We start from the raw sequence: 72,089 nt of genomic DNA, 5'->3' as shown, positions 1-72,089 counted from the left end.
GAATGCAGGGGTGCTTCAACATATGGAAATCTGTCAATGTTATACACCATATAAACAAGACTAAACACAAAAACCACATCATCATTTTGATAGATGACCAAAAGACCTTTGACAAAATACAACATCACTTCATGATCAAAACACTGGACAGAATTGGCATAGTCAGTTTATAACTTAATACAATAAAGACAATATACAAAGCTCCTAAAGCCCAAATAATACTTAATGGGGAGAGACTGAAGGAATTCCCACTGAGATCAGGAACAACACAGGGGTGTCTTCTTTCACCTCTGCTCTTTGATATAGTACTGGAAGTCTTAGCTCAAGCAATAAGACAGGAGAAAGAAATAAAAGGGATACAATTTGGAAAGTAATAAGTTAAGTTAGTTCTATTTGCTGATGACATGATTGTATACATAAGTGGCCCAAGAGACTCCTTCCCAAAACTTTTTTTTTTTTTTTTTCAGTTTTTCAAGGTAGGGTAGGCCTCTCTCTAGCTCAGGATGATCTGGAATTCACTATGGAGTCTCAGGGTGGACTCAAATTCATGGCAATCCTCCTACCTCTGACTCCTGAGTGCTGGGATTAAAGGTGTGTGCCACCATGCCCAGCCATCCCAAAACTCTTGAAGGTGATTAACTCCTATAGCAAAGTAGCAGGATACCAAATCAATGCATAAAAATCAGCAGCCTTTCTCTATGGAAATGACAAAGATACATGGAAAGAAATAAGTGACATTGTCTCATTTTCAATAGCAATAACAACAACAAAAGAAATTTTGAATAAAGTTAACCAAGGAAATGAAAGATCTACACAATGAAAACATAAAAAAACTCAAAAAATAGACTGAGGAGGACTTGAGAAAATTGAAAGACCTTCCATGTTCCCGAGTAGGCAGAATTAACATTGTAAAAATAGCAATCCTACCAAAGGCAATATATAGATTTAATGCAATTCCAATTAAAATCCCAACATTTTTCTTCACAGAGATAGAAAAAATGATCTCAAAATTCACATGGAAAGGCATAAGGCCTCAGATATTCAAGCATATCCTCAGCAAAAGAAATACATCTGGAGGTTCACCATACCTAATCTACAGCTATATTACAAAGCCATAGTAATAAAAACAGCATGGTACTGGCATAAAAACAGGAGTATAGACTAATGGAATAGACTTGAGGACCCAGACTTTGGGTCAAGCATCTACAGCTACTTGATATTTCACAAAGGCCCTAACAATATAGGTTGGAAAAAAAGATAGCACCTTCAATGAATGGTGCTGGACAATATGGATAACCATATGCAGGAAATTGAAACTTGATCCTCACATCTCTCCATGCACAACACTCAAGTCCAAATGAGTCAAAGGCCTCAATATAAGACCATAAACTTGGCTACTACTGAAAGAAAATATAGGAAGTACTTTATGATACAGGAATGGAAAAAGACTTCTTGAACAAAACCCTAGTAGCACAGGATATTAAACAGTCAATCAACCAATAGGATCACATGAAGCTGAAGAGTTTCTTCACAGGCCATCATACAATAAGCAAAGCCAATGGATTACCCACAGGATGGGAGAAAATATTTGTTGAATATCCAACTGACAGAGGCCTAATCTCTGGAATCTACAAAGCACTCAAAAATCTAAACAATTAAACGTCAAACAACCCACTTACAAAATGGGGCAAAGAGCTGGACAGGCAGTTCACAGAGGAAGATATACAAAAGGCAAACACAACTTAAGATAAAGCTCATCATCCCTAATCACCAGGGAAATGCAAATAAAAACAACCATGTGATTCCACCTTACCCCAGTAAGGGTAGCAAACATCAAAAAATTAAATGAAAATAAATGCTAGTGAGAATGTGGAGAAGTAGGAACACTCATCCACTGTTGGTGGGAATGTAAGATAGTAAAACCACTTTGGAAAGCAATATGGAGACTCCTACAAAAGCTGGCTATAGAGTCACCAACAGACCCAGTTATTACCTTACTGGGCATCTACCCTAAAACCTTCAAGCCTCAGTCCAGAGAAATTTGCTCAACCATGTATATAGCAGCTCAATTCATAATAGCTAAGAGCTGGAATCAAACCAGATGTCCATCACTAAAAGAATGGATAATTAAGATGTGGTATATCTACACAATGGAATTCTACACAGCAGTAAGAAAAAATGATACAATGAAATTTGAAGAAAAATGGTTGAACCTGGAATAGATTATTCTCAGTGAATTTACCAAATCACAGAAAGATAATCACTGCATAGTCTCACTCATCTATAGCACCTAACCTGAATCTACCAAAGATGCCTACATCCCCAGCAAGTATCTCGAGGACCAGGCAACAGGGCAGGGAGGGAGGGAGGGAAGGGCAAGGGAAGTGATGGGGGGACACAAATCTAGACCCAGTCAACAATGGTGCTATAAAATTCTACATAGTAAAGGCAGACCAAATGATTGAACCTTCATCAGGCCCTTAGAAGGAACAAGTGAATCACATGGCACTGGAGAGGGTATGACGAAGACTGACCTTAATCTTCTACAGCTTCTCTCTGTCTCTTCTCTCTATCTCTTTTATATTACTTATCTTTTTCTTCCTTTTCTTAGTGGGCAGTGACCTGTAACTCCTGGTACCAGCAGGTGGATATCATCCACAATGAGCTTTTTTTTTTTTTTTTTTTTTTTTTTTGGTTTTTCGAGGTAGAGTCTCACTCTGGTCCAATCTGACCTGGAATTAACTCTGTAGTCTCAGGGTGGCCTTGAACTCACGGCAATACTCCATATCTGCCTCCTGAGTGCTGGGATTAAAGGCGTGCGCCACCATGCCCGGCTCACAATGAACTTTTGATCAGAGATACCTACAAGGTTTCCTAAAAGAGTGACAGATTTCTGTCAGAGTACTTGATGACCCACCAAAGGTTACTGGTAAGACTCTACTGCTGAAGGCACCATAAGTGGTTGACATGTAACATGGAGTGACATGGCTGGACACTGGAAGAGAGTCAGTCCCCAGACTGTCCACGCATCTAGTGCCAGAAGGTGCTACTTGGGTGATTGGGGGAAAATGACCAATATCTGTCCAAGCAACTCATTATCTAACCTACTTAACAGCAAATAACCTGTTGTGATGCTCACACAAGTGCAATAGTGGTGCACAGCCATGGTCGAAAACCAACTATTCTTGATTTGGTTAACTGACCCACTCAGTGGAACAGAACCCATAGCTGGATTTGGGAAACAAGTCAGAACCATATCCAAAAATGAGCCCGCTGTCCATTATCAAGGTACCACCAATCATAGGCTACAAGAGGCCCTACACCTATTAAATTCTCTCTAAAATAATAAGGGTTATCCCATTTATCTGGTGCTACCTTCACTCTCTGTTGGAGACTCTGCTTCACTTTTTAAGATAGGTGCAGATCCTAAGGAGAGAACCACCCCATCATACCTCAAAAGGGCCCCAGATGAAACTAATAATAATTAGTGAAACAAGCGAGGGGGCTGTTTTCTTGGTGAAGCTGGTACCAGCACAAGGGTGAAGGAGATTGACACAGAGAACAATCAATTCCTACCATACCAGATATCCAGAGATACAGAAGCTCCCAATACCTCATCACTTAAGCAGACCAAAAATGAACCCAACATGGCTCAGGGAAATTTTGTGGAAGAGGGGCCAGAAAGAATGTCAGAGTAATATGTTGGGTTATGATACACAGAGACTTTCTTGCTACTCCATTACTGAGGGCTAACTCCACAATGCATGACCCATATACCTCAACAAGGAGGGGCCAGGGAGAGGGGGGAAGATATGGAGGAGGTTAACAATGGTACCAACCTGACTGTATTCACTGAGTACAAAACTAATTAGTAAAATAATTTTTTTTCTGTTTCCATATTTCAAACTTTATTTATTTTTTTTAAAGTTTTTTTAAATATATTTTTATTTATTTATTTGAGAGTGAGAGAGAGAGAGAATGGGTGCGCCAGGGCCTCCAGCCACTGCAAATGAACTCCAGATGCGTGCGCCCCCTTGTGCATCTGGCTAACGTGGGTCCTGGGGAGTTGAGCCTCGAACCAGGGTCCTTAGGCTTCACAGGCAAGTGCTTAACCACCAAGCCATCTCTCCAGCCCTTCAAAAATGTATTTATCTCAAACTGTGCATAATGGAGTAAAAACTTAAGTTGAAAATGTACCTGTTACAAGGATGGTATTAGTTCAAATATATACACGGATTCTCAGCAGACTGATTCAAACACAGCCGAATCTTTTAAAATACAACTATGGAAAATAAGGGGGGGGGGACCTTAAAATATCACAATAAATTTACAGAAATATTACAAACCTTAAGAAAATATTTCAAACACAGTAATTTCATGGTTTGTTTTTATCTGAACAAAATGGAAAGGGGATTGAACAAAAGCTATTATAAATTACCAATGATGTCAACCTGCAATGGCCTTTTTTTTTTTGCTTAATTAGTAAAAAAAAATTTTTTTTTAGTGTGTGCTTTTCAGTTTCGAGGAGGTGATGGGATTTTTGGTGGGTGCTTTGTTGTTAATTTCTAGCACTATAGCAATGTTATCTGATATCCTGTAGGTGATTATGTCAATCTTCCTAAATATATGGAGGCAGGCTTTGTGAACCAGTATATGGTCTAGTTTACAGAAGGTTCCATGGTCTGCTAAGAAGAATATGTAGTTCATGGATTTGGGGTGTAATGTTCTGTAGATGTCCATTAGGTCTACAGGTTCTATAGTTTTGTTGAGCTCTCTCACTTCCTTGTTGAGTTTCTGTTTGGATGATCTATCTATTGCTGATAATGGTGTATTGAAGTCTCTAACTGTGATGGTGTTGATGGTTATTTCTGTTTTATTGTTGAGTAGGTTTTATGAATTTTGGTGCACCTGTGTTTAGTGCATAAAATTTGATGATTGTGATATCCTCTTGCTGGATTGTCCCCTTGATCAGTAGGAAGTGGCCTTCTTTGCTGTTTTTTAAAGTATTTTTGGTTTAAAGTCTATTTTTATCTGATATTAGTATAGATATGTCTGCTTGTTTCTTATTCCCGTTTGCTTGGATTGTCATTTTCCATGCTTTCACCCTGAGGAGGTGTCTGTCTTTAGTGGTAAGTGGGTTTATTGAAGACAACAGATTGAGGGGTCTAATTTTCTGGTCCACCCTGTTAGCTTGTGTCTCTTGATGAGTGAATTAAGGTCACTGATGTCTAGGGTAATGACTGTGAGGTTTGATTTGATCCTTTCCATATTGTGTTGGTTTATGGGGTTTGATGTTTTCATGGACTTTGAAGTTTTTTGTACCTTCTCTGAGTTTGGTTATTGTGATATGCTTCTTGTAGGCACTTGAGGTTGATTATTTGATGCTTCTGTGTGGAGAATTTCCTGAAAAACTCTGTAGGTTTGGTTTTGTGTTCATATAGTTGTAAAGCTTAGTTGTGTCATGGAATTTTTCTTTCACAATATATTATGAAGGATACTTTTGCTGAGTATAGTAGTTTGGGTAGGAAGCCATAGGTTCTTAGAGTTTGCAGTGCTCCATTCCAGGCCCTTCTGGCTGTAAGGGTTTCCACTGAGAATTCTGATGGGGTGAACTTTAAATGTGATGTGTTGTTTTTCCTTAGCTTCTTTGAGGACTTTCTCTTTGATGTCAATGTTTAGAGTCTTTTTTTTTTTTTTAATTTAATTTATTAGTTTTCTTTTCAGTAAGTACAGGCAGTTTGGTACCATTATTTAGGCTCATCTGTGATCTACCCCCTCCCATTAGACCCTCCTTATTATTGAAAATGGGTCGTGCATTGTGGAGTTAGCCCCCAGTTATTAATATGATAAATGTCTCTGCAAATCATGACCCAACTCTGACATTCTTTCCGCCCCCTCTTCCGCAAGATTTCCCTGAGCCATGTTGGGTTCATTTTTGGTCTGCTTCAGTGCTGAGGTGTTGGGGGCCTCTGAGGCTCTGGCTCTCTGATTTGGTAGGAGTTGATTTTTCTCTGCTTTGATCTCCTTCCCCTTTGTGCTGGTATCCAGTTCACAGGAAAACATCCCCCTTGCTTATTTCGCCAGTTGTCCTTAGTTTCAGTTGGGCCCCTTCTGAGGTATGTTGGGGCAGCTCTCTTCTTAGGATCTGCATCTATCTGGAAAAGAGAAGCAGATTCTCCAACGGAGAGTAAGTTAGCACCCAGAAAATTGAGATAACACTTACTTTTTTGATAGACAGTTTGATAGGTGTAGGCCCTCTTATACCCCGTGATTGATGGTAGCTTGATATTGTAGAGTGGGCTTGTGTTTGGGTATGGTTCTGACTTGTTTCCCAGCTCCAGCTAAGGGTCTAGTACCACTGAGTGGATCAGTTAGCCAAATCAAGAGCAATTGATTCCTCACCATGGCTGTGTACCACTATTGCACTTGTGTGGGCATCATATCCGGTTATTTGTTGCTAATTAGGTTAAACAATGTGTTGCTTGGACAGATCTTGGTCACTTCCCCCAGTCGCCTATGTAGCGCCTTCTGGCACTAGACACGCTGACTGTCTGGGGACTGACTCTCTCCTGGCTTCCAGCCATGTCATTCCATTTTACGTGTCAGCTGCGTATGGAGTCTTCAGCAATAGGGTCTTACCACTGGCCTTTGGTGGGTCATCAATTACTCTGACAGAAGTCTGTCATTGTTTTGGGAAACCTTGTAGGTTTCTCTGATCAAAAGCTCATTGTGGATTGTAGGCCCAAGCTGGAAGTGGGGGTTACAGGTCAGTGTCCACTAAGAAATTGAGGAAAAAGATAACTAATATACAAGAGTTAGAGAGGAGAGAGATAGAGGGGAGAGGGGGAGAGGGAGGGAAGGAAGATGTAGGAGATTTAGGTCAGTCTTGATCCTACCCTCTCCAGTGTCTTGTGGTTCAGGTGTTTCCTGTAAGGGACTAGTGAAGGTTCAGTCATTTGGTCTGTCTTTTAGGAAGTAGAATTTTATGGTACCATTGCCGTTTGGGTCAGGATTACTGTTTTCCACCCTTTGATTCCCTCCCCGCCCTCCCATCCATCTTATTGTCTAGTCCATGAGGTACTTGCTGGGTATGTAAGGCATCTTGGGCAAATGTTTAGAGTCTTAATGACATATGTCTTGGAGAGTTTCTCCTTTGGTCCTATCTGTTTGGAGTTCTGTAAGCTTCTTGTATCTTGATGGGCCTTTCTTTTGAGAGAGTGGGAAAGGTTTCTTTGATTATTTGGTTAAATATGTTCTCCATTTCTTTGGTCCCAGTTTCTTCCTCTTCTGGTATTTCTATGATAGGAATGTTAGGAAGCTTAAGGTTATTCCCACAATTCCCTCATGTTCTGTTCACAGAAATTTTTGACCTTGTTGAAATTTTTGCACTCTCAAAGTGTTTCTTCTTCCAAAAAGTGTTTTGTCTTCCAAATTTGAGTTTCTATCTGCTTCATGGCTGACTCTATACTTGAGAGTTTCTAAGGAGATTTGGGATTGTACATTTAGGTTTGCATTTTCTATGTGTGGTTTCCAACCTTCTGTCAAGTTCCCTTTTCACATCATTTTCTGATTTTCTTGATACTTCTTGGAATTCCTCCTTGCATTTATTTATGTCTTCATTGAGTATAGCCAGCTAGTTTTTTAGATCCTCTTTGTTTTTAAGCTTTCCTTTATATCCTTTAACTATTTCTGTACCCTTTCCATTTTCTTATCTAGTAGGTTTAGTCTAGTGATGCACATGATCATCAGTCCTTTGTTGCTTTTCTGCAAGTTCTACCAATAGCTTGGTCAGGGTTGCAATTCTCATAACTTCATTTTGGTTTTCTGATCCTATTGTCTCTTCTATGTTTTGATTAGAGACATCCATTGTAGGACTAGGATATCTTATTAGATTAACTTGCGTGTGATTTTTATGTTATTCCTTTTGCATTGTGTTCTTCCCTTCACAGTGTGAGAGCAGGGAGAATGCAACTGTTGTTGTGATGGGCAGGGGAGGTGGTGCCACTTTGCTTCCTGGGGATATAGAAGGGCACAGGGGTGGGGGCGGAGAGAATCTGAAATTATGCGGGGGTGGGTTGTGCAGGCTCTTTGCAGAGAGGCAATTGTCTGCAGTTGCGTGGGGACAAGGTGAGGTGAGGTGGAGCAGAGAAGGTTTGAAGTCACACGGGTTGGAGGCGGAGCAGAGCAGAGTATGTCAGAAGTTGTGTGGGGGCAGAGCAAAGCAGAGTGGGTTGGAAGTCCTGTGGGGGCTTGGTGGGGTGGAGCTGAGCAGGTCTGAAGTCATGTGGGGTGGGGCCAGAGCAGACCAGAGCAGGTTGGAAGTCGCATGGAGGCAACACCAAGTGGAGTGGGTCTGAAGTAGCATGGGGCCTGGGCCGAGTGTGGCAGGGCGAAGTAATGTGAGGAAGGAGTGGGTTTGAGCAGAGCTAGTCTGAAGTCACATGAGGCAGGTAGGAGTGAGAAGGGTCAGAAGTTGTGTGGGGGTGGGGCGGGGTGGAGCAGAGCAGGTCTGAAGTTGCAGGGGTCAGGGGTAGAGAAGAGCAGAGCAAGTCGGAAGCCACAGGGGGCAGGGCTGAATGGGGCAGGGCTGAAGTTGTGGGGGTCAGGGCCAAGTGCAGCATGTCGGAAGTCAAGGGTGGGCGGGGAGGAACAGAGGGCTCCGAAGTCACAGTGGGTGAGGGCAGAGTAGAGAGGGACCAAAGTGGGGGGTGAGGATTCTGAGGATATGTGGGGGCAATGGGGGGTGGGGTGGGGACCTGAGAATGCACAGGAATGGGGGGGTGGATCTGGGGGATTGCCTGTGGCCAGCAGTGCAGGTAGAACTACTGGCGTGGGTCTCCTTTCCTCCAGTTAGTGCGAGAGTAGCCTGAGGCTGGGACTTTTGCTAGGAGGGCTCATTAGGTGGATTGGGGGACTGGTGGGTTTCCCTAGAGTGTGGGAATCAGCTGATTCCCTTTTTTCCCTCTGCACCCTCCCACTGGCAATCTATTAGAGATTGCTCACCACTAAAAGACCCAGTGACCCCTAATTCCTTGCCTCTCCTTTCCAGGAGTTGCAGTGTGGTAAGGTGAACACCATCTTGATCTGTGAAATAACTTTTTGAAAATAAGAGTAGACCAGATTTAACTTATACTATTTACCCAGAATAAACATATAGATTTTAGAACTTCACTTCTTATAACTTTCCTGAAACACTTTCTTTGTTTTGTTTTGTTTTTTGTTTTTCGAAAGGTAGGGTCTCACTCTAGCCCAGGCTGACCTGGAATTCACTATGGAATCTCAGGGTGGCCTCGAATTCACAGTGATCCTCCTACCTCTGCCTCCCAAGTGCTGGGATTAAAGGTGTGTGCCACCACACCCAGCTCTGAAACACATTTTTAAAAACATGAAAACAGTCTTAAACATTACTAGAAATTTTAGAAGGTTTTTTTTTACACATTTCGTATGGAGTAATTTTAAATTTAAATATAAATCGAGGCTGCTGTCTGTTAGCAGTTCCATAGAAGCACAGAAAGATAAAGTAAATGGAAAACAATTACAAATTTCTTATAAGAAATCCCTATAGTGACTTGGCATTCATTCATCATCATGCTGGGGCCACAATCCTGAGAGTCCATTTACTTGAAGTTCCCTGGCTCTGCAAGGCAGGGAAGCAAAGAAAGAGCCATATTTTTCCTAAAATTCCAGGAGAGTTTTGGTCTTCCCTCAGGGCTATAGTCTGCTTTTTGATCCTGCCATTTTACAGCTCTTTAAGAGTAGGAGAAATAAGCTGGTTGTGGTGGCACACACCTTTAATCCCAGCACTTGGGAGGCAGAAGTAGAAGAATCACCGTGAGTTGGAGGCCACCTTGAGACTACATAGTGAATTCCAGGTTAGCCTGGGCTAGAGTGAGACCCTATCTCAATAAAACAAAACAAACAAACAAAAGAGTAGGAGAACCTTGTATTTTTTCTATGATCTTACTTACTTTTAGAGATCCTTCTGGGGGACACTCAACAGTAAAAATTGGCTATGCTATCTCATAGAGTGGGCTTGGTTGAAAACATCCCCACAATGAAATGGTTCTGCTCAAAAGAAATTATTTTACTGCCTGAGGGCTGAAAGCCACATACATACACACACATTCACTTCAAGTGCACTTTTCATATAGACTCTAGACAAACATTTCCCTTCATATATTCATTTATTCAGAAGTTTGGCATTCCATCTTAAATTTCTATTCTATTTACAACTCTGGAGATTAAAATCAAAGCTTGTTACCAGGCAGGGTGTCCGGAGAGGCTGAGGGAGCTGGAGGAACTGGAGGAGCTGTTGGGGTCAGGTCCTCTATGGCATTCGGGTCAAAGAAGAGGGTGAGGATGACTATGGGGGAGGGGTTGAGTGAGAGCATATTCCTGAGACCTTGGATAGAAGGGCCTCATGAAAATGGCAGGTAGAGCAGAGAAAAGGCCTTGCATACAGAGTGAAAAATGGGGTACTTCGGACCATTTGCCTGTACATTGGCAGAAGTTTTTTTTTTTAATTTTTTATTAATTAATTTTGTATTAAGCAAATACAGTCAGTACCATTATTAGGCTCATTCGTGACCTACCCCCTCCCCTTGGCCCCTCCTTGTTGTTATATGGGTCATGCATTGTGGAGTTAGCCCACAGTTATGGGTAAGAAAAATGTCTCTGCATATGAGGACCCAACATGTGGCTTTGACATTCTTTCCACCCCCTCTTCTGCAAAATTTCCCTGAGCCATGTTGGGTTCATTTTTAGTCTGCTTCAGTGATGAGGTGTTGGGGGGCCTCTGGGTCTCTGGCTCTCTAATTTGGTAGGAGTTGATTTTTCTCTGTGTTGATCTCCTTCCCCCTTGTGCTGGTATCCAGTTCACCAGGAAAATAGCAACCTTGCTTGTTTTGCCAATTTTTCTTAGTTTCAGCTGGGGCCCTTTTGAGGTATGATGGGCTGGCTCTCTCCTTAGGATCTACATCTATCTGTAAATGAGAAGCAGATTCTCCAATGGAGAGTAAGTTAGCACCAGGACAAATGAGATAACACTTATTTTTTTTAACTAGAGAATTTAATAGGTGTAGGTCCTCTTGTAGCCCATGATTAATGGCAGCTTGATAATGGACAGTGGGCTTATGTTTGGATATGGTTCTAACTTGTTTCCCAGCTCCAGCTATGGGTCCCATACCACTGAGGGGATCATGGCAGAAAGTTTTAAAATCAGTAAGAATTTGGAAATAAAAACTCATTTTCAGGCCATTTGGACCTCATGTCCAACTTATGGATGTAGCCAAACAGAGTTTCAGAGAAAGATAAGATGTCATCCAAGAGTCATAGAGGCTTTAAGTTCTTAAGGAGACAGGGAAAGAGCAAAACAAATGTGAGAGAAAAATAAACCAGAGCTTAAACTGGGTTTACACAGAACACCAATATGCCTCCTGGCCCATTAGGGTAAATGGGGCCTGCACCTCCCACATGGTCAGAGATGGTACAGGTAGCAACTGTCGGCTTTTTAGGCTGTTAGTGGATGAGGACAGCGACTATGCTCATGATGGCAAAAGTAGCTGGCTGTGGAAGATGAGAGCTCAGTAGGGAAACAGAGAGGGAAAGGAGGGAGAGAGAGGAGGTGCCCTGAGATGGTACAACCGATCCCCTTAGTGCAGCCTTAGGCACCCCTTACAGTACAGTAGACCAGAGAGCAATAGACCCAAGACTTCGAGAGTGCATCTTTCTTGAGACCTGAGGTTGGGGCCTAGCAGCCAAGGGGTATAGCCTGGCATGCCAACACGGCTTCCAGGAGGAGGGGTGAACCCTGAGAGCAGACCAATATGAGAGGGACACTTACTGAGAAGGGAAGAAGGGAAGAACAGTGAGGCCGATCCATGGTGGATGTGAAAGCCTGTATCAGACAGTGATGGTCTGAAGCCTTCAGAGGGTGGAATGGCAGCTTGTTGGTCCAGTCAGGGAAAAGGAGGTCTTGCCACCCAAGAGGGCAACCAGAAGCCCCCTCTGAGTCACAACCACTAGATGTAAGGTTCATGAGTGACCAAGGACCACAGAGACCACTCTGAGGCAAAGATGGAAATTTTTATTTGGGAGAAAACATGAGCTGCCAGACTGACTCTCAAGAGTGGAGCAGTCCCATAACACTTTTAATATGACCATTTTTCCCCCTTCAAATTGCCTTTTGAAATGGCTTTTTTTTTGGGGGGGGGTTGTCTATTGGAACGACTTTTTTTAAGTACACTGGACCCCACCTGGCAACACAGCTGTGCAAGGGAGTCTTGGGCTAAGGGAAAGGAGGTGAGTTTGTTACATGCACTGCAGTTCATGGGTTGCCACACTGCTTTCATACACATCTCCTTTGCCCTACATCTGGCAGGGGCCTTTGGTCATAGGATGGTGAGAGGAGAAAATACTGCCTGGAATCTGGGACTGGGATGGGACTTTGTGTCACAGGTGAGGGTGTCAGTGAAGACAGGCTGACCCCAGCTTTACCCCACCTGGCCTAATGACCTTCAGACTGCTGCCAGGAGACAGGCCTGAGCCCACCAGCTCTTGGCACTTTGATCTGGCCCCTTCCCAAACAGGTCCAAAGCCAAGAATGGCACATGCCTGCCACTTTAACCTAGCTCTGGTCAGCCAGAGTAGCAAGAGGCAACTTGGTTAAGTGTAGCTTTCTCCAATATTAAGGGGACTGGATCTTCAACACCCCTCCCTCACAAGGGGTCCTCTGTTTCAGAAAATCTGACCAGCAACCAATGTGTTGGTTCCTTGGCAGTGAGCAAATGGAGGATGAAGAAAGGAAGAGGCTTGGTGTGTAGCTTCCAATCTCAAAAGGCTCTGAGGTCTATGGATGCTGTTAGTCTACCATCAGCAGGGAATGGCAGAGCCTTGGATGCTACATTAAGCCTAGGTGCTGTAAACATTTTGAGCAGAATGACTGGAGGGCAGGAGGCAGTGAGCCTTGCTCTGTAGTCCCCTCATGGAACAAACACTTCAATAAGTAAGACTGTTAAGATGGCACTGAAACAAGGATGGATGAGAAGCAAACAAGACCTTCAGGCAACAGGTCCCTTATACTCTCCCCAAACCCCCTGGGTGTGGCCAGTGCCTTCAACATTAACCCTGCAGCTAGCTCCTGAAATGCCCAGTGTGGCCCTGGTCCCCAGATGGGCATGAGGGCACCCTGCTCTCTCTTGACCCCAGAGTCTCTGACCACTACTGGAGTGCTTTTTCAGTCTCCCAAACCTGAGCTACAACAAAAACAGACAGAACTTAACCCCAGTCCCAGTTCCCAGTCCATGATCCAGAGGCTTTGAGAGCAAAATGAAGAGCAAGGGAGGCAGCAGCTGTCTCTGGGCTCATGGCACTCTGGAGTAGGGTGGGGTGGGACTAGCCCTGTTGAGGACCAGAAGTAGCAGGTCTCCTGTAGTGATAATCATAGTCCCACACATCCCAGCTGAGGAAGAAGTAGGGCTTTTGCCAGTGTTCATCCCTGTCAGGAGCCAGTTAGTGGTCAACCACAGGCCTTAGGCCATTGCCATCTTGGATAGTTATCATTCTTTGTGGACCCAGCATCCCTGGGCCACATGTCACTCACATACGCATACACACAGGCAGTCCCTTGTATCCACACACACTCACACACACAGGCAGTCCCTTGCAAACACTCCGACTCAAGAAAGCAAGTTTTAAAGTGGAGTTAATAAGGCTGGTGGTATTGCCATACCTGATTTTAACCTATACTACAGAGCCATAGTAACAAAAACAGCATGGTACTGGCACAAAAACAGACATGTAGATCAGTGGAACAGAATACAGGACCCAGATTAAGTCCAGGTAGCTATAGCCACCTGCTATTCGATAAAAATGCCATTTGAGAAAAGACAGCCTCTTCAGCAAATGGTGTTGGGAAAACTGGATATGTATCTGCAGAAGGATGAAAATAGATTCTTCTCTCTTGCCATGCACAAGAATTAAGTCCAAATGGATTGAAGACCTTAACATCAGACCTGAAACTCTGAAACTGCTAGAGGAAAAAGTAGGGGAAACCCTTCAACATATTGGTCTTGGCAAAGACTTTCTGAATACAACCCCAATTGCTCAGGCAATGAAACCACAGATTAATCACTGGGACCTCATGAAATTACAGAGATTTTACACTGCAAAGGACACAGTGAAAAAAAAAGCAAAGAGGCAACCTACAGAATGGGAAAAAAAATCTTTAATATTTAATATTTAAAAGACATGGTAAAAATGTAGGCAGGAGTATAATTAGGATGAAAGGTATAAGTAGCGGGAGCAACTAAGTTGGGAGAGATCTGAAACTCCATCCAGAGACACTAGTTTGTGTTGAATCCTGTTTGTCTGGTCCCTAAATTGCTGGGCCCCATCTTGAACCAGTTGGGACTTGTTAGTGTAGAAACAGCATTGTTCCTAAAAGAGAATGCATATTCTCCCACTCACTGCTGTCAGTAGGTTGAACCCTTGGGAGTTTTGAAGTACCATTGCAGCCAGGGAATCAAGTAGATCTTGAAATTTCTTTTAGAGTTTCTAAACAGCTGGCATGACACAGTGGATACTTTACATAAGGCTACTCCAATTCTGGCTGCTCCTGTGGCCATACCTGTGAAGATACCTAATGCTACAAACAAGGGGAAAACAATTGTGTCTCTTTTTGATCTTATGTTAGTAGTTAAAGGGATTGGAATGGGGGAGCCATGGGGTATAAGAGGTATATCAGGGGTAAGAAAGCTGACAGCAGATGTGCCTATCCAGTTATTAGGGAGACATATATAGGCTGAAACCCCACATATTCAAAAGACACCTGTTTTGTAGAAAAGGGAGGGAATAGGGTCCGGATGGGTTATTTTGTGGAATGCTCATGCTCCAGATCTTTTTATTTTCTTGGTGTGCCATATGGGAAAAGAGTGGCCTAAAGACAGGGCAGTGAAATGTTGCAAGAGGGTTAGGATATTTATGATGGGTGTTTCTTGTTTTAGGCAGAAAATATCAAGGAAAATCCCTTAAGTTGTAGGAGTTTTTAAGAGCCAACAGGTGGCAGCAGAATCCATTAGGAAAGAAAAAGGCTTGTTTCAAAACTGAAGATCCTCCAAAAGCTGGGAATTCAGGTGTTCCTTCCTGTCCCCAGGAGTGTAGGGAGCTGGGAGAGGTTTAAGAGAGATTAGAAGTAGGTATGTTTGTAAGGTGAATGGAGTCATAAGTCTTCTCTGCCACAAAGTGTTTTTAAGTGGCCTTGTGGAGCAAAGGTGGTGAGACTGTGCTCACATTGATGAGGTAAGAAAGAGCCCATTGGGAAGGCAGGTCTAGAACTATATAAAGGGGCTTTCAACTCAGGGTTAATTTTGTTTGTTAAGGGCCCCTGAATGGTTTTTGAGGGAGTTTGAGTTTGATAAAATTGTGCCTAAATCTATTTATCATGTCCTTTATTATTGAAGCAAGACCAGAACTCTTTCATAAGTTTGTTTTAGAAAGTTGTACTCTGGGGCGTCATGACAAGTGTAATGGAAACATAAATGTGAAGTTAGCCAGGTGAAAATGGTATTAGAAAGGCTTGGTCCATTATTGCTGAGAAGTGTAGACAGATCCAACAGGTTTAGGATAAGAAGGAGTTATGTTCCTTTAACATGGTGGTGAGGCTGAGGTGGTTGAGGTATTTGGGGAGGGTGGGTTAAAGGGAAAGCATCGTTCAACCTGTATTTTATTTAGAGAAGCAAACTATGTTGGGAGCATTAAATAGCTATACCTACACCCATAATCCCGAGGCATATTAGGACTAGGGTGACTCTTTGTCATTGGTGCCAGTTGTGTAGAGCTGTTGTAGCCAGTCCTATGAAACATTAAAGTTAACTCCTGAGGATTAAAGTTATGGGGTGACATTTGAATGTTATAGAAACATTTGTTGTTTTGTAGGTTTGGTTAGTAAATGTTGTGTTTTAATTATATATAGGTTAGATGATTAGAAGGGGCATTTAAGGTGGTGAGGCATAGGGGAAGAGTAGAAAATGCAAGACTAAAGTGAAAAATTGAATTTAATCTGGGGAGAAGGAGAGAAAGGTGCTCTGTAACCAGAGGATGCCATGGCTTCTAGGAGGTCATCTGTCTTACTTATTGGTAGAGGAACAAGCCAAAGGTCTCTAGCATATCAGTTAGAAACTGATGGAGCTGTGGCAGGGTGAGACTCATTTGAGAAATTTTCCTCTGGAATAGGGAAAGTGTGGAAACAAGAGAGAAGTGGATCAGTAGCTGTAGAGTGATAGCAGATTGAGGGCTACTTTAAGCTTAGATGTGCATATCAAAGTAGGGAGGCTTTAGCGCCAGATGTAGGGCATACCTTTAATCCCAGCACTTGAGAGGCAGAGGTAGGAGGAATGCAGTGATTTTGAGGCTACCCTGAGACTACATAGTGAATTCCAGGTCAGCCTGAGCTAGAGTGAAACCCTACCTTGAACCTCCACCCCCCCAAAAAACAGATGGATGCCTTGGAATTTGACTGCTGTTGGAATGGGATGACCTTATATGGTTCTTTCCACTTCTGTTGTAAAGTGTTTTGTTGTGTGTGGGGCCAGGGAATGTTGAGATATACCCATTCACCTACCTCAAGGCATGATTGGGGTTAGGTGAGGGGTGTGTGTGGTACTTTCTGGTCGACTGAGGCCCAGAGAGTTTGTCTAAGAAGTTGTAGGAGAAGGAGGTATACTGGAGGGGTATTTCTTGGAAGGGAGAAGCTGGGAGCCCTGTAGACACTGAGGCTTGCCATATAAGAATTCAAAGGAGTTTAGGTTTAGGGGTTTTCATAGAAGTGGATGGAATTTAAGTAGGTTCAAGGATAGGAGTTTGGTCCAATCTAAGTGTAAATCTATAGAAATTATGGTTAGGGATTAATTTTTCTATTATTAACATTATTTGTTTTCAAAGGTAGGGTCTTGCTTTAGCCTAGGCTAACTGGGAATTCACTATGTAGTCTCAGGGTGGCCCCAAACTCACAGCAATCCTCCTGCTTCTGCCTCCCAAGTGCTGGAATTAAAGACGTGTGCAAATACACCTGGCTTAAAAACCTTTTATTGGGCTGGAGAGATGGCTTGGTGGTTAAGCGCTTGCCTAAGGACCCCGGTTTGAGGCTTGGTTCCCCAGGTCCCACGTTAGCCAGATGCACAAGGGCGCACACGCCTGGAGTTCGTTTGCAGAGGCTGGAAGCCCTGGCACGCCCATTCTCTCTCTCTCCCTCTATCTGTCTTTCTCTCTGTGTCTGTCGCTCTCAAATAAATAAATAAATAAATAATTTAAAATAATTTTATTGACAACTTCCATAATTATAGACAAGAAACCATGATAATTCCGTCCCCTTCTCCACTTCTCTTTCACAAATACAGTCTCCATCATATCCCTTTCCCCTCTCATTTAGTCTCTCTTTTATTTTGATGTCATCATGTTTTCCTCTTATTATGAGGGTCTTGTATAGGTAGTACCAGGTATTGTGAGGTCATGGATATTGAGGCCATTTAGGGTCTGGAAAATCACATTGTAAGCAATTCTACCCTTCATTTGGTTCTTACATTCTTCTTACCACCTCTATCTGCAATGGACCCTGAGCCTTGGAAGTTGTGATAGAGATGTTTCAATGCTGATCACTCCTCTGTCACTTATTCTCAGCACTATGGTGCCTTTAAAAAAATATTTTTTATTGACAACTTCCATAATCATAGACAATAAACCATGATACTTCCCACCCTCACTTTCCACTTCACAAATTCACTCTCATTTATATTCCCTTCCCTTCTCAATTAGTCTGTCTTTTATTTTGATGTCATCAACTTTTCCTTCTATATCTTTTCCTGTGTAGGTAGTACCAGACATTGCAAGGTCATGAATATCCAAGCCATTTTGTATCTGAAAGATTGCATTGTAAGCAGTTCTATCCTTCCTTTGCCTCTGACATTCTTTCTGCCACTTTTTCTGCAATGGACCCTGAGCCTTGGAAGGAGTGATAGAGCTATTTCATGGCTGAACACTCCTCTGCAATGTCTTCTCATTACTGTGGAGCCTTTTGAGTCATCCTAGAGGTCACCACCATCTAAAAAGAGATGCTTCTCTAACCAAAAGTGAGAGCCTTAATATATGGGTATGAGTGTTAAGAGAAATGCTTACCTGAAAGTTTGGTGTGCATAATATATTTGCCAGAAACCAGCAGGCATTACACCCTAAGACTCATGACCTCCCTGTCATAAGTTTTCAGTAGACATTTATCCCCTCCCATGGAGTGGGCCTCCAGTCCAATTAGTGAGCGGATGGTTTTCCCCATAGCAGACATGCCACTATTGCACCCATTGGCTCATTTGGCCTAGCTGACCAAATTTAAGGCTTCAGTGTCCACTATTGCTCTTCTTCAATAATGACTTCTTTCTGCCATAGGGTTGCATTCAGTGCAGTTTTCCCAGCTTTCAGTTGGCTGGTCTACAGGAAGGTTTTTCAGCTCAACACAAGCTTGCTTTTTTAGCGATCTTCCTGCCCAGGCATATGAAGTCTTCAGCAATAGGGTCTTACCATATGCTACTAGTGGGAAACCAAGGGCCTTGGTAATAGGCTGTAGTGTTTTGGAGACAATATGAACTTCCCTGGCCAACAACTCTTTGGAAGGTATCCCATCCCTGACACTGAAATGTATCACATCTTCATTATCCATTTATCAGTCACAGGACATCTAGGATGGTCATTAGGATATATGTCTAGGAGTGCTATAGCTGGGTCACTTTTGGTTAGAGAAGCATCTCTTTTCAGATGGTGGTGACCTCTGGGATGACTCAAAAGGCTCCACAGTAATGAGAACACATTACAGAGGAGTGTTCAGCCCTGAAATAGCTCTATCACTCCTTCCAAGGCTCAGGGTCCATGGTTTATCTATTTTTAGCTGTCTTAGAATCCTCCACTCTGATTTCTACAATGGCTATACCAGATTATATTCCCATGAACAGTGTTTTTCTGAATCCTCACTAGGAATTATTGTCATTTGTTTTCTTGATAATAACTATTCTGATGAGTAAAATGGAATCTCAAAGTAGTTTAAATTTGCATTTCCTTGATGGCTATGTATGTAGAACATTTTTAAGATGTTCAAATGCCATTTGTATTTCTTCTTTTGAGAACTCTCTTTTTAGTTTCATAGTTCTTTCTTTCTTTCTTTTTCGAGGTAGGGTCTCACTGTAGCTCAGTCTGACGTGGAATTCACTGGGTAGTCTCAGGGTGATCTCAAACTCATGGCTATCCTCCTTCCTCTGCCTCCCAAGTGCTGGGATTAAAGGCATGTGCCACCATGCTGAGCCCATAGTCCATTTTTGTTGTTGTTGTTCTGTTTTTCAAGGTAGGGTCTCACTCTAGCCCAGGCTGACCTGGAATTCACTATGTAATTTTAGAGTGGCCTCAAATTCATGGTGATCCTCCTATCTCTGCTTCCCAAATGCTGAGATTAAAGGCATACATCACCACACCTGGCCCATAGTCCATTTTTTAATTGGGTTGCTTGATTTCTTATTACTTAGTCTTTTGAGTTCTTTGTATATCCTGGATATTAGTCCTCTGATGGATGTATTACTGGCAAAGATTTTCTCCCATTATGTAGCCTGCCTCTTTCCTCTATTCCCAGTGTCCTTTTCTGTACAAAAGCTTTGTAATTTCATGAGGTCCCAGTGGTTGATTAGTGGTTTTATTTTCTGAGCAACTGGGGTCATATTCAGAAAATCATTGCCTATGCCAATATGTTGTAAGATTCCCCTACTTTTTCTTCTAGTAGTTTCAGAGTTTCAGGTCTAGTATTAATATCTTTGTGATCCTCTGGTAGTTGATTCTTATGCATGGAGAAAGAAAAGGATATATTTTCATCCTTCTACATATAGATAGCCAGTTTTCCCAGCACCATTTGTTAAAGAGGCTGTTTTCTCCCCAATGAACATTATTGTCATTTTTGTTGAAAATCAGATGGCTTTAGCTGCCTGGACTTACATCTGGGTCCTCTATTGTGTCCCATAGATCTATGTGCCTGTTTTTGTATCAGTATCATTTTTTTCTATGTCTCTGTAATATAGGTTATAATTAGGTGTGGCTATACTACCAATCTTATTTTTGTTGCTCAAAATTGTTTTGGCTCTTTGAGGTAATTTTTATGCTTCCAGATGAATTTTAGGATTGCTTTTTCTATTTCCATGAAGAATACCATTGTGATTTTGATGGGGGGATTGCATTAAATGTATAGATTAGCATTTGGTAAGATTGACATTTTGACAATATTGGCTCTTCCAATCCAAGAATGTGTATTGTTGCTCCATTTCCTAGTGTTTTCTGCAATTCCTGTCTTGAGTGTTTTAAAGTTTTCATTGTAGATATCCTTCACTACCTTGGTTAGGTTTTTTCCAAGATATTTTCTTTTTGAAGCTATTGTGAAGGGGGATGATTCCCTGATTTCATCCTCAGTTGTTAGTATATAGGAAAGCTACTGATTTCTGTGTGTTAACTTTGTATCCAGCTATGTTGCTAAAAGTCTTTATCAACTCTGACAATTTGCTTGTAGAGTTTTTAGGGTCCTTTATGTATAGAATCATATAATCTGCAAGTAATGATAATTTGATCTCTTCCTTTCCAATTGGTAGATCTTTTATGTGTGTCTCTTGCCTTATTGCTACTGCTAAGACTTCCAGTAATATACTACATAAAAGTGGGTACAGTGGACACCTTTGTCTTGTTCTTGATTTTAGTGGAAAAGCTTCAAGGTTTTTCCCATTTAGTACTATGTTGGCTGTAGGTTTGTCGTAAATAGCCTTTATTATGTTGAGATATGTTCCTTTAATTCTCAGTTTCTGTAGGACTTTTGTCATGAAGGGATGCTGCATTTTGTCAAATGCTTCTTCTGTATCTATTGAGATGATCATGCTGTTTTGGTCTTTCAGTCCATGTATACTGTGTATTACATTTATTGATTTGTGTATGTTGGACCATCCCTGAATTTCTGGGATAAAGCCTACTTGGTTGAGGTGAATGACCTTTTTAATATATTCTTATATTCTGCTTACCTGTATTTTGGTAACAATTTCTGCATTTGTGTTCATGAGGGAGATTAGTGTGTAATTTTCTCTTTTTGTTTTGTCTTTGTCTGGTTTTGGTATAAGGGTAATTCTGGCTTCATAAAAGGAGTTGTGTAGTATTCCTCCTTTTTCTACTTTAGGGAAAAGTTTGGGAAATGTTGGTGTTAGTTCTTCCATGAAGTTCTGGTAAAATTCACCTGTGAACCCACCAGGAATGGAGTTTTTTTTAAGTTGGGAGATTTGGTCGGGGGGAAGAGGGTTGAGGTAGGGTCTTGCTCTATCCAAAGCTAACCTCCCATATGTAGTTTCAGGGTTAACTTGAATTCTTGACAATCCTCCTACCTCTGCCTCCCAAGTACTGGGATTAGTGCACCACCACACCTTGTTTTAGTTGGGAGATTTTTTAAAATAACTGTTTTGATATCAATGTTTGTTATAGGTCTGTTTAAATAGTTTATCTCATCTTGATTTAATTTTGGTAGGTCATATAAAACAAGGAAATTATATAATTTAGATTTTCAATCATAGTGGAGTATATGTTCTTAAAGTATGTACTCATGATTATCTGCATTTCATTGGTATCTGTTGTAATAGTGCCTTTTATATCTCTAATTTTTTCCTTGCTCCTTCCTTCCTTCCTTCCTTTATTATTATTTTTGATTTCTCAAGGTATGATCTCACTCTAGCCCAGAGTGACCTGGAATTCACTCTATATTCTGAGGTTGGCCTTGAACTCACAGCAATCTTCCTACCTCTGCCTCTCAAGTGCTGGAATTGAAGGTGTGCACCACCATGCTTGGATTTGCATCTCTAATTTTATTGATTTGTGTGTCTTCTCTTTTTTGTCACATTTGCTAAAGGCTTATCATTTCAAAGAAGCAACATATTATTTTATTTGTTTCTTTATTTTTTGGTTTATATTTCATAAATTTCTGCCATAATATTTTATTTTTTCGCATCTATTGATTGTAGATTGCCTTGTTTTTCTTTTTCTAAAGCCTTAATTTTTATTGATTTATTTGAAAGCAATAGAGAAAAGGGTATGCCAAGGCCTCCAGGCAAAGCAAACAAACTCCAAACACATGCACCATCTTGTGTCTCTGGTTTATTTTGGTCCTGGAGAATTGTACCTTGGTTCTTTGGCTTTGAAGGCAAGTGCCTTAACTGATAAGCCATCTTTTCAGCCCTCTAATTTCTTAATATACGTACTTAAAACTATAAATTTCCCTCTTAGGACTGCCTTCACTGTATCTCAAAGGTTTTGGTATGTTGTGTTCTCACTATCATTTGATTCTATGAATGTTTTGAATTCCTTCTTGATTTCTTCATTAACCCATTCATCATTTAGTAGTGTACTGTTTAGCTTCTATGGTTTTGTGTAGGCTCTACAGTTTTTCTTGTTGATTTGTAGTTTAATCCCATTGTGATCAGATAGAGCGCAAGGAATTAATTTTATTTTCCAGTACCTGGTAAGATATGCTTTATGTCCTAACATATGGTCTATTTTAGAGAATTCTCTGTGTTTCTGAAAAGAATGTGTATTCTGTAGCATTTGGATAGAATGCTCTGTAGATATCTGTTAGGTTCATTTGTTGAATGAGGTCATTTATTCCAGATTCATCTCAGTTTATCATTTGCCAAGATGACTTGTTAATTGATGACAGTGGGGTATTGAAGTCACTCACTACACCTACTACAATTTGGTCCTATCTGTGACCTTAAGTAGAATAGTGTTTGATGAAATTGGAAGCCCTCATTTTGGTGCATGTATATTTAGAATTGTAATGTCCTCCTGTTGGATTGTTATTCTAATCAATATAAAGTGATTTTCTTTATCTTTCCTAACTAATGTTGGTTTGAAGTCTATCTTTTCAAATATTAAGATAGCAACACCTGCCTGTTTTAGGCCCATTTTCTTAAAATACCACCATCTATCCTTTTACCATAATATAGTGTCCATCTTTTATGGAAAGGTAAGTTTCTTGGAGGCAATAAATAGAAGGATCCTACCTTTGAAACCAGTCTGCAAGCCTGTGACTTTTTGTTGGGGCATTGAGGTCATTGATATTAAGAGTTATTACTTACAGGCCATTTTTCTTGTTTTGTAGTTCTCCTGCTTTTCCTTTACTCTCTTGTACTATTATTTGAGTATGGTTTATTTCTTCCTGTTTCCTTATGTGTGTCCTTTTCCTTCTCTTCAGCATGAAGTATATTTCAAGCATTTTCTGTAGAGTTGGTTTGGTGGTTATATATTCCTTTAGCCTGTTTTTGTTGTGGGATGTCCTTATTCCTCCATCAGTTTGAATGGATAGCTTTTCTGAATAAATTAATTTTGGTTGACACTTGTTGTCTTACAGAATTTGAAATACATTATTCCAAGCCCTTCTGGCTTTTAAAGTTTTTTTTCTTTTTTTTGAGGTAGGGTCTCACTCTAGCCCAGGTTGACCTGGAATTCACTATGGAGTCTCAGGGTGGCCTCAAACTCTTGGCAATCCTCCTACCTCTGCCTCCCGAGTGCTGGGATTAAAGGTATGCACCACCACACCTGGCTTGGCTTTTAAAGTTTGTGTTGAGCAATCTGCTGTTATCCTAATGGGATTGCCTTTATATCTGATTTGATTTTTCTCTCTAACTACTGTCAATATATTGCTTTGGTTTGCTTGGTTTGCTTTGGTTCATTATAACTTGGCAGGGAGAGGTTCTTTCCTGATTTCCTGTCTGGTGTTCTAAAGGCTGCTTGTATCTGCATTTTCAGGTCTTTCTCTATTTGTGGGAAATTTTCTTCTATAATTTTATTGAAAACATCTACTATGCTTTTGGAGTGAAATTCCTCTCCTTCTACTATACACTGAATTCTTTTTTATTTCAATTTTTCCTTTTTATTGACAGTTTCCATTCTTACAGATAATAAACCATAATAATTACTCCCCCCCCCACGTTTCCCTTCACAAATCTGACTCCATCAAATCCTCTCCCTCTCTCCATTAGTCTCCCTTTTATTTTGATGTCATCATTCTTTTCCTCCTATGATGAGGGTCTTGTGAAGATAGTGTTAGGCACTGCGAGATCATGGATATCAAAACCAATTTCTGTCTTGTTGATTGCATTGCAGTCATATCCACTCTTTGGATCTTACATTCTTTCCACCACCTTTTCCACAATGGATCCTGAGCCTTGGAAGGTGTGATAGAGATGCTTCAGTTCTGAACATTCCTGCATCATATCTTCTCAGGACTATGGTGCCTTTTGGGTCATCCCAGTGGTCACCACCATCGGAAAGGAAGTTTGTCTAAGCAAAAGTGACAATAACTCTAATATATGAGTAAGAACATTAAGTAACATGCTTACAGGGAAGTTTGGTGAGCACAGTATATGCATTTAGTCAGACAAGAGCAGGCAGGCATTACACTCCTAATGCACATGATCTCTCCCACCATAGGATTTTGATTAGGTTTTCAATACCAGGCATATATTCTATCCCTCAGAACAGGTCTCCAGTCCAATTAGAGAGCAGATGGTTTCCCCCATAACAAACATGCCACTATTGTACCCATTGGCTCATTTGGCCTGTCTGGCCAAACTTGGGGCTAGCAGGGTCTACTGTTTTTAACCACTGATGGCTTCTCTCTCCCATAAAGCTGCATGGAGTACAGATTTTCCCAGCTTTCTGTCAGCTGGTCTACTAGGAAAAGGTTTTCAGCTAATTCCCCAACTAGATTTCTTGGTGACCTTGCAGCCCAGGCATGTGGAGTCTTCAGCAGTAGGGTCGTATCATCTGTTCATGATGGGAAACCAAGAGCTGTGGCCTGTAATATTTTGGGGGCATCACAGACTGCTCTGGCCAACAACTCACTGGAAGGTATCCTGTCTCTGGCAGTTAACTTTTCCCAATACGAGTCTATGGCTTCTGGGTGTGCCATATCCAAAAAAGTAGGTTATCATGTGGCTTATTCACAAAATTCACTGAATTTTGAGTATTCACCCCTCCCCCCACTCCTTTTACTCCATCACTTCTCATGACCTCGTTTAGGCCATTTCATCCACAGTAATCTGTCCATCTACTTACTTATATACAGTACCATTCCCTTAAGTCCACCCTTCCCTCTCTTTCTTATAGCCCTTTTCTATCTTACTGGGCTCTGCTACCAATTTTTACTCCAACTCACACACAAATCTGAACATTTGTAATTAGGATGTACATATGAGACAAAACATGTGACGTTTGGCTTTCTGGGCCTGGGTTACCTCACTTAATAATCCTGTTGAGATCCATATATCCCCCTGCAAATTTCATAATTTCATTTTTCTTTACCTCTGACTAGAACTCCATTGTGTAAATGTATGACATCTTTGTTATCCATTCATCTGCTGAGAGACATCTAAGATGGTTCCATTTTCTAGCTATTGTGAATAAAGCAGCAATAAACATCATTGTGTAAGTATCTCTAAGGTACTGAGAAGAGTCTTTAGGATATATGCCTGGGAGTGCTATAGCTGAGTCACATGGTAGAACTATTTTTAATTGTCTCAGGAACCTCCACACTGATTTCCACAATAGTTGTACCAGAATACATTCCCAACAACAGTGTAAAAGGGTTCCCCTTTTTCTGCATCCTCAACAACATTTATTGTTATTTGTTTTCTTAATGGTAGCTATTCTGACAGGAGATGGAATCTCAAATTAGTTTTAATTTGCCTTTCCCTGATGGCTAAGGATGTAGAACAATTTTTTAGATGTTTATATGCCATTTGTATTTCTTCTGATGAGAACTCTCTACTTAGTTCCATAGCCCATTTTTAAGTGGGTTGATTTCTTTTTGTTGTGTTTTGGTGTTCTTGGGTATCTGGATATTAATCCTCTGTCAGATGTACAGCTGGTAAAGATTTTCTGTCATCCTGTAGGCTGTCTCTTCTCTATTCACAGTGTCCTTTGCTATAAAAAAGCTTTGCAATTTTATGAGATCCCAGTTGCTGATTAGTGGTTTTATTTTTTGAGCAATTGGGGTTATATTCAGAAAGTCATTGCCCATGCCAATATGTTGAAGGGTTTCCCCAACTTTTTCCTCTAGCAGTTTCAGAGTTTCAGGTCTTATATTAAGGTCCTTGATCCATTTGGACTTGATTGTTGTACATGGAAAGAGACAAGGTTCTGTTTCATTCTTCTATGTATAGATATCCAGTTTTCCCAGCACCACTTGTTGAAGAGGTTATCTTTTCTCCAGTGAATCTTTTTGGTGTTTTTGTCAAAAATCAGATGACTGTAGATGCTTGGATTAACATCTGGGCCCTCTATTCTGTTCCATTGATCTACATGTCTGTCTTTGTTCCAGTATCATGCTCTTTTTCTATGACTTTGTAATATAGCTTAAAATTGGTATATCCTGAATTCTTATGTTTGACCTCTTCATAGTGTCCAGACAGTCTTGAAATTCCCATTCATGTCTTCCTACCAGTTTGTCTTTCTCTTTGTTGGAGTGTTATATCTGCAACTTTGTCTTATCATTTTTCACTTGTCTTACTTGCCCTAACAATTTAGTCATTATATCAAAATAGCTCTTGCTATTAAAGCAGAGTCAGGCTGATTCTTCATTCCCCCCTTTTCTTATGTATCCCTGTCAATTCTTTGATAGGGGCTTTTCATTTCCATTGTCTGTATTGGTGAATAATGTTTATGAAAAGCATGTATTTTAATAGTTTCTATCTGTCCAGATACAAAATTAGTAATTTCCCACAGAACACATGACCCAATTGTTAGGGCAAGCTACTGACAGAGATAAGTTCAGCTTCTTAGCAGTTAATTCTTATAGTGACATTTCATTTCTCTTATCTTCCCAGTCATAATCCCTTATATTCTAATATGTAATTTTTTTAACAAGGCACAGAGTATATCATGTCCATTTTTTAAACTTTCATGTTAAATTTCTCAAGCTTCTCCAATGTGTAGACTAGTCACTTTCTGGGGTGACTAGAGCAAGGCTGTAGACTCCTTGTCAGGGGCCAGAGTCCTTGAGAGCTTGACTTGAAGGGAAACTTCTGGATTCCTTGTACTCTATTAGCTGTTAAATTCAGCTGAGGACATTGTCCTCTTGACTCTGGTCTGATGAATTTATATCCCTTGGTTGATGGGTATGGGCCCAATTCCCTGAAGGAATGTGGGTTCTCTTGTGTTACAAATTTTAAGGAAGTACAACTGATGGCAAGTGAATCTGGTTTGCCTTTATAAATCTGAGCAGTGGGCTGGAGAGATGGCTTAGCGGTTAAGCGCTTGCCTGTGAAGCCTAAGGACCCCGGTTCGAGGCTCGGTTCCCCAGGTCCCACGTTAGCCAGATGCACAAGGGGGCGCACGCGTCTGGAGTTCGTTTGCAGAGGCTGGAAGCCCTGGCGCGCCCATTCTCTCTCTCCCCCTCTATCTGTCTTTCTCTCTGTCTGTCGCTCTCAAATAAATAAATAAATAAATTTAAAAAAAAAAAAGAAAAAAAAATCTGAGCAGAGACACCTTCAAACAACCAGCAAAATCCACATCAGCAAATACAAATAGCTAGAATTAGAAATTGCTTTTACATGTTAGAATAGGGGTCTGAGATCTGTTCTTAGTGATATACTTCCTTTAATGTGACATATTAAGGATATATTAGGCCAATACAAATCAGTAACTCTCAGGTGAACATAACCAGCGAGGACAATTTTAGAATTTTTATTTAAAGGCAACAGTGGCTGAATAATCAGGGAGAGGCAAAGACAGAAGGCATGAGTTAATGCTAGAGTTTACTATTGTAAGTCAGCATTAGACAGGGGAGCCTATTAGTCTGAATCTTTGTTTACATTATAATATTTTGTGGTTATTTTTATTGGGTGATTAAGACCATGCAGATTGCCAGAATTAATTTATATTTTGTGGTTCAATAATGGCACTGTATTTTTAGGAACCTGTGATGAGTTCTATGAATCTCAGCATTGTCATATGCTAGGATAAGTCAAGTCTGTGCTTATCAAGTGGTTATCCTTCTTTGAGAAAGTCTGGAGGACTGATTTTCCTCCAATGTGACTCTTGTGTTGCAGATATACCAACTTGGAATTCATCTCTGGGTCTCCATGTCCTCTCTGATCAATAAGACAGGTGATTTACCAGAGGCTAGAAGTTAGCAAGTGTCCCATCAACTTCTGTGGCCTTCTGACCTGGGATCAGAAACCAAAATATTGGTTATCCTTTTAACTCCAATGCTTCCAATTGACTTTGGCTTCTATATATGGTAATCACTCAGAGAGACTGTACAGGTCTGATTAGCAAAAAAGATTTAGTTAAAATGGTGCAGAACATATCTGGTTAGCAAAGCAGATTTGGACAGAGAATAATACAATAGTTTAAAATCATTCTGATTAGTATTTGAATTTAGTTGTCAGATGACAGTGTAAGCTACATCTGAAACATAGAATATATGCAAATTTTATCTTTTAAGTACCTGTCATTTGTAAGTACAGACAGAACAGCTTAGTAGCCCTGATAGCAATATCCTATCAATTACTTTTATCAATAACTTTAAGCCAATTGATTTAATCTAGATATTGTATGTGAGGAAAAGATAAGACATTATAAAAACTAGGCAGCTGTGTTTGAAAATAACTTTGGCTAGTCTGTATACCTATGCAGGTAACAATTACTCTCCAAACTGGAAACAGAACAGCAGTTTAAGTTTATTTTTCTAGGGTAAGAAATATTTCTTAAGTATCAATATATCTGTAAGTAATGAACTTACTTAAATAAAACCTTGACTGAGACTGATTATATATAGCTTAAGAATAACGTCAAACCTGGTCATTGTTAAGATAACCTGGTTTTAACACACATTAGAGACATTACGACAGACACAAAGTAATGTTTTAAATAAGTACCTTTTACCATTAAGCAATTTTATGGCTTAATTAAAGAAATATTTATGACTGTTATGTAAAGCTTAGACAAACTCTATTAACATTGTTTGCATACAATAGGTTTCCCTATAACATGGGGAATCTTCCTTAGTTTTCCTAAGAACAAAGTCACAATGACCAAATCATCCAGTAAAATCAGCACAAACAAGACAGGAGTCATTTTTAAATTACAGGGTTTTAGTCAGGTATGGTGGTATATGCTTTTAATCCATCACTTGGGAGGCAGAGGCAGGACCACTCTGACTTTGAGGCTAACCTGGGACTACAGAGTGAGTTCCAGGTCAGCCTGAGCTATACTGAGACCCCTACCTCAAAAAAGTAAATAAATAAAAATCACCCTAGCTTTTAAGTTTTTTAAGTGAAAAAAACACATTAATAAAAACTTCAGATAATTTTCAAGTGTTTTTTTCCCAATGATTTTACTGGTGAAAGATAACAGTAAGATAATGAAATGTAAGAGCTAAAAGTTTTCATTTTCTTTTATATTCTATTTTTGTTGAATGGTTCAGCTTAATAGTTTGCTTGCTGGCAGCCAAACATCATGGACTTTGTATAAACTAGACTACAATATTTTGATATCTGGAAAAGTCTGATATTGACAAAATGTAGAGTTTATATATTTAAGGCACATGAGGCTACAAACAGTAACTATGAACAAAAGGTCTGCTGACATAATTCAAAATAAACCAAAAAAATTATGTTATGTAATAATGCTTTTGGCTTGAATGTGAAGATATGAAAACTTCACAATTTTTAAAGTTCATCAGAATCAGGATACAAACACACACACACACAGACACACACACACACACACACACACATTAGGAGTAGATTTAGTACTTTTAAAAGCTAAATAAGATATACACCCAATCAATAAGTCAGTTTCTGAAGTTTAGTCAGCTATACTTAACATATCCAAAGAACAGAGGAGCCAATCTAAACTGTTATGATATAATGAAAAAGGGGACAAGTCTCATGGGAAAGAGAGGGAATGGGCATACCAGAGCCATTTGTCATGGCAAACAATCTCCAAATGTATGCTCCACTATGTGTATCTGGCCTTGCAAACAAGCACATTTAAATTGTTGAGCCAGAAAGAAATATTTTTAATCTCCTCCCAGTTAATTTTATAGAACTATAGTGAACTCAAATATACACAAAATTTCACAGCATAATCTATAACTATTTAAATTTAAACCAACTTTATAATTTTGCCTGCAGTACTTTGATAAACTTACTCAATAATGATGTAAGTTAAATCTAAAGTATTAAGACTGTGATTGTTGGAAGAATTGAAGAATAGTCCCTAAGTGTGTGACAGATAAATGCTTTTTGGTGACTTCAAATGTGGTATATTTGTCTTATAGAACAGGAAGAGACTAAATAATTCCTCTTTGGGATTTATTTTTGTTTATTTTCATTTATTTATTTGAGAGTGACAGAGAGAGTAAGAGGCAGAGAGAGAGAGAGAGAGAGAGTAAGAGGCAGAGAGAGAGAGAGAGAGAGAGTAAGAGGCAGAGAGAGAGAGAGGGAGGGAGGGAGGGAGGGAGGGAGGGAGGGAGGGAGGGAGGGAGGGAGGGAGGGAGGGAGAATGGGCATGCCAGGGCCTCCAGCCACTGCAAACAAACTACAGACGCATATGTCCCCTTGTGAACCTTGTGCTAACATGAGTCCTGGGGAATAGAGCCTTGAACTGGGGTCCTTAGGTTTCACAGGCAAGCACTTAACAGCTAAGCCATCTCTCCAGCTCCTTTGGGATTTTTTTCTAGGCGGGATTTTAGATATACTAACCTTAGAAGAGAATTAAATATTATTGAGGCAATTTTCACTTTAAGCTCTAGATAAAAGGTTGACAAATATAGGAACCTAACTAACTTGGCTGAGTACTCTAAAGTCAGTCTTTCATAACCATTATCATGACCAGATTAACGTCAATGAGTTAAAGTTTGAAGTTTACAACCTGACTGTCATAGCAACTTGCTACCAGCCAGGGCTATCCTTTGTTAGTTTGATGTAAACCTAGGTTAATAGTCATTTTATATCTCAAGAAGTCTGTAATCTGTTCAAGTATTTTAAGATTGTTAGCTAACTTTGTCTTTAATCTTCTGTTTAAGTTTATTCGTATTTTCCTTTACATGCTTTTACTTTACAATCTATGAAACCACTATATAACAATCTTTTTCATCAAACATTTAATATCTAAAACTTAAAGTTTTCTCTCCAGTTTATTTTCTTTAGTCAATTTATCTTATGATTACAAAAACTTCTATTTTCTTACCATAGACTTTTCAAGGTAGGGTCTCACTCTAGCCCAGGCTGGCCTGGAATTCACTATGGAGTCTTAGGGTGGCCTTGAACTCATGGCAATCTTCCTACCTCTGCCTCCCGAGTGCTGGGAGTAAAGGCATGTGCCACCATGCCCGGCCCATAAGACTTTTAATATGACCATTTAAGTTTTTTTTTTCTTCCTCAAAAGACTTTAAATTATTTTTTCAATTTTTTCCTTATTTATTTGAGAGAGAGAGAAATAAGCAAGGAGAGAGAGAGAGAGAGAGAGAGAGAGAGAGAGAGAGAGAGAGAGAGGGAGAGGGAGAGAGAGAATGGGTGTGCCAGATCCTGTAGCTGCTGCAAACAAACTCCACATGCATGTACCCCTTGTTCACCTGGCTTACATGGGTCCTAGGGAATCAAAGCTGGGTCCTTTGGCTTTGTGGGCAAGAGCCTTAACAACTAAGCCATTTCTCCAGCCCTCAAGACTTTGTGAGTTTACTCTTTATAGAAGAGTAGATCAGATTTGATTTATATTATTTACCCAGAATATGCTGAAACTTTTTTTTGTTTTGTTTTTTGAGGTAGGGTTTTGCTCTATAGCTCAGGCTGACCTGGAATTTACTATGTAATCTCAGGGTGGCCTTGAACTCATGGTGATCCACCTACCTCTGCCTCCCAAGTGCTGGGATTAAAGGCATGTGCCACCATGACTGGCTGGAACATTTTCTTTCTTTCTTTTTTTTTTTTTTTTTTTTTGAGATAGGGTCCCACTCTAGCCCAGGCTGACCTGGAATTCGCTATGCAGTTTCAGGGTGGCCTTGAACTCATGGCAATCCTCCTACCTCTACCTCCCAAGTGCTGGGATTAAAGGCATGCACCACCACACCCAGCTGAAACTTTTTTTAATATAAAAGCAGATTTGAACATTATTAGAAGTTTTATAGGTTTTCTGACAAACTCATTACTGAGTAATTTTAAATTTAAATATAAATCTTGAGGCTGTTGTCTGTTAGTAGTACCATAGTAGCATAGAGAGATAAAGTAAACTTAAAAACAGCTGCAATTTTTTTAATAGGAAGTCTCCTTCTGTTTGTAGCAATTTAGGACTCACACATCATCATACTAGGGCCAGGATCCTGAGATTCTAACTGTGCCTATAACAGCCCTGGCTCAGCTAGGCAGAGAAGCTAAGAGCCATCAAGGGATTCTCCTGGGAACAACATAAATTCAAGAGAGGTCTGTGTCTTGTCTTTCTGTCCAACAGTGAGCCTTGTGTGTTAGGCTCCTTCTCTTATTCCCAGGCCCTCCTGGCCATCTGCAGAATAAGCCCTTCAGGGGAAAGCACTAGGTGACACATGGCAGGTACCTGTTCATGTGTAGTCCCCTACTTTTATCTTTGTTATGGAGCACTGCCCCAGCCATAGCATTTGAGAGCAAGACAGATTTTCCCCCCAGGTTCTAGCATCTGCCCAGGATTGACCCAGAATTTAATTATTTTTCATCTACTTTTTGTTCCTGGGGACCACAGTGGGACAGCATAATCCCCCCCCACATTTTTTTCCTCTAAATTTCAAGGCATAATTTGGACTTCTCTAAGGGCTACAAAGTAGCTTTCTGATCCTGTCATTTTATAATTTTTTAAGAGTAGGAGAATCTTGCAATTTTCTTACCAATGATTTTTATTACTTTCAGTGTTCCTTCTGGGTGACAATCAACAGTAAAAATTGGCCATGCAGTGTAGGTCTTGGTGGAGAATATCGCCCACAATGGATTTTTCACAGACACAAAGGCAAAGCCTTATCATTCTCCAGCCTTAGAGCTGTAAGCCACATACACACTCACATATACACACATTCATTCTAAGTGAACTTTCCATATAGACTCCAGATACATCTCCCCTACATATATTCATTCATTCATTCAGAGGCTATGCATTACCATTTTAAATTCTTATTTATTTATTTATTTGTAGCCAGTGAATACAGTTAAGTTGGTATCATTGTTAGGCTGCTCCCTACCCTTCCCCTCTCCACAAGGACTCTTTTTGTTGGGGTATATTAGTCATGCATTGTGGAGTTAGCCTTTAGTTTTGGGTAGGAGGAAATGTCTCTGTGTGTCATGACCCAATGTGTGACTCTGGCATTCATTTCACCCAGTCTTCCACAAATTTCCCTGAGCCATGTTGGGTTCACATTAGGTCTGCTTCTGTGTTGAGATCTTGGGTGGCTCTGTGTCTCTGAATATCATGTTTGGTAGGGGTTGATTGTTCTCCATGTCTATCTCCTTCACCATTGTGCTGGTTTCCAGTTAACCAAGAAAACAGCATTCTTGCATGTTTCCCCAATTATTCGTAGTTTCAGCTGGGGCCCTTTTAAGGTATGATGGGTGGTTATCTCTTTAAGATCTGTATCTGTCTGAAAGAGAGAAGCAGATTCTCCAACAAAGAGTAAAATTAGCACCAAATAAATGTGATAACCATTGGTTTTTAGAGAGAGTTTAATGGAGAACGGGCTCATTTTTGATATGGTTCTGACTTGTTTCGGAGCTCCAGCTATGGGTTCTGTTCCACTGAGCATATCAGTTAGCCAAATTGAGAGCAGTTGGTTTCCCACCATGGCTATGCATCACTATTGCACTTGTATGAACATCATGTCAGGTTGTTTGAGGCTATGTAGGTTAGACTATGCATTGCTTGGACCAATACTGGTCATTATCCCCCAGTCTCTCATGTAGCACTTTCCAGTACTAGACATGCTAACTGTCTGTGGATTGACTGTCTTCCAGCTTCCAGCCATGTCATTCCCTGATACATGCCAACAGTGTATAGTGTCTTTAGCAGTAGGGTCTCACCACTAACCTATATGGTGGGTCATCAAGTGCTCTGACATAAATCTGTCTTCTTTTGGGAGACCTTGCAGATCTCTGTGATCAAAAGGTCATTGTGGATGATATCCACCTGCTGGTACTGGCAGTTACAGGTCAGCACCAAGAAGAGAATGAAGAAAAGGATGAGTGATATAAAAGAGATAGAGACATGACAGAGAAGAGGGAGGGAGGAGAGAGAGAGAGAGAAGCAGAGACAGGAGGATATAGTGGTTAGTTTTCATCATACCCTCTTCAGGGCCTTGTGAATCTGGTGTTCCCTCTAAGGGCCTGGTGAAGATTCAACCATTTGGTTTGTCTTTTAGGATGTACAGTTTTATGGTACCATTGCTATATCAGTCCAGTTTTGTGTCCCCCACTCTCTCCCTGTCCCTCACCTACCTCCCCACCCTCCCTATTGTCCAGTCCTTAAGATGCTTGGTAAGTATGTTATTCCCCTTTGCTTGGAGTATTGTTTTCCACCCTTTCACCCAGAGGAGGTGTCTGTCTTTAGTGGTGAGGTAGGTTTCTTGAAGAAAACAGATTAAGGGGTCTAATTTTCTGATCCATCCTGTTAGCTTGTGTCTTTTGATGGGTGAATTAAGACAATTGATATTCAGGGTAATGACTATGAGGTTTGATTTTTTTTTCCCTGCCATATTATGTTGGCTTATGTGATTCGATGTTTTCATGGATTTTGAAGATTTTTGTGCCTTCTCTGAGTTTGGTTATTGTGATATGCTTCTTGTAGGCACTTGAGGATGATTATTTGATTCTTCTGTGTGGAGAATTTCCTGAAATACTCTATAGGTTTTGTTTTGTGTTCCTATAGTTCTAAAGCTGAGTTTTGTCATGGAAGGTTTTTCTTTCACCATCTATTATGAGGGATATTTTTGCTGGGTAAAGTAGCTTGGGTTGGAAGCCATAGGTTCTTAGAGTTTGCAGTGTTCCATTCCAGGCCCTTCTGGCTTTCAGAGTTTCCATTGAGAAGTCTGAAGTGATTCTGATGGGGTTACCTTTAAATGTGATGTGTTGTTTTTCCCTAGCTTCTCTTAGGACTTTCTCTTTGACATCAATGTTTAGAGTCTTAATAAAAGTATGTCTTGGAAAGTTTCTCCTTTGGTCCAATCTTTTTGGAGTTCTGTTAGCTTTTTGTATCTTTATAGGCCTTTATTTTCCAAAAGTAAGAAAGTTTTCTTTAATTATTTGGTTAAATAAGTTCTCCATTCCTTTGGTCTTTGTTTCTTCCCTTTCTGGTATGCCTATGATCTGAATGTTAGGATGTTTAAGGGTATCCCATATTTCCCTCATGTTCTGTTCACAGAATTTTTTGAACTTATTGAAACTTTTATACTCTTGAACTGTTTCTTCTATTTTATCTTCCAGATCTGACTTTCCTCCTCATAGCTGACTCTATTCTTGAGAGCCTCTAAGGTGTTTTGGTCTTGTTAAATTAGGTTTGCATTTTCTACTACTTTCCTATGTATGGTTTCCATCCCTCTGTCAAGTTCCTTTTTCTCATCATTTTCTGATTTTCTTGATGCTTCTTGGAATTCATCTTTGCATTTCTTTATGTCTTCATTTAGCATAGCCAGCTAGTTTTTTAGGTCCTCTTTTTTTTTTCTCACTTTCCTTTATATCCTTTAACTATGATTGGACCCTGAGTATTTTCTTATGTGTTAGGTATAATCTAGTGATGGCAGCATCCACACAATTATCAGTTCTTTGTTGCTTTCCTGAAAGTCCTACCAATATCTTGGCCAGTTTTGCACTGCTCATAACTTCATCTTGGGCTTCTTATCCTATTGTCTCTTCTATTTTTTTGATTAGAGACATCCATTTTAGGACTGGGAGATCTTATGGGATTTATTTGCACTTGCTTTTTTATGTTATGCCTTTTGCATTGTAGTCTGCCCATCACAGTTTGGGAGCAGGGAGAATAGGACTGTGGTAGTGATGGGTGGGGGAGGAGGTACAGCTTTTCAGGGGCAAAGATGGGCACAGGCACATTGGTGGGCTTTTGATCTTGCTAGGGCCTCCATTATGTTAACCCAGAAACTGTGAGAATAAAGACCACTGACCACAAATTATGAGCAAATTGAAGAAAGCTTTTAATTGTGCACAATAAAGCTGGTCTGGTGACTGCTTCACTAAGGCAGGGGTGTGGAGAGCAGTTCCAAGTCAGCTTCTAAGGCTCTTTTTATAGGGAAAAACCATAGAAATCACAGAGTAGAGGGTTTTCAGAGGCAAACATGTGGGGTGAAAGAAGCAGACCAGCTGTTACAGTTAAACTACTTCCCAGAATGTTATGAATACACAATCCTGGGAACAGTAACCAGGGGAAAATGTGTGGGCCCAGCTCAGACATAGAAAGTAGAGAAACAGAAATTTAACTTAGTCATTATATCAAAATGGCTCTTGCTGTTAAAATGGAGTCAGGTTGGCTCTTCATGGAGGTCATTTCCGATGGATTTATAATTTTTGGTGGAATTATAGGGTGTTAATTTTTTGTGATTCTTGTATTAAAGTGTAGAGATTTTTGCATCTTGAGTTATTTCAATCCTTGGGTTGTCTAATTTCCTGCAGTATTCTTAGATGTGTAAATTTAATCTTATATATCTTCAGGGTAGGAGCTTGAGGGGCAAGGTGTGTCTCATATATTACTCCCAGAGTAACAGCAGAAATGACCCTAGGTTTTGAGTCTTCCTGCTGTGCAATAATTTAAGTAGGCTGTGGAGCAAATTACTGCCTAATTCTAGAATGTAGCTGAGCAATACACCAATTCAATTAAAATGAGCACAGGGTATTTTTGCAAGTGTGGTGATTAAAACAAACAGATAATCTAATAAAGTCAAAGTTTCTAAGAGTATGTGTTGCCCCACTCCCTTAATCCTGTCAACTGGGAGACTGGAATTTCTGGTCTGTAATAGGTTCCAGGATAGCCTGGGCCTGAGTCAGACCCTGCCCCCAATAATAACAGAAGAAAAATACAAAGACCCTATAAATCAGGAAGTGTAAAAGACAACAATAGTCAACATGAAAATACTACTAATTTGAGAACGGCAAAGCTGACCAAGAATATATTAATCAAGTCAACACACAACCTGTCCTGACATGGAAGGTGAGATTAGCACTTCAAGTGTAGGCCTAGGTACCTGGCTTTGTGTAAGCAGGCACTGTTACCTTTTGGGACGGCTTCCAATCTCACCTAAGGTTCGTGCTCACCTCAGTCCATCTCTGTTACACTGTGAATTTGGTTAGGCTGCTTGGATCACTGAATCCATTGCTCTGATTGGCTGTGTGGCTAGGGGATGTATGGGTTCTTCAGTCAGGATTCTTTTAATATATGGTCCACATATTCTACTTTGACTGATGATTGAGGACAGTAGGGTCTGTTCAAGTTTCATTTTATGCTTAGGGAAGAAGCTAGGGCCTTTGATACCTAAGAGGTGAATTTGGGGCGATGACTGATTATAAGGAAGAGGGATGGCCACTCCTGGGAATCAATTCTGTAATGAGAATATTGGTGACTTTGGAGCCCCTTTTATTAATTGTGGGAAAGGTTTCTACCCATCCAGTGAAGGGGTCTACCAGAACTAGAATGTATCTAAGTCTGAGGCTGGGAAAGATCCTCTGGCCTGGTATGTTGGATAGGGTGGGGGCCTAATGCTGGAGTTAGGATTAGTAGTTAGACAGGTTTTTCATGAAGAGGAAATTTATTGTATTAGCTGTTTATCTTGTGGGAATAATGTGTGTGTGTGTATGTGTGTTCAGGAACTGAGTAAGGGCTTGAGAGCCTGGATGGAAGAGATTGTGAAGACTAAGAAAAGTTTTATGGGGGATGAAGAGATAGCTTATTGGTTAAGGTGCTTGTCTGTGAAGCCAAAGGACCCAGGTTTGATTCCACATAAGCCAGATGCACAAGGTTGTGCATGTGTCTGGAGTTCATTTTCAGTGGCTGGTATACCAATTCTTACTCTATTTCTCTGTCTGTCTCTCTCTCTTTCTCTTTCTCTCTCTGCCTTTCTCTTTGTCTTTCTGTCTCATAAATAAACAAATAAGCAAACAAATATTTTTTTAAAAAAGGAAGAAACGATTTATAAGCTGGAGAGATGTTTCATCAGTTAAGGCATTTACCTGAAAAGCCCAATGCCCTGGGTGCATTTACACAGTACCCATATAAGCCAGATACACAAAATGGTGCATGCATTTGGAATTCTTTTGTAGTGGATAGAGGCCCTGGCATGCCCATACACTCACTCTGTTCCTCTCTTTCTCTCTGTATCTTTCTTCTTGAAAATAAATAAACAAACAAATAAATAAATAAAATATTTTTAAAGAGAAAAATTTTATATTTGAGATTATCAGGTAAGATTAAAAGCTTACTTTGATACCACCAAGATCCATCCTGTTGGCCATTCTGGGAGGTGATTTTGTCTTGTTCTATTCTAGTATACAAAGGGGAGAAAGTATTAAGAGAGGTGAGTGGGAGGCAACAAGTTTGACATGCTTGTCCACCAGGTTCTTGGAGACAGATATATAGTGAGAATTATGTTGATGTCCCTGGTAGTAGATGACAGCAATCAGTTTTCCTTCCCAGGCTTCCTGTAACAACTTGTGTATGAAAGCACCATTCTGAATTGAGGTGTAACACTGAGTGAAGAACCCTTGTTCTTGCCAAATGGCTGCATTTGAGTGTATTATATTATGTGCACATTTTGAATCTCTCTCTATATTAACTATTTTATCTTTGGCTACCAGGAGAGCTCTGGAAAAGCTATGAGCTCAGCCTGCTGGAAAGTTGTGGATGAGGGAAGGGAATGGGATTCTATAATGGTGGCAGGGTGGTACTGGGTGTTAGGAAGTGGCACTAGTTGGACAATAGCATAGCCAGTTTTTCTTTCTTTTGAAGAGCTTCCATCTATGAGCCAATTAGGGGCAATGCGGATGGGATCATCTAAGAGTTGCTAAAAGAGTTGGAGAGTAGTACAGAAGAACAGGAGTGAGAAGGAGGTAAATCAGTGCTTATAGTATCAGGAGGAAGGAGGGTAACTGGGTTTATGGTCATGCATCTGTGAAATGAAATGTTGAGTGGATAACTTAAACTCAGAAGGAGTAAGTGAGAGAAAGGTTTTGTGGCTAAGGAATTCACTAAGGTTATGACAGGACCTGAAGGGGGCAGGTGATGGTTAGTGTGTTAGATTTGGGTATTAATGTGGCTGCTACTGCTAGAAGTTGTAACCACTGAGACCAACCATTTAAGACAAGATCTAGCTGCTTAGAATCATATGTTATGGGTTGAATTGTATTTCTTTCTGCTTGCCCCAAAAGGGCCAGGGACTGTCCCCCATCTGTGTGCAAATAGAGGTGAAATGGCTTTGATGGATTCTGGAGATAAAGGTCTGAAGATTGGGATAGGTTTAGTTTGAGTTTGTTGAATGGAAATAAGAGGGCTGGAGAGATGGCTTAGTGATTCAGTGCTTGCCTGTGAAGCCTAAGGACCCTGGTTCAAGGCTCGTTTCCCCAGGACCCACGTTAGCCCAATGCACAAGGGGGTGCATATGTCTGGAGTTCATTTGTAGTGGCTGGAAGCCCTGGTGTGCCCTATTTCACTTCCTCTCTCTCTCTCTCAATCTCTCTCTCTCTCTGTGTGTGTGTGTCTGCTGCTCTCAAATAAATAAAAATAAACAAAAATGAAAAAAGAGAAGTGAGAGAGGTTAGGGGATCATCAAGGTTGCTTCTAGTCACCTCATAAAGGGGTTTTGCTTTGAGGGAGAAGTTGGGGATCCATATTTGAAAGAAGTTTACTAATTCCAGGAAATATAAGAGCTATGTTTTAGTACTGGGGAATGGTAAGTTTTGGATTAAAGGTATTTGGTGGGAGGGAATACATCTCACTTTAGGAGTGAGAGTGATTCTGAGATAAATAATAGAGGAAGGGACAAGTTGGGCCTTATCTTTGGTTGCCTGGTAACCTCAAGCAGAGAGAGAGTTAATGAGGATAGTTATAGTAGACAGCTTTAGGATGCTGGAATGAACTTCCAAAACAATCACAGCTGTGCAGGAAGGAAATTTATTTGAAGCTTATAGATCCAGGGGTAAGTTCCATAATGGTATAAAAGAAGAGAAAAAAAAAAAAAAAAGCAAAAAGCAAGAGCAAAAACCTGGCAGCCTAAAGGCCATTGTCAAGGCTCTTGATTTCTCACCAGGAATAGATGGTAAGAGTCTATTGCTGAAGACTCCACATTCTTGGGCTGCAAGGTTACTGAGAAATAAAGCTGGAGTTGAGCTAAAAACCTCCTCCCTGTGGACCAGCTGACAGAAAGTGAGAAAAAGTTATGCTTCATGCAGCCTTATGGGAGAGAGAAGTCCTCAGTGGAGATAAACAACAGTGGACACTAAAAGCCTTAAGTTTGGCCATCCAGGCCAAATGAGCCAACAGGTGCAACTGTGGCATGCCTGCAGTGGGGCAAACCAACCACTCACTAACTGAACTGGAGGCTCACTCCATGGGAGGGAATACATGCCTGGTACTGAAAACCCTAATCAAAAGTCGATGTATGACAGGGGAGGTTATGAGCCCTAGGGGTGTAAAACCTGCTGTTGTATGGCTAAATGCAATTATATTATTATATTATTATGACCACCAAACTGCCTAGTAAGCACTTTTCTTAATGTCCATACCCATATATTAATGCTACTCTCTGGTAGCCCTTGCATATGCCTGGTATATCTAAACATTATTGGGTCTCCCACTGAAAACCACAGTCCATCTTCCAGTGGCTTTTCTAGCCTATCAGGCTCATCACATACTGCCTATATGACACATCTCAGCAGTGGCTACTGGAACTATGTGCACTTCTTAACCACTCCAAACTTGTTTTTTTTATTCTTTTGAAACCAATACCAGTTGGGCAAGATGCAGCCACATTCTTAATTCAGAAACTAAATAAATCATGACCTTGAAAAGCAAGATCTTTCTTTTCAGATTGCTTCTCAAAAGAATTTACATTCTTACGATTCAGTCTTTCTGGGGTGGGATCACCTCAGACATTCTCTCCATTGCTTTATTGTAAAGCAGCTGGACCATCTTCATTCCAAATGCTAATGCACTTGACAGTAGCAACTGCAGTAAGTAGTCTTTGTGCCAGTAAAGTTTAAACTTGTTTGAGTTTTTCCAACTTAAAATTTGTATCTCTCAGTCCTACATCTTTATAGAAGCACATCAGTCCATCACAAATTTAACCTTGATCAAACTCTCTGGTTATAGGTAGCAGAATGCAGCCAGTCCCAAGTAGCCCAGTTCCAGTGAAGTCCTCTGTAGCCTATGCCAAGCCTCCAAATAATTCTCTCTGCACTTAGCATTTTCAAACTCTCACTACAATAGTCCATAAAACATGGCTTACTTCTCTGGAAGGCATCTGTAGTTGCAAATAGCAAGTCCATGCCCATTCCTCCCCCCGCCAAAAAGAAAAGTTCCAAAAGACCAAAATACAAATGGTCAAATTCATCTCAACAACTCCCACTCCTTGGTAACAGTTGTGTAGTAGACAGCTTCACGTTGCTGGGATGACCTTCCAAACCAGGCAGAGTCATAACTCTGTGTTATGGAGGAAGGAAATTTATTTGAAACTTACAGATCCATGGTATTGCAGTCAGGTTTGCATTGCTGGCAGAAATCACCCAATCAAGTACAGCTTTTGGGGAAAAAATGATTTATTTTGGCTTAAAGACTTGAGAAGAAAATCCATGATGACAAGAGAAAATAATGGCATGAGCAGAGGGTGAACATCACCCCCTGGCCAATATAAGGTGGACAACAGCAACAGGAGAGTGTGCCAAACACCAGCAAAGGGAAACTGGTTATAATACTCACAAGCCCACTCCCCAACAATACACTGCCTCCAATGAAGTTTTCTAGGATGGCGAGTAGCCTAGCTAGAGGGGTGTAATTGAAACTGCAGAGACATGTTGCTGGTTAGAGTTATCAGACTTGAAGACTTGTCCCTGGCTAGAGTTGTTGGACTTGGAACTACACAGTTTGGTGTTTGCCCTGTTTAAATCATGTATTGCTTGAGTATTTCTTTGCTTTGTCCATTGCCATCTTTTGCAGTGTGAATGTTTATTCTGTGCCATTATGGGTTTTTGAGGTTATTTTTTGGTACTATGTCTCAGTTAAAAGATCTTGGACTATGGGGATGTTTGAACATCATTAGGATTGACAAAAAGTATGAGGACTTTTAAAGTTGGACTGAATGCATTGCATTTTCTCTCACGTATGGCTATCACTTTATGGGGGCCGGGGGTGGAATGTGGTGGTTTGATTCATGTGTCCCCTATAAACTTATATGTTCTGAATGCTAGGTTTTCCAGCTGATGGAGATTTGGGAATTAATACCGCCTGTAAGCAGTGTGTTGGGGACAGGTTTATGGGTATTATAGCCAGTGTCCCCTTGCCACTGTTTGGCACATTCTCCTGTTCTTATTGTGCACCTTATGTGGGCTAAGGAGTGATGTCCATCCTCTGCACATACCATCATTTTCCTTGCCATCATGGAGCTTCCCCCTTGAGTCTGTAAGTCAAAACCAACCTCCTTTTTTCCACAAGCTGCTCTTCATGATTTCTATCAGCAATGCGAACATGACTGCAACAAATAACCATAAGCCCACCCCCAACAACATACTGTCCCAGAAGTAGTTAATTCCCAAATCTCCATCAGCAGGGAACCTATCATTCAGAACATCTAAATTTCTGGGGGACACCTCAATCAACCACCACATAGGGGATGTTCAATAATGGCAAAAAAAGGAAAGAAAGAAAGAGAAAAAGAAAAAGGAAAAGGAAAGGAAAACCCACCACCAAGAGCAGAAACCCAGCAGCCAAACGACAGAGAATTGAGGCAGAACTCAAGCACTTTGCAACAATATTTAGACTGAAATTCCAAATGCACCCCCACACCTTAGGGCTGGGCCCTAAGATCTGCCCATTGTGATACTCTCTCCAGCCAGGTAGCTGGAAATCCAAGAAGCATTAATAGAACTGAATCTATTGGGGACATCCATTCAAACAATCACAATAGAAGAGTGCAGTCAAAAGCAGAGGGACTACAGAGAAACAAATCATCTACATATTGGAGTAAGGTGTTAGGATGCAGATCTAAAGTGGTGAGGTCTAATTGTAGGGCCTGGCTAAAGAAATGAGGTCTGTCTCAAAGCTCTTGAGGCAAAACTTTCCAGGTGAGTTGTGAATAGCAGTGTCAGGATCAGTCCATGTAAAAGCAGAGACACTGAGAGATGGGACACAGAAGAATAGTAAAAAAGGCATATTTTAGGTCAATAAGACTGTGAAGTGTGTAGTGCTTAGGGGAATGAGAGAAAGCAAGGTACAGGGGTTAGGATAGGTTGGGATTATTTTGCATAGGTCTTGGACAAAGCAAAAGAGGCCATAGGGGTTTGGGGCTGGTAAAATTGGGGTGCTTATGAGGCAAATTGGTAGGAATGAGAAATCTAGACATTAGAAGCTGAGTTATTATGGATTTGAATCCTCTTCATCCCTTTGAGGACTTTGGGTATTGGAGAACAGAAATAAAAGAGTGGGGGTCTTTTAAGGTGGTAACTATGGATGAGTGGTGGCTATCAACTGATGAGTTATCTGTATCCCATACTAGCGAATTTACTTGGGGCAAAAGAGGGTGTTTGGGAGAGACAGTCTTATCATGAAGTGGATGGACAGCCCTGGAGAGTAAAATTCATATGGAAATTTAAAGATGGAAGGAACAGTGAGGCTTAAATATTTTAAGTAGGTCTCTTCCCACAAGTGGGGTGGGAGAGGAGGGGAGTACTATGAATGAATTAGGTTTCCAAAAGTACAGTATAAAGGCAGAGTCATTTTGGGTATTTGTTTAGTTCTCTTTATGCCCATGAGAGAAGTGGGAGCTGGGTGGGGATATTGGGAGAATCCCCCAATACTCTGGGAATAATGAAAGAGAAGACCCAGTGTCAGTTAGAAATGAGATCTTTCTGTCAAACACTGTCCTAATTATGCTAAGTTCATGGGACTCGCCTATGGTGGCAGAGAATATTAAGCCCAGACCTCATTCCATCAGTGGTAGCCAATTAAGAGAATCTTGTGGTTCAATGCGCTCTTTGGGTAGGGGCAACCCACCTGAGGATAATACATTTCCCAATATCCCATTGTCCACAATTGGGACAAGGCTTGGTAGAAGGCCTGGAACTGGGACATTTGTTTATCTGAAGTCCTGCTGCTGGGCAACAGGAACAGTTTCTAGGCAGTGTCTGGGACTGTAGGCCTGCTCTCAGTGACTGACCTGTTTTAGGCTGAGGGCTTATGGTGGATGGTATTTAAGTTTTAAATATTTTTCTTTCTCTCATTTGGATTAAAAGCTATCCTTCAGGGGAAGTGGAGTACAGATGGGTGTATTTAGTAACCATGACTGGAAGATGAGCCATAAAAGGGAGGGATTTTCATTAGGCTTTTGCATTATTTCCCCTATTTTATCATAATTTACCTGACTGGGCATTTTTTTTATGCACATTAGGAGGCAAGAGATCATATGATCTCTTCTTTGGATGTCAGGGTAGCTCAGTTGATAATTCCAATTTGGGTCCTTAAGTAGAACATCCTGCTGGCCTATTGGGTTATTCTGGTTTTGATGATGAAAAGCATGATGAGTAGCAGCCTGCAAGATAGGAGTCTTTTCCTCAGGGGTAAGAGTGGAAGTTAAGACATAGTAATGTCAGACCAGGTTAAATGATTGGCCTGAGTGGGTCATAAAATTTCTTCTTAAAATTGGAGGATTTTCTGAAAAACTCCCAATAGTTATTCTATCTGGGACATGTCCATTATGGAAAAGGGGACATGTACTCACATTGGACCATGCATTCTTGAAACCTCTAAGGAAGAATGCAAGGGAGGGCCAGGGTGAAGGTGAGCAAGTGAGAAGTGGGAAGGCATTGGGATTGGGGTGGAATAAGGAAGTAACGGTGGGTAGATTTTAGAAATTCAGGAATTGGAGGGAATCTGTGTAAAGAAGCCGAAGCTGAGACTGGGGTGAGAGTAGGAGTGTTTGGGGTTTCATGGGGGTTGCAACACACAGAAGCAGTGGCAGGAGAGGACTGGAGGTGGAGGTGAGACTTGTGGGTCTGGTTGTGAGAAGGGAGGGGTGGGGTGGTGTCAGAGGAAGGAGTTGTTGCTGGGAGAGCAGAGGGGGAAGAGGGGTTTGACAGGGGGAGGTTCATCAGCCAGGTCTGGGTCTGAGAAAGGGACTGGGGAGCTTGACAGTGGGTCTTGATCTGAAAGAACCTGATAAGTAGAAATTGAAGAGCATAGAGAGGAATGGGTTTGGAGATACATAAGGCTTGGAGGTATGAACTTTCTGACTATTTGCCACAGTTCTGGAGAAAGCTTTGAAGATCCCACAAGATTTCAGGGTCAAAATATCCCAATTTCCAGCCAGTGATTTTGACTACTTAGAATATGCTGAGGCCAGATCTGAGTGGAAAGTTATACAAGATGGGAACTTTTGATGTCTGATTTTATGCCCCTTTTATAAAGACTTTTTTTAAATGAGGCAGGTAAATGGACTATATATTGGAATGGATTGATTATTACCCATTTTGGTGTTTTAGATATGGGCTAAGACAAAGTGTCCGAAGTACTTTCTTGGAGTTCTTTCAAGTGTTCCATAAGAAGGAACTCCCCAAAAGATACCTCCTTATTGGCTTAAGGACTTTTGGAGGTGTGTCTTCTGGTGTCAGCACCAGGTGATGTGGATCTTCTACAGTTGAGAGATTGGGAATGCACGTGAATCTCTGCTGAAGTCTGGAGATGCGATCCGCTGAGACTAACTTTGTCTCTGAGACAAAGGTTGTTCAAAACATTGTCTGGGAGTCCTTTTAGGTGTCCTTGTGAAGAAACTGCTTGAAAGACACCTCCTTTGGCCTAATGCCTGGCTTAAGACCATTTGGAAATGTGAATCTCCTGCAGTTAGGAGACTGGACAATTACCCCCCCCCCACCCGCCCCATAGGGTCTATATAATCAAAGTCCCAGTCACACACTCATGTTCTGGGAAAAGGTTGCCTTACCTAAAACTCCTTGGGTTGGGGTGGTAAATGAAGATTTTGGGCCAGGTTTGGTCATTGCTCCAGAAGCAGTGAGTGGAGGCCTCTCTTATGCTGTATATAAAGAGAAAAGAAGGAGAAGGAAGAGTTTACCCTTCAAACCTTGGATGGCAGAGTGGCTCTTGGAGGTGAAAGGGAGTCACGCAGCTGCCGGATTCTCAACCTCTCTGTAGTGCACATGGACACTGTTGGGACTACTCAACTCCTAACTCAAGTCAGCCTAGTGAATCCCCTTCTATAATACACATGCATTCCACTGGGCCTGTACCTATAGGGAACCCTGTCTAATACAGCATGGTATATATCTCCCAGTCAAAAAGTGTTACTTTTAACTGTTACTTTTTCTTTAAAATAAAATTAACTCAAATGCAGCATGGACTTCTGTGTATAACGCAAATAATCTAATGAGACTATGTGTGTGTACATGTGTGAGTATGCATGCTGCCCTCAATATGTAAGTTTTTGATGTGAAAGGCAAGGATGATTTTTATTTATTTCCCTATATCTACAATTTAAGTTGAGGTAAAATATAAGGAACATAAAAATGCCTATTTCTGCTATCATGTAATATAATTTCCCATCATGAATATCGTAAAAACGCTAAAGGAAGCTAGGACATCACACTCTAGCTTTGGACAGCTAATATCTTACCACCCTTACCCTGGTGTACAAGAGTGTCCTTGCTGCACCCCCCGCAGGCACACAGGGGTGGGCAGGCAGTCATTGCAGTGCCACAGGCAGAATCAGAGATGAAGGAAGGGAATCACAGACAGCCCGAGCCCGACCTGAGCTGCAACAGTGTTCCCAAGAGTCCTGCGCATCCGCAGGCCAAGGGTGGGCTTCGGGGTCCCCCAGCTCTGACCTCCGGGGGTGCGCTGGGCAGTATGCTTGCCAAAAAGTCACCGTGGAAGAGCCTCTGGGGACGTCCTCTCTAGTCGCTTGTGGGGACACTGACCTCGTACCGACCTCTGGACAGCGCTTCTCTTCATTGTGGTGCAGAGGAACAGTGATGGAGGGCTTAGGAAAAGGCTTAGTCAAATATACAGACACTGGCCTCCCTTGGCATGAAGGAGAGCTGCAAGTGGAAGGTCCCCGAAATGATTTCTCAAATAGAAAAACTAAAAAACTATCACAGGCATTCTCTTCGCTACCGAAGCTGCGATGTTCCGGCGGGAGAGACGTTCACTTGATTGGAAAATGCACAGCACGGTGGGACTCGTTAAACCGGACGAGGCTCCCCTGCCAGTTCCCTGGCGTCTTCCCAGCGCGCTACTCGATTCCAAAGCCAGCCAGCCACTGCAAAACTAGTAACTCTGCTCTTTAATCAACTCACAGATCTGCTTAAAAAGTAGACATTTCTATCTAAAAGTAGAAAAAACAGGTTTGTATAGAAGGTATTTCTGTTATACAAGTATATTGCACAGCATGGGGGCAGGAACAAGTCCGGAAAGCTCTTCTCAACCACAGGCGCTTAAAACTGGGAGGGAAGAGGTCTACCACGTGGGGTCTGAGAGCTTCCATCTGTCTCTTTAATAACTTCTGTTGCTGGACCCTCCACCTGGCTCGGCTCAGATGATTCTTGTATCAAGGGCCTTCTGACTTGTTCTGACCCACCAGCCGGTTATTAATCACAAGTCCTGGAAATGGCCTGATGACAGTGAACTTGATAAACTCTGCAAAATCTAGGATCCTTCTCATGGAGCTGATCTGAAAGTAGCTGGTGGCCTTGAATGACACCCCCAGGGGCATGCCATCCACCACCACGCAGCCAGGGTTGATGGTGATCTTTCTGTAGGGGACCTTCACGGGGAAGCCCATTCTGATAGCTTCACCGAACTTGCAGCTAAAGAGGTCGTTGACCTGCTCTCTGAGCTGCCTGGCCTTTTCAACTTTTGATAGCCTTTCGTTATTGTCATCTGGAATTGGTCACCTGGATGATGTTAAGGTCTTCCACACCTGATACAGTAGTATTCAGAATGGGTGATGAATTTTTTTTCCGGGGCAGGCTTAGGAGGAGGAAGAGGAGCAGCAGCTCTCCTTGATGGCTGTCTTGAACATCTCAGGCTTCTTTTTTTTTTGGCTTTTGAGGTAGGGTCTCACTAGCCCAGGCTGACCTGGAATTCACTATGAAGTCTCAGGGCATCTCAGGCTTCTTAATGATGAACTTGATCTTGACCTTGTTTCGGAGGATCTTCTCCAGCCAGGGAATGCTGAACGTGGACGGTCTTGGGAATAGCACCCCTTCAGGCAGGCCCTCCACATAAAAAAAGTCTTCGGGGAAGGTCTCAAACAGCGCAAACGGCACCTTCACGGCTTGTTTCAGGTCCAGGGCCTCAAAGCATTTCTCACTGAAAAGATTTTCAACCTTCTGTTTCAGGTCAGTGATTTTGGCGTTCCAGGCCTAGAAGGAACACTCTCTTCCTCGAGGCTTTAAGGGAACATTGGAACCGTTGGTCTACATAGGAGTTCAAACAGTGGAGGTCTGAAGGTTGTTTATTACTGGGGCCTGGCACTCACTCTGTAGTCCCATGCTGCTCTCAAACAAACAGGGCAGCAAGCACCACCATGCCTGGCTAAACTTATCTCAATATGTGATTTTTAAACTGGAAGGCTGTTTCCTGCCATATGCATGATTCCTTACAGTACTGGGGATATAGCTTATTGAAAGGTTGAATCCTGGAGCATTTTTTCTTCTCCCATCCTCACTTACTAGTATCTTTGGTGTTTTTTAAAAGAGATTATTTCATTTAAAAAAAAAAAAAAACTGCCTTGTTTGCAAAGATGGCAATTGAGGTAATAAAAAAAAATTTCTCTTCCAAAGGGATGTGACGAAAGGCAGATACTAAATTTTTTTAAATATTTTTATTTATTTGCAAGCAGAGAGAGATAAAGAGAAGAGGGACAGCCTGAGAGAATATGAGCATGAGAGACGCAGCTGCACCAAATAACTCCAGATACATGCTTCACTTTATACATCAAGATTTACTTGGGAACTGGGGAATCTAACTCGGTTTTGCAGGCAAGTGCCTTAACCACTAGGCAATTTCTCCAGCCATAAAATACTTTTACTAATTACATAAAAATCAAGCACATATTAACAGAACTTGTCAGAAAGTAAATTTTTCTTTTTAGTACTTTCAAACATGTATGTAATGTATTTTAATCTTAGTGCCCCCAATTATCTTCTTAACCCTCAGCTCCTCCGTTTTAAAGCCTTCCCAATAAAAAGTAATTCACTATGGACTCTCAGGCTGGCTTCCAACTCAGAAGCAATCCATCTACCTCTGCCTCCCCAGTGCTGGGATTAAAGATGTGCACCATCAATGCCCAGAAGTGACTTTTTCTACAACGAAGAATTCACTGGTGAAATACCACTGTTTTATACTTGCAAATCTCTTTAATGTCTGACAACAGAAAGTTAAATTCTCACATTTGCCTTTTATTCAGTATGTTATAACAACACACACAGTGCATGTCAAACCTAGCATATATGAGACTCTAGGTTTGGTTCAAACCCCAGTACCACAAAAAACAACCATCAGACGGCTTTCCAGAAAACTGCTCTGTATACTCAGAAAAGAATTAAGAATGAAAAAGTGGAAAGGGTGTTGCCGCGCACACGCCTGAGCACACACGCGTGAGTGCACACGCAGTGGGGCATTTCCGCTTCCAGAGCACTGTCCGCTGAGCAGTGACACTGGCCCTGTTGCCTGTTGTCGTCGTGCCTGCCGCCCGCAAGGCCACCACTGGGGTTACTGTCCTTCGGGGACTGGGAGATACTGGGCATGAGTGGGCAAATGATTTTGCAGGTACCAGAAGTTCGCATATCAATATATCTGCCTGCACATGGCAATTATGCCTTCACCTTAAATATAAACAAGGCTAGGCCTTCCTGGTTTGATACTATTGGGCTTTCACCAGTTTCTCAGGAGGATGGATCTAAAATTAAACAGGTAGCAGAAAATGTAAAAGCCTTTATAGTTCAAGAGGTGAAGAATGGCATTCCTTCTAACAGGATTATTTTGGGAGAATTTTCTCAGGAGGAGCTTTATCTCTATGCAACGCAACAGAAAGGGGCGGGTGGCACTACACTCAGTTGTTGGTTTCCACTTTGATCTTCATTTACACAGGGTCCTATCTGTGGCATCAACAGAGACATTTCTATTCTCCAGTGTTGTGGAGATAGTGACTCTTTAGTTCCCTTAATGTTTAGTTCTCTGATTGTTGAAAAACTAAAAACACTAGTAAACTCAGTGAATGTAACCTTCAAAATGTCTGAAGGCATGATGCACAGTGTCAACAGAAAATGACAGCTGTCAAGCATTTTACCGATAAACTCCTCCCTCCAGTTGATTGACATCATTAACAGGCCTTGTGTAGATTACACCAGCATCCTTGTAGTAGACTATAGTATACACCTTTTCCCACATCTGATTCTTTTTTTTTTTTGTTCGAGGTAGGGTATCACTCTATCCCAGACTGACCTGGAATTCACTATGTAGTCTTAGGGTGGCCTTGAACTCACAGTGATCCTCCTACCTCTGCTGGGATTAAAGGCGTGTGCCACCACGCCTGGCTCTCATGTCTGATTTTTAAACTCCCTGATGTTTGCAGTGTTAAAATGATTTGCAAATATATGCCAATGAAACAGACCACATGATGCCTCCTCATTAGAAACTTATAATCTTTAAGTTTCTTTACATATATTTGTATAATATAATCTTGAACATACTAGTATTACAGTGAAACAGCTAGTTTCCTTTTCTCAAATGTAATTCAGCAGAACCCTGTAACCAGGGTTCTTATTACATCATTTGAAAATTAAAACCAAACATTACTTTATATATTGCAAATAACTATACTTTAGTCCAAATTCAGACCTCTGTAGTTATTAGAATCTTCAATACAGGTAATAATAATAACTAAATGGTTTTATTTTTCTGTAAACTGAAAAGTTAGATCATGTTCTGGTATGTTTAGAAATATTAAGACTGATTTAAAAATTAATTTCTAAAGTGATTAGGATTACTTATACAGTTTAAGCTTACAGACATTTAAAGCCAACTTACTGTAGAAGAACAATCTACTAGGAAAATTTGCTTTATTTGAGAGGGAGAAAGAGCGAGAGCGAGAGAGAGAGAGCGAGAGAGAGAGAGAGAGAGAGAGAGAGGGAGAGAGAAAGGGAGAGACAGAGAGAATGGGTGCACCAGGGCCTCCAACCACTGCAAATGAATTCCAGATGCATGCACCACCTTATACATCTGGCTTATGTGGGTCTTGGAGAGTCAAACCTGGGTCCTTTGGCTTTGCAGGCAAGCACCTTAACTGATAAGCCATCTCTCCAGCCCTAAATTTTCATTTTTTAAGATCAGTCTTCTTGTGAAGAGTAGCAATCAATTGCCTTTAAGTTGTCAAAGTGTCCAAATTACTGCTGAAAGTATTTAAAACAAATTTATGAGTAATACAGATTAATCACGGCCAGGCTTGGTGGTGCACACCTTTAATCACAGCACTTGGGAGGAGGATTGTCATGAGCTCCCAACCACCCTGAGAGTACATAGTAAATTCCAGTCAGCCTGGGCTAGCTCAAGATCCTGCCTTGAAAAATAAAACAAAAACAACAAATAAACAAAAAAAAGATTAATTAGAACCTTAATGCAATACTTATCATAGTGTTTACTATGTAGCAGAAATGCATGGCTGATATTTTTGAACTGTGTTAATTTTCCTGCTGTATTTCAACTGGCCAAAACAATGTTAAGAATGCATCTTTATAAATGGATGCTAATTGATAATGGAAATACTTTACAATGGACTATATAGGATATAAATAATGAAGTCATATATTTGCCTCAACTTAAAAGTTTTAAGCAACCATTTAATATTTACATTTTATTAATATAGTAATTTGCTTTACCTTGAAGACAATAAATGTATTTCAATTATATAAACCAGCAAGTTCTTATTTATAGTGACTCTTCAAAAAAAGTCAAATGTCTTAATGCCATTAAAAATAACAGTGGGGAGCCAAGCGTGGTGGCGCATGCCTTTTATCCCAGCACTAGGGAGGCAGAGGTTAGGTGGAGTTCAAGGCCACACTGAGAATAGAGTGAATTCCAGGTCAGCCTGGGCTAGAGTGAGACCCTACCTCGAAAAACCAATAAAATAACGTAACAGTGGGTTGTACCTAACGAAGTGTTCTCAGTCATCTGTGTCTGCTCTACATTATAACAGGGGAGGCAGCACTAGCCAAAAGTTTCCTGCACCATTCTTATTCTCTTTGACCAAAAACTAGCAATGTGAACTCTGAATACTGCTTTAAGAACAAGGTCCCAAAGAAGAGGATGAAGAGATCATCTGGAGCCTGTGCAGTGTGGCTAGTCCCTGCTCAGCAGCCATGGAGAAACCCCTCCACCACAAGGACCATCAGATGTTGATATACCTGTCCAAAAAGACAAGCACACCTATGATTCCAGGGCTGAGCCTAGACTGATGTACAGGAGCTGGCTGGCTGGTGAATTGATGATAAGTCTCGGGATGGTACTGATATCAGAAGTCATTCTTTAGAATTTAGAGCCCTTTCTAAATACACAGCAGAGGACAGAAAATCAGCTTCAACTGAGGACAAGCTGTGGCCGTGCATATGCTGTCCTGTGAGAATTTCCACTGTTGAATTTTTCAAATTTTAGTTTGCTGAAAAAACTAACTTTTGGCCTCCTCGAGAGTCCTCTTTTGAGATCCCCTCACACCTTGAGAAAAAGTGCAGTGCCATAGGGTAATCTCCTCATTAGCATGTAAAGATATAGCTCTCAGGCAGAGAGAGTAAGGGTTTAGAGGATCTGGCCTTGAATAGTAGGATACAGACTTAGTTGGTTTGTGTTACATTCAGTATAGGTTCTCTATAGAAACAAGGACAACACATCATACTGGCCTGACTTGTCTTCTTATTAGATATGTTGTCATAGTGTTGCTGGGCATGATGGCACACACCATTAATCCCAGCATATGGAAGGCAGAGGTAGGAGGATTGCCATGAGTTCAAGGGCACCCTGAGACTGCATAGCAAACTCCAGATTAGCCTGGGCTAGAATGAGAACCTATCTCAAAAGAAAATTGTCCATAAATTATCAAAATGTGCTACAAAAAATCTGCTTAAAGAAAAGTGAAAATGAAATCCAACAAGCATGATACATTCTACAATAGTCTTCTGTTTTTGATTTTGGTTTATGACACCTGAATTCGGACCTTTTCTATCACACACTACTATTCTATTACATGCTACTATTCTATTACATACTATTCCAGTGAAGCCATTGATTAACTACACAGAAGCTACCAGGAAAACGTAGAAAACAAAGTAAGCAAAAAAATCCTTATTTCTCTTATTCTGTATCTAAAATATATTCAGTAACATATTCCATAAGGATTTAAGGTGTGCTAGCTATACTAAAAAGACTGTGATTATGGGTAATCATAGGGAACTTTTTGAATAAAATGTAGCTGTTCTGAAATACAGATATTTTCATTCATGAACAAGATCTCATTTTTATCTTTTTTTTTTTTTTTTTTTTTTTTAAAGCAAGGACTCTTCTTGGTCACTTAGAGATGATTCCTTTGTACCCTTTTAGGTGGTTCAGTTCTTCATTAAATGGATTGTAGCCTTGCTCTTTTAAACACTGGAGTGCCCAGAAGAGCTGGTCTAGTGGAGGAAATTCATCCCAAGGGAACCACTCCCAACCTAGAAAAGAAACCAAATCAGGTGCTTAGATGATAGTGTATAAAGAGAAATTACTTTAGTGAATCAATCCACAATTAGAAAAAATATTGGCTTAACTTAAAAGCAATCTAATACATCTCAGCAGTGATTTTTTTTTTTTTTTGGTTATACACATATAATCTCTATTTAGAATGAAGAACTTAAAGAATTGTACAAAATTTTTTGGTTTATTTGTTTTGAGACAAAGTCTCATACAACCTTGGCTATACTCCAATGGCTAAGCTCAAACTTACTATGTAGTTTAAGGCTGGACTTGAAGTCCTGATCCCCTTGCATTCCCTTGCTTCTACTTCCCACATGCTGGGGTGACAGGTCTGTACCCCCACATATAGTGGAAACATTATACTATTTAAATGGAAAGCAAATTTACAAATGTCACACTGTGATTTAAAAAAAAAAACAGAGGAGCTGGAGAGATGGCTTACTGGTTAAGGTGCCTGCCTGAAAAGCCTAAGGACCCATGTTTGATCTCTCTCCATACACACAAAGATAAGGCAAGCACAAGATCACACATGCCCACTAGGTGGTCCAAGTGTCTGGCTGGCGTTCAATTGTAGTGGCCAAGGCCTCTTGCTCTTGTTTGCTCAGGAAGGAAGGGAGGAAGGGAGATAGGGAGGAGGGAAGGCAAGAAGGAAGGAGGGGAGGAGGGAGGGAGAGAGGAGGGAAGGAAGGAAGGAGGGAGGGAGGGAAGGAAGGAAGAAGGGAGGGAGGGAGGGAGGAAGGAAGGAAGGGAAGAAGAAAGGAAGGAAGAAGGAAGGGAGGGAGGGAGGAAGGGAAGAAGGAGGGAAGGAAGGAAGGAAGGAGGGAAGGAGGGAGGGAGGAAAGGAAGGAAGGAAGGAGGGAGGGAGGGAGGGAGGGAAGAAGGAGGAAAGGAAAGAGGGAAGGAAGGAAGAAGGGAGAGAGGGAGGGAAGGGAGGAGGAAAGGAGGAAAGGAAGGAGGGAAGGAAGGAAGGAAGAAGGGAGGGAGAGAAGGAAGAAGGGAAGGGAAGGAAGAAGACAGAATAAGTATTATTCAATGATTTAAAAAATGTATTTGTCAATATTATCTGAGGACTTAGTTAAGCATTACCCTAAAGTGCAGAGTTTCATATAGTATAGGTTATACCACATCATAATAAGCCAGTGTCCTCAGCTATAACACAAAGTAGATTGTAAGATTTCTAAGTTCTCCTCTTTATATCCTAAAAACAAGTAGAAGCTGCACAGAGGAGGGAAAAGTGCTTTGCTATATTTTAGATGGAAAAATACAGAAGAGGATGATTTTTAAAAGTTCTACTGAAACAGGAAAAATTCAACAGTGCCTATGTTATAAATTGTAAGAAGCCCTAGAAAAATCTTCTAGGAAATAGTACTGTGTTTGACTATTTAAATGTAGCCAACAAAGATGCACAGATGCAATCATGGGAACTATTCAGCCAAACAAAGATGTGCACTCCAAGTTCTGAGTACATGTTGTATGACCATGCTTTTACTGTGAATTTCTCTGGCTATAGTCACACATCTTCACTCTGAGAAGGCAGGAGTGAATAAGCTCTCTAACAAGTACAGGGAGGGCTGACCAACAATTATCACCACACACTAATGGGGGTGTGGAGCTGACAAGCAAATTCAACAGTGTGCTGCAAAGTGTGAGTTAACTGAGTCTCAACAGAGCAGTCTCCAAAGGGTTTATCCTACACCACCTAGAAAATGAGATGTCTAGGGCTGGGGAGATGGCTTAGTGAGTAAAGATGGCTCACTGAGTAAAGTGCTTGCCATGCAAGCATGGAGGTCTGAGTTCCAATCCCCAGAACCCATGGAAAACACTGGGCATGGAGGCACATGCCTGTAATTGCAGAGCCAGAGAGGTGGAGAGATGAGGAACCCTGGGCTGGCTGAATTGGTGAGCTCTGGGTTCAGTGAGTGAACTTGTTTCAAATAATAAAGTGGAGAGTGACTGAGGCAAACTCCAACATGACATGTCCTCCACATGCACAAGCACATATGTGTGCCCACATAAATATTATCATGGACACATATAGTGCACACACATACATATATGCGAAATAAAGGGAAAATGATATGTTTGTTCCTCCTACTCATACTCAGATAGTGGGAGGCAGAGTGCAGTGCAGGAAGAGGGACAGAAGCTGTGTGATCATACTGTGAATAAAACAAAGACCCACTGACAGACATAGTTTGGGTATGATCTATGTCCCAAAACTTTCATGGAGGTATGATCATCTACAGTGTGATATTGAGAGGGGGTGGGATCTTTTGAGTGATGGCCTTAGGGAAAGGTAGTTAGGTCTTTAGGAAGGAATAATGGCTTATACAAAAAGTAAGCCTAGCCTCCTCCTGCTCTCTGGCTTGTTTGTACACTTGCATCTTCTGCCTGAGGCTGTTTTCCTTTTCACTTGTCCACCAGCGTTGTGATGCAGCTGAGGAGCCTTACCAGGATGTCAGCATCAAGCCATCTGAACTCCATGACCACCAAGATCATGAGCCAATTAAGCTTGCTTATTTATAAAGTACCCAGTCTTGGTGTTTTGTTGCAGCAACACAAAACAGTCCAATACACACACCAAGCCACTACATCACTGTTCCTTCAGTTCTTAGAAGAGTGTCTTGTATAAAACACTTTGTTATCTGAAAGTATTATTCCATATGGGAAAATAAAATAAATGTATAGAGAAGAGGTCCAGAACATGATACCACTTGAATACAGTTTCATATGGCAAATAATAAATATATACAAAAGTTTTTGCACTTTTCTCTTTAGTATTTTTTTCAGTTTTATGAGAATGTGGAGAGAGGACACATGGAAACTCCTTAAACGAAAACTACTACTGTCATTACGGCTTTCAGGTAACACAGACAGTTGTTTGTCAATAGAATCTTTCCCTGCAAAAGGAGAGTACCACTTTCCCTGAGTAGTCAGAAAACTGAGGAAAGCACATTAAATATTTTCCTTAGTAATCACAAGCTAAGGGCTGGAGAGATGGCTTAGCAGTTAAGGCACTTGCCTGCAAAGCCTAACGACCCAGATTCAATTCCCCAATATCCACATAAAGTCAAATGCAAAAAGTAGCACATAGATCTGGAGTTCATTTGCAGTGGCTGGAGGCCCTGAAATACCCATTTTCTCCCTCTCTCTCTCTCTCTCTCTCTCTTTCCTTGAAAATAAAAAAATGTTTTTAATTACAAGCAAAAATTAAAAAAAAGTTAAACACTAACAAAAAGTAGACATTCACTGAGTACTTACTGGATCACAGGTTATGTACTGAACCATTTGGTCCTTACCAGAATTCATCTGAGATGGCTACAGTTGTCATGCATAAGCAGGTATGTCCAGACATTAAATAACTTGCCCAAGGTTACAGAGCACAAAGCAGAAGAGCCAGTACACAAATGCAAGCAATCAGGTTCATTAAGTCCCCCAAGATGTAAATACATTCATATATGTATATTGCCTTAGCCTGTTTGAGTGCTCTTACAATATGGATAGGTAGCTGAACACTTTCGGGAGTCTGGAAGTTTAAGACCAAGGTGCAGGCAGATCAACATTAGTTAGGAAAGAAAAATAAGGTTGCTTTATATTGATTAAAGGAACACTCCAACAGGAGAACATTACAATTCAAACATCCACCTAACATGGGAGCTCCCAATTTCATCAAACACTATTAGAATTAAGGTCAAATATAACACCAAACACAGTTGTAGTGGGTGACTTCAACACCCCAGTCTTATCAATTGAAAGGCCATCCAGGAGAAAGCTAAACAGAGAAGCATATGGATTAAATGAGGTCATAGAACAAATGGACCTAACAGATATCTAAAGAACATTTCATCCAAATGCTGCAGTACATACATTCTTTTCAGTAGCACATGGAACATTCACTAATATAGACCATATATTAGGACACCAAGCAAACCTTAATACAGGAAAGTTAAAATAATTCCTTGCACTCTATTGATCACAATGGGATTAAACTACAAATCAACAGCAAGAAAAGCTATAGACCATAAGCAAAATCATAGAAACTAAGCATTACACTACTAAGTGATGAATGGGTCAATGAAGAAATCAAGAAGAAAATCAAAAAATTCATAGGATCAAATGATAATGAAAACACAACATACCTAAACCTATGGGACACAATGAAGGCAGTCCTGGAAGGGAAGTTAATAGATTCAAGTACCTATATTAAGAACTTAGAAAGGTTGCAAGTACACAATTTAATACTATACCTTCAGGGCTTAGACAAAGAAGAACTAGACAAACCAAAAATCAGTAGATGTCAAAAATAATAAAGATTAGGACAGAAATTAATGAAATAGAAACCAAATATATATATATATATATATATATATATATATATATATATATATATTTTTTTTTTTTTTTTTTTTTTTCAATGAAAAGCAGGGTGTGGTGGTGCATGCCTTTAATCCCCTTAGGAGGCAGAGGTAGGAGGATCACCAAGAGTTCAAGGCCACCCTGAGACTACATCGTTAATTCCAGGTCAGCCTGAACCAGAGTAAGACCCTACCTCAAAAAAAAAAAAAAGTTAAAAAAAAATAAATGAAACAGAGTCGGTTCTTTGAAAAGATAAGTAAGACACATAAACTCCCAGCAACCCTGATCAAAATGAAGAGAGAAAAGACACAAATTAATAAAATTAGAGATGAAAAAGACACCATTACAACACATACCAAAGAAATTCAGAAAATCATAAAGACATACTTTAAGAACATATACTCCACTAACTTTGAAAACCTGAAAGAAATGGATGATTTCCTTGATTTATATTACTTACCTAAATTAAATCAAGATGAGATTAACCACTTAAACAGTCCTATAATAAGTATGGAGATCCAAGCCAAGCAGTTATTTTTAAAAAAAGCTCTCAATTAACAATAGTCTAGGCCCAAATGGATTCACACGTGAATTTTAGCAGGCCATCATGGAAGAACTAACACCGGTGCTTCTCAAACTTTCCATAAAATAGAAAGGAAAGCTTTCTACCAAACTACTATGAAGCTGGCATCACCCTGACATCAAAACCAGACAGAGACAGCCAAAAAAAATAAAAAAGAAAAGAAAAGAAAAAGTTACACAACAATCTCCCTCATGAACATACATGCAAAAAGTCTCAACAAAATACTGCAAACAATACAAGACTATATCAAAAAGATCTTTCACCCCAACAATTTATCCCAGAGATGCAGGGATGGTTCAACATATGCAAACTAATAAATATAATACAACATATAAATGGCCTGCAAAACAAAAATCACATGATCATCTCAATAGATGCAGGAAAGGCATGTGACAAAACATAACCTCCCATGATGATTAAGGTCCTAAAGAAACTGGGAATAGAAGGAATACATCTCAACATAATAAAGGCTATTAGGCCAGGCATGATGGTGCATACCTTTAATCCTAGCACTCAGGAGGCAGAGGTAAGAGGATTTCCATGAGCTCAAGGCTACCCTAAGACCACATACTGAATTCCAGGTCAGCCTGGGCTAGATTGAAACTCTACCTCAAATAAAATAAATAAATAAATAAATGCTATTATGACAAACCTACAGCCAACTTATATAGCCAACTAAATGGAGAAAAACTTCATGCTTTTCCACTAAAATCAGAAACAAGACAAGGGTGTCCACTGTCCCCACTTTTATTTAATATAGTACTGGAAGTCTCAGCTATAGCAATTAGGTAAGAGACACACATAAAAGAGAAACAAATTGGAAAGGAAGAAATCAAATTATTATTTGCAAATGATATGATTCTATGTGTAAAGGACCCTAAAGACTCTACCAGCAACTGTTAGAGCTGATAAACACATAGCAATGTAGCAGGATACAAAACAAACACACAGAAATCAGTAGCCTTCCCACATGCTAACAACAAACACACAAAGGATGAAATCAGGGTCACGCCAATTCACACTTGCATAAAAAATAGTAAACTATCCTGGAATAAACCTAACTAAGGAAGTTAAGGATCTCTACATTGAAACCTTTAAAACACTCAAGACAGAAATTGCAGAAGACACCAGGAAATGGAAAGACATCCCATATTCTTGGATTGGAAGAATCAATATTGTGAAAATGGCAATCTTACCAAAAGCAATCTACACATTTAATGCAATCCCCATTAAAATTCCAATGGCATTCTTCAAGGAAATTAAAAAAAAAAATCCTTGGGGCTGGAAAGATGGTTTAATGGTTAAGGCACTTGCCTACAAAGCCAAAGGACTTTGGTTCAATTCCTCAGGACCCACATAAGCCAGATGCCCAAGGTAGCACATGCATCTGGAGTTCATTTGCAATGGCTGGAGGCCCTGGTGCACCCATTCTCTCCCTGTCCCTCTCTCTCTTTTTCTCTCTGTCTCTGCCTCTTTCTCTCAAATAAATAAATAAAATATTTTTTTTTAATTCATTTGGAAACACACACACACACACCCTTGAATAGCCAAAACAATATTGAGCAACAAAAATAAGACTGGTGGCATCACCATACCCAATTTTAAGCTATATTACAAAGCTACAGTAACAGAAACAACATGGTACTGGCACAAAGACAGACAAATAGATCAATGGGACAGAATAGAGGACCCAGCTGTTAATTTAGGCAGCTAAAGCCATCTGATTTTTGACAAAAATGCCAAAAAAATTCATTGGAGAAAAGACAGCCCCTTCAATAAGTGGTGCTGGAAAAACAATGATGAAAATAGATCCTTGTCTTTCTCCATGCACAAGAATCAAATCCAAATGGATCAAGGACCTTAATACTAAACCTGAAAATCTGAAACTGCTAGAGGAAAAAGTAGGGGAAACCCTTCAACATACTGGCATGGGCAATGACTTTCTGAATATAACCCCAATTGCTCAAGAAATAAAGTCGACTTCCGGTTAAGATGGCGGCGTAGGTACCACGCCAAAGCAGCCTGGGGGGAAAAAAGACAAAAAAACCTCAGCAAAATTCACACTTTTACTAAAAAGTGAGGTGTATAGGAAACTGAAGCGGCAGCGGAGAAGTAGGAGAGATCCAGAGCATCCAGAGCCCGCACAGGACGGCAAAAGCGGCCCCGGTTGCTCCGCCAACCGCGTCGGCGGGGCGCACCAGAAAGCCTCCAGACTCGGCTCGAGCCTCAGGAAAAGCCAGGAAACGTGAAGGGAGAGCGGCAGTGAGCAGCGGAGGAGCAGACCGCAAGGTAGAAGAACACGTGGAGCAGCAAGAGAACCGGAGCAGCTGCGGCTCCCTTCCTTCCCCCACCGCCTGAGCCCAGCTCCAGCGAAAAGAGCAGCGTCTTGGGACCCGGCCATGCCAACTTGAGCCGACAGCGGGACCCAAGCAGGAGCAGAGTTCAGCAGCAACATCAGCAGCTCTGGAACCGGTACCAGCGGCCCGACCAGCGGCACACCCCGAAGCAGCAGCAGTTCCAGCAGTGGGGGTGCTGATCTGCAGGACCACAGTTGCCAGGCTCGGTTTGCCTCGCAGGAAAAGCCAGTGCCCAACTCCAGAAATCAGAACAGCAGCCCTACGACCCAGGCAGCAACTTGACTGAGACCAAAGTCATCCAAGGTAAGTGGGTTTGCACCAGGGAAGGGTCTCACTTGGTCACAAGCTGACTGAGATCCCTCAACAGACCAGAAATCTTAACCTCTGTGTTGATAGAGGATCTGGTTGTTACAATAACTACTCTAGCATACATACTTGGGGCTGTTTTTGACTGAATGGGTACAGTGTTTAGTTAACTTTTAGAATCTACCTGTGTTTTATTCCACTCAGCCTACTTGAATATTCCCATAGCAGGGAAACTCAACCCCTAGGAGCACCTTTGTAGATACTCTCAGAGTCTTAAGAGCCACATCTAACCTTAAGCTCCTACCCTGAAAATATATAACATCAAATCAATTGATACAGCTAAGAATACCCAGCTAGCTAGAAAATCCAAGCTTTAACTCAATCCAAGATGCAAAAATATATACAGCTAAAATTAGATTTACTATATGACCCAGCTATAGCACTCCTAGGCATATATCCAAAGGGCTAGTTGCACTACCTTAAAGATACATGCACCTCCATATTTATTACTGCTCTATTCACAATAGTTAGGAAATGGAACCAGCCTAGACTTCCCTCAACTTATGAGTGGATAATGAAGATATGGTACATTTATACAATGGAGTTCTATTCAGCAGTAAATGAAAATGAAATTATAAAATTTGCAGGGAGATGGATGGACATGGAAAGGATTATGGTTAGTGAGGTAGCTCACACCAAGAAAGCCAAGTGCCACATGTTTTCTCTCATGTGGATCCTAGCTACAAATATTTGGATTTGTATGTGAGTTGGAATAAAACTCAGTAGCAGTGGCCAGTAAGTGAGAAAGGGGCTATAAGGGAGGGAAGAAATGGGAGGACTTAGGGGGACGGTATTGTATATATGTAAGTAGAACAGATTTTTTGGGGGGTGGAAAGGCCTAAGTGAGGCCAGGAGAAGAGATTGAGTAAAGGGAGGGTGGGTGGAGGGTTACCCAAAATTTAAGAGGGCATGAATAAGTCATATGGACACCTACATTTTTGGACAATGGCACACCCAGAAGCCATAGATTGTCACTAAAAAAATTTCAGTGCCAGGGATGGGATACCTTCCAGTGTGTTGTTGGTTAGGAAGGTCCCTGATGCCCCCAAAACATTACAGGCCACAGACAAAACTCTTGGTTTCCAACCAGGAATAGATGACCATATTTCTGAAGACTCCTCATGGTTGGGCTGCAAGGTCACTGAGAAATTTTGCTAGAGCTGAGCTGAAAACCTCAGTGTTGATCAGGTGACAAAAAGCTGAAAACAAAACAAAACAAAACAAAAAACTAGGCTACCTCCAGCTCCACGGGAGAGAGAGAAGTCTTCATTGAAGATAAACAACAGTGGACACTGCAAGCCTTAAACTTGGCCAGACAAGCCAAATTAGTCAATGGGTGCAATAGTGGCATGTCTCTTATGGGGGAAACCAACTGCTCTCTAACTGGACTGGAAGCCTGTTCCATGGGAGGGAATACATGCCTGATACTGAAAACTATGACTGGGGAGGTCATGAGCCCTAGGTATGTAATGCCTGCTGGTGTCTGGCTAAATGCATATATTATGCTCACCAAACTGCCCAGTAAGTACTTTTCTTAATGTTCATACCCATATATTAATCCTAGTCTCATGTTTGGTTAGAGAAGCATCTCTTTTCAGATGGTGGTGACCTCTGAGATGACTCAAAATGCACCATAATGGTGAGAAGTGACAGAGGCATTCTCAGCACTGAATCATGTCTATCATACTTTCCAAGGCTCAGGGTCCATTGCCAAACAGGTGGTAAAACAAATATAAGAGCCAAAGGAAGGGTAGGACTCTTTCAGACACAAAATGGCCTGAATATCCATGACCTTGCAGTACCTGGCACTATCTACACAAGACCATCGTAATAGGAGGAAAAGATGAGGACATCAAAATGAAAGAGAGGTTGATTGAAAGAAGGATGGGATATGATGGAGAATGGGATTGTGAAGGGGAAACTTAGGGGGATATCATGGTTTATTGTCTATAATTATGGAAGTTATCAATAATAAAAAAAAAGATGCAGGCAGGCATAGTATCTGTGATCACCTATTTGCTAGTTCGTGTATAGAAGTCTTGTCTCTGTATCCTCACAGAGAGGAAGGGGTAAGATCTCTCTGGGATCTTCTTTCTTAATGTTCTTAAACTTGATCCTACCTCGAAAAACCAAAATAAATAACTAAATAAATACAACATTTTTTTTCTGCCTATATACGTGGTGTGCATGTTTGTATATACATATCCATATGTGTGTGTGCACATTCCTGTTAGAAACACTTTAATAGTACCTTCTCTCTCTGTTTCCTGTCTACATGAAGTGAGTAACCTCTGTTGCATGGTCCCTCAATCATGCTATCTTGTTCTGAACATAGGTCCAGAATTAATGAAGCCATCGACTATGAACTGAAAACTTTGAAACCTGGAGTCAAACTCAATCTTTTTCCCCTTATGCTGTTTCATGTCAGGCGTTCTGTCACAGCACTGCAGTCAGGGGCCTCATGACCTAATCACACTTGTTACCTGCAGCACCAGGGTTAGATTTTTAACATGAACTTTGAATGGACACTAATATGTAAAGCATCTCCAAACAATATGTCCCCCTAAAAATACATTATTACATACAATCCTCTTACTTTCATTTTTTTCAGGTTCTACATTCTTTGGTTCTGAATCATGAGTTGTGTCTACTTCTCCTTTCATTAATATGGTGACATAATGGTAATTCTCTTTCTCAACAAAAGAATTTACCACAGAGGCAAAGCGGACATTTTTCAGGCGAAGAGCAGTTTCTTCCCAGGTTTCCCTTTGAGCACATTCTTCCCAGGTCTCACTGGAAAATAGCAAGGTATCACTGTATTCAATTATATTGATATATGCGCATATTGTTTTTATTTGTCATGAAATTCTTGGTTGGAAATTTCTAGTGCAAAGCAAAAAATAACCATAATTTGCATAACTTTACAATGGTAGAAACCTGCCTTGACATTCTGCATTTCTGTGATCTGAAGCCCAAGAGGACTTTTTCTTGAACAAAAATGACACTGAACCTATTCAGCACTGGAAGCAATTTAATGTACTAAGTTAGAGCATGGGCTTTGGAGTCAACCAACTGGAACTCAAACTCCATTACTTTCTATCTTCAGTAAAATAAGTATTAACTTTCTCTTGAAGTGCACTAAATATCTTTCCTAGTAGTCTCAGAATTTCACATTGAGTCTCAAAGGGCAATAAATACCTCCAAATGTCCAAGGGCAGGGAAGAAGAGTAGAGATGTCATTTGAGTTTGAAGGTTATCTACAGGGGCCAGGCTGGGCCCATGAGCCTCATCTTCCCCAGACTACACAGAAAGTACAACCCATCTTTGAGAGCAAGGGAAGCAGTACTGTCATGTCATCCCTGCTACTGAGGAGAAGCTGGCTCTGCTTACTAACACAATGGGGAGGCACTTCAAAAGAATCATGTCATGCTTAGTTCCTAAACATGGACGGCAGAGGCAAAAGGACTTTCATGAAAGCTAGGCGTGGCGGCGCACACCTTTTATCCCAGCACTCAGGAGGCAGAGATAGGAGTATCACCATAAATTCGAGGCCACTCTGAGACTACAGGGTTAATTCCAGGTCAGCGTGAGCCAGAGTGAGACCCTACCTGGAAAGACCAAAACAAACAAACAAAAAGGAAAAAAAAAAAAAAAAAAAGAGGACTTTCATGAGTTCCAGTCTCAAAAGAACAACAACAACAACAACAAAAAAGGCAAGACAAATATCCCAAACCCGAATCCCATCCAAACAAAAAGAATGAACCACAGAAGTTGAGAGACACTGGTGTATTACTGCCCTGAAAAAAGAATACTGAGCTGCTGCAACTCACAAGCCTCCCCAGGGTTTCAAAGCAGGGGTGTAGGAGGCTAAGAATGCTTGAAGAAATCTGGCATGTGTCACTTTGTTTGGTGACCCTCAAAGTTGCAAGATCCACTTCTATGACCTTTGGGATCTAGAACACTGAATCTCTGCTTTCATTTCATGATTATGCCCAATAATAGTGAGAAAAAATAAGATAAGTAGTGTGGCATTTCTGAATAGCCATTTTTTGTTTCATGATCATCAGAGGTTACAAAAGCAAACCTCTTTTTTCCACTCTTTCTGTGGTCCTCCACAACTTTCATGGTTGCTGTGGAAATGGCTGGAGTTGAATGACCAGCCCTATTTGCACCCTGATTTTGAGTTGGAGTCTCCTCTTCAACTCAAGTTCAATATGGTCTTACTTTTTCTTCTATGTAGTCTTAGGCTGGCCTTGCATTCACAGTACTTCTGCCTCTCAAGTGCTGTAATTAAAGGTGTGAGCCACTATGCCCAGCATATTTTACTTTTTAGCTCCACTAGATCCAAAAGTCTAGAAAACCAAGAGTGGGATGTACTGGGCAGATGTGAGAGGGGCAGTAAGATGAAACAAGGATACAATCTAGGCATGAAGATTCACTATTTTCTCCCCTTTTTTGCATGTTCCATATGTTTTATAAAATACTAAAGAGAGGTGTGCTATAACTGGACACTTAAAAGTTTAGATATTTTGTAGTTATTTTTAGCTTTAGCCTTGATTCAGAGCCTACTTTTCTGCATAATCCCAGGGCTTCTTTACTCTTATACAGCAATTGACTCTTGTGTTGTTCAGCTCTTTTGATTTGGTCTGATATATCATGCAGACACCTAAAGTCGCTAACCCACCTTGATTGAAGGGCAAGGTGACCTGTAGGCATCAATAAATCTAAAGCTCATTGAAACAGGACAAAGGGCCAAAATGGACCCTGTGAACTAAAGTGCTGCATCTGCTGTACCTACTTCCAGCAAGGCTGAATAGACTGATAAAACTCCTATGATCATAAAGCGATGGAATATTGTAAGATCAGAGACAAATTATCTTGAGCTATCTTTAGTCCTTTAAATAGTCATTTATTGCCCACCTCTGTGTCTGATCTAACATCTTAGTGATAATCAGTTGATGAGATCAGACCTTTTAGGACTGTACTAACACACCAGTAGTTTATACCAATCCAAAGGCTAAGAATGTCATCAGATAAGCATTTGAAGCCTAAGGTGATTTCTCCAATTTCCTGTAACTCTTCTACCTCATAGTCAGCCAATGTATTTGAAAAGTGCCATGGGCTGGAGAGATGGCTTAGTGGTTAAGGCGTTTGCCTGCAAAGCCAAAGGATACCGGTTTGATTCTCCGGGACCCACGTAAGCCAGATGCACAAGGGGCACATACATCTGGAGTTTGTATGCAGTGGCTGGAGGCCCTGGTGCACCCATTCTGTCTGTCTCTGTCTCTCTCTAAAATAAATAAGTAAAAATAAAATTAAAAAGTGCCTTGATTTAGGACTTTCTTCTATTCTATAAAATCTTCATGAGCCGGGCATGGTGGCACATGCCTTTAATCCCAGCACTCGGGAAGCAGAGGATCGCCGTGAGTTCGAGGCCACCCTGGGACTCCATAGACTCTATAGTGAATTGCAGGTCAGCCTGGGCTACAGTGCACCCCTATCTCGGAAAAAAAGAAAAGAAAAGAAGAGGGGAGGGGAGGGGGGGAGGGGAAGGAAAGGGAAATGGAAAGGGAAGGGAAAGGGAAGGAAAGGAAAAGGAAAAGAAAAAAAGAAAAAACACCTTCCGGAAATCAAGACGTTGGAACATGGAACTGAAACAACCTAAATCTGTGTTGCAGGGGTATGGTCACATGGTCGCTCATATTTGGCTCCAGAATAAAGTCTCTGTTATCCCCTGTGAGGTAAGAGCGGAGTCTTTGTCGTTGTGTTTGTTGAGGTAGGGTCTTGTTCTAGCTCAGGCTGACCTGGAATTCACTGTGTAGTCTCAGAGTGGCCTCGAGCTTTTTAGCCATCCTCCTACCTCTGCCTCTTGAGTGGTGGGATTTAAAGCGTGCACTACCACACCCTGAGAGCTTTGGTGTAGCCTGCCATAGATTTTTTTTTTTTTTTAAGAAACTTTCCTTCTCTGTAAGTACTAAGAAAAACTTGAAACCAAGGGGACGCGGCCAGGCGAGCACGGCAAGACTGGAGGCGGCGGGCCCTCACCGGGCGTCCCGCCCCCGGCCCGCTTTCCCACGGACCCGCTCACCCGAACTCCAAGTGGCCCCCAGGAAGCTGGAAGCGGCCGGCTCCAAACGACCCTTTCCTCTTTCCCAGCAAGACGCACCCGGGATGCCTGGGGCTCAGAACCACCACGCCGACCCCCACTCCGGGCCGCGGCTCGGGAGGCTCCCGGGCACGCGCGACGGCGGCCATGGCGCGGCCGCTCGCCCGACTCCCGCCGGAAGTGACGCTGCCTCCCTGCGCCGGTCGACCCGGGCGGCATCTCGTAAAGCCGGAGAGCTTTTGAATCTCGGCTGCTTGCTTTTGTAGGTAGTGACTTCCTTACAGTTCATGTGTATATGCCAGCATGTGAAAAAGAAGTGTTGCATTTCCTGGAGAAGGGCAGAGCGCTGACTTTCCCCCTTTTGGGGGAGGGCGGGGCAGGCAGCCCAGTCTGACCTGGAACTCACTCTGTCGTCTCAGGCTGGCCTTGAACTTCTGGCCGATGCCCCTCCCTCTGTCCCACAGGTGCTGGAAGCGTCATCACGCCAGGCCCAGCTTTTTTGTTTTGAATCTGTTTACTTGAAAGAGAACTAGAATGGGTGTGCAAGTCTCCTGCCACTGCAAAAAAACTCCAGACCCATTCACTATTTTGTGCATCTGGCTTTAGTTGGGAACTGGGAAAGGAACCCAGGCCTGCAGATTTTGCCAGCAAGGGTCTTTAACCACAGACCTTCCCCCCTCCTTACTCCTCCAGCCCTAACTTTTTTAACTATGGTCACTTACTGTTGCACTTCAAACACTCATCAACATTTACAAGCCATTTGCTTTTGGTAAATCTCTGTCATTGCAGTCTTTTCCCCTTGAATAAAATCTTCTTTGCTGAAATTAATTCATTCCTGCTGTAGGGTAAGGACAGGTCATGTAGAAACATTCTGGTGTAATAACTGACTGGTTTAAGAGTACTCACATGATTTGGTTGAGTAAATAATATACTAATCAATAAATTGTGCTGTGACAAGTTAATAGAACAGGGGGGCCATCTTTGAGCCTTCTCATCATTATAAATCAAAATGAATCCTTTCATTTGTTTTGTAAGACCCCAAAACAAGGACCCCACACTCTGCCCGGATATGGCGACACCCCAAATCACTCACGAGAAGCGGTCTTGATGAAAACTGCAAGAGGATTTTATTCCAAGCGTGCTGGGGCCCACAGTCGTACACCGCACAGGGGTAGAGGACTGCAGAGCCCTGAGTGCAGGAACGGGACAGTTTTTATAGGGTTTCTAACAAAGCCTGTGCATTAGACCAATCATTTTTTTAATATCAGGAGCCCACGGGGTGCGAGCCAGTCAGTTTGTGCCACTCCATAGTTTCTAAGCCAATTAGTTTAATTTGTTCAAGCCCCTCGTGGACCAATCAGTCTCTTATGACCTTGGTGGTCAGCATTTGCGCAGGTCCTTGGGTGGGAGTAGCAGAGTGTGGTATCAGTCTCCTATGACCTTGGAGGTCAGCATTTGCGCAGGTCCTTGGGTGGGGGTAGCAGAGTGTGGTATCAGTCTCATATGACCTTGGTGGTCTGAGGCAGGCTGCTACAGCTTATGGTGCAGGCTACTAAGGCTTACAGTGTGGGCTATTAAGGCTTATGGTGCAGACTATTTACAGAAACCAAATAAGGGGTTTACTTCATTACTCATTTCCCATCCTTGAGGGCTATCTCATGCCCTTTTTACCTAGTTTTATATTAGGAGCGGGCTCTGATATAATGAGAAAAGGGATTCTTTACTTGCTTTCAACAGAGAGTAAAGTCTGGAGTTTGAGGTATGCAGGGGCCCGCTTAAGCTCCCTTTGGAGCATGATAGTATTTCTGGGCTTCTGAATTCTTGGGCCTTTCAATTTCTTATACCCTGCGCATATGCCTGACCCCATCTAACTACGGGTTTTCTTACCACTAAAACTGAAGAAAGTTATTGTAAATGCTACATTGCATACAAGTTCATTATAGAATATTTATCTGTTTCTAATGTTAATCTATATATTCATTTAATTGACTAAAGGAATAATTAAATCATTTTTGCTTTTTTTTTCAATTTTTATTAACATTTTCCATGATTATAAAAAAAAAAAAATCCCATGGTAATACCCTCCCCCGCCCCACTTTCCCCTTTGAAATTCCATTCTCCATCATATCCCCTCCCCATCCCAATCAGTCTCTCTTTTATTTTGATGTCATGATCTTTTCCTCCTCTTATGATGGTCTTGTTTAGGTAGTGTCAGGCACTATGAGGTCATGGATATCCAGGCCATTTTATGTCTGGAGGGAGCACGTTGTAAGGAGTCCCACCCTTCCTTTGGCTCTTACTTCTTTCCACCACCTCTTCCGCATTAGATCCTGAGCCTTGGAAGGTGTGATTGAGATGTTACTCAGTACTCCAGTCACTTCTTTCCAGCACTATGATACCTTCTGAGTTGTCCCAAGGTCACTGCCGTCTGAAAAGAGAAGATTCTGTACCCAAAGTGAGAGTAGCATTAATATAAGGGTATGAATATTAAGAGTAGTGCTTACTGGGCAGTTGGATAAGCATAGTATACACATTTATCAAGACATCAGCAGATGTTACACCCCTAAGGCTCATGACTACCCCTGTTTTAAGTTTTCAGATGTATCACGATGTATTCCTTCCCATGGAGCGGGCCTCCAGTCCAATTGGAGGGCAGTTGGTTTCCACCATGACAGATGTGACACTATTGCACCAGTTGGCTGATTTGGCCTGGCTGGCCAATTGTAAGGCTTGCGGTGTCCACTGTTGAGCATCTTCACTGGTGGTATCTCTTTCTCCCATTGAACTACATGTAGAATGGCTTCTTCCAGATTTCTGTCAGCTTAAATTTTTGTTGTTGTTGTTGTTGTTTGTTTTTCAAGGTCGGGTCTCACTCTAGCCCAGGCTGACCTGGAATTCACTATGGAATCTCAGGATGGCCTCGAACTCACATCAAACCTCCTACCTCTGCCTCCCGAGTGCTTGGATTAAAGGCGTGTACCACCACGCCCAGCTTTAAATCAGTTTTTAACAATCAGTTAAATGTTACGCTGTGTTACATCACCCTTGAAAACATTATAGTAAGTGAAAGACACAAAAGATCACTACTATGGTTTAAATCAGAAGTCCCTCACAGGCTCATGTTTTGAAGTCTGTAGCTTATGGTACTTTTTTTCTGTATCTTTACTATATAGATGAAAAACAGAGAAAAGACAAGTTAGGTAATTTCTTAGAAAACATAATTCTGCAAATGATGATCCAGGCTACAGACGCTGACCCTGTAAGTGGGTTGGATCATAGATGTTGGTCATACTTCTGGGTGGGCCTCAGGGTCTGTTTGTGAAACTTACCTTCACCCTTAGGTAGTCCTCCCTCATGCTCAACATGTGTCTATGGTTTCTTTAAGACTCTGGCTCTGACCAGATTTCCACCTCACTGAATACTGAATACAGTTCTGATTCAAAGTTTCTTCCCTTCCATTTAGAGCTATTCTGCTGGCCAGATTTCAGTTTATAATTCCATGACACTTGAGAAGTCTATTTTTTTTTGGGGGGGGGTTCAAAGTAGGGTCTTACTCTGGCTCAGGCTGACCTGGAATTCACTATGTAGCCTCAGAGTGGCTTCAAACTCTCAGCAGTCCTCCTACCTCTGCCTCCCGAGTGCTGGGATTAAAGGCATGTGCCACCACACCCAGTGAGAAGTCTATTTTTTTGAGAAGTCTATTTACTGAGGTACTGGAACCACCAAGCTACCAACTTCGCAGAGGTTTTTGGTTGGTTGGTTGTTTTGTTTGTTTGTTTTATTTTTTCAAGGTAGGGTTTTGCTCTAGAACAGGTTCATCAGGAATTTGTTATGTAATCTCAGGCTGGCTTCAAACAGTGATCCTCCTACCTCTGCCTTCAGAATTCTGGGATTAAAAGCATGTGCCACTATGCCCAGTGAGCAGAGGTCTTTTAAAAAATGGTGTTGCACCAGTCAAGAGTGTCAAGGAGAAGGTTTTCCTGGCATCTCTCTTTAAATTAGAATCACCCCAGGTTAATGTGAGGAGGGAATCCTGAAAAGGGGGAGTCAGGCTTGGGTCTGTGCTTATCTTGGTCATCAGTGACAGCCTTAATTGTCTGTCTCAGTAATATAACATGCCAAGACAAATAATGAGTCTCTGGATCTAGTAAGAGGACTATTTGGAGGATGAGGTCAGTTATAGACTTGGGATTAATGCAGGTTCATAAACTTGAAAATGAGTTAAGAGTGGGCAAAGATGCTTGAGTCTCAAGAGCAAGCTTAG

The 72,089-nt window shown here is 41.2% G+C and overlaps 1 protein-coding gene, 1 long non-coding RNA gene and 1 pseudogene across 2 annotated transcripts; 1 reads left to right on the top strand and 2 right to left on the bottom strand.

Moving 5' to 3' along the window:
- Positions 1–38,582: 38,582 nt before the first annotated feature.
- On the bottom strand, positions 38,583–47,510 carry LOC123459342. The gene is made up of 3 exons (XR_006636235.1): positions 46,958–47,510; positions 46,262–46,351; positions 38,583–38,602 (listed from the first exon to the last, which is right to left on the bottom strand). It is a non-coding gene; the product is annotated as an uncharacterized LOC123459342 (long non-coding RNA).
- A 946-nt stretch (positions 47,511–48,456) lies between these two features.
- On the top strand, positions 48,457–50,654 carry LOC101594607 (annotated as a pseudogene).
- Positions 50,655–51,544: 890 nt separating this feature from the next.
- Nudt15 (nudix hydrolase 15) lies at positions 51,545–67,976 on the bottom strand. The gene is made up of 3 exons (XM_045145455.1): positions 67,808–67,976; positions 64,316–64,512; positions 51,545–54,035 (listed from the first exon to the last, which is right to left on the bottom strand). Exons 1-3 carry the CDS (start codon positions 67,972–67,974, stop codon positions 53,893–53,895), a joined length of 507 nt encoding a protein of 168 aa, XP_045001390.1. The 5' UTR covers positions 67,975–67,976; the 3' UTR covers positions 51,545–53,892.
- Positions 67,977–72,089: the final 4,113 nt, after the last annotated feature.

The sequence above is a fragment of the Jaculus jaculus genome, chromosome 3 (assembly GCF_020740685.1).
Source record: "Jaculus jaculus isolate mJacJac1 chromosome 3, mJacJac1.mat.Y.cur, whole genome shotgun sequence".
Taxonomy (NCBI): Eukaryota; Metazoa; Chordata; class Mammalia; order Rodentia; family Dipodidae; genus Jaculus; species Jaculus jaculus.
The sequence above is the reverse complement of the archived record's forward strand: the minus strand, read 5'-3'. Positions and strand labels throughout refer to the sequence as shown.

Excerpts from the sequence above, each read along its gene's own strand:
- Nudt15 (XM_045145455.1), bottom strand. The coding sequence starts at position 67,974 with ATGGCCGCCGTCGCGCGTGCCCGGGAGCCTCCCGAGCCGCGGCCCGGA. Across the intron at positions 64,513-67,807 it reads GGGGGCCACTTGGAGTTCGG|TGAGACCTGGGAAGAATGTG; the intron begins GTGAGCGGGTCC and ends GCTATTTTCCAG. Across the intron at positions 54,036-64,315 it reads AGAACCTGAAAAAAATGAAA|GTTGGGAGTGGTTCCCTTGG; the intron begins GTAAGAGGATTG and ends TTTCTTTTCTAG.